The 52723-nt window shown below is 42.9% G+C and overlaps 1 long non-coding RNA gene across 1 annotated transcript; it reads left to right on the top strand.

Moving 5' to 3' along the window:
* The first annotated feature begins 29836 nt into the window (after positions 1-29836).
* LOC129200909 (uncharacterized) lies at positions 29837-32672 on the top strand. Its single transcript, XR_008575160.1, has 3 exons — positions 29837-29860; positions 30767-30950; positions 32559-32672. It is a non-coding gene; the product is annotated as an uncharacterized LOC129200909 (long non-coding RNA).
* Positions 32673-52723: the final 20051 nt, after the last annotated feature.

The following is a 52723-nucleotide window of genomic DNA, read 5'->3' as shown; positions in this document are numbered from 1 at the left end:
TTTTCATATTTTAAGGAGACAGTTCATTCCAGGGACACCAGTTAGAGGAATTTCACTGGCTTTTGACTTTCAAGGATGTACATCTCCTTGTTAACAAGCGTTCCTCTGGTCGAGATCCCTTTGCTACATCTTTTCTAAGTATACCTCATTCTAATACAATACCTTCGAAGGTTCCAAGGACGGTCCTTCTCTTCTCCAATCCCTAGTCACCTTATTCTCAAGCAATAAGCGCGAAGGAATACACAGCTCAGAATACGCAGTCTAAATGTGAACTCCTTCTTGCCTGTTTCAGACAACACAAATACCTTTCATGTCCCAAAGTAAGTTGCCAGGACTCTGGTTAAAGCTCTGCATAACAACGTAAAATTTTCCTTCATGCATGATTGCCACAGTGTGGTAGTCTGTTTAGCAATTTGCTGTCGTCGTTGAGCCTGGCAGGCAGCTAAAACAACCATACAGCCGTTTGCTCACCCCCCCTGCCCCAGTGGGCTGCGGGAGAGCATCACAAAATAAAAAGTAAAACTCGTGGGTTGACATCAAGAGAGTTTAATGTGACAGAAAAAGAAGGTAATAATAAGAACAACAACAATAACAACAAAACCACCACCAACATTAATACTAATTTAATTTCATCTAAAATGTGCTCTTTTGCCCATTATACCTTGGAGGGCTGGACTCTAATCTTTTAAACATTAAAAAAAAAAATGAAACATCCATGAATAAGTGTAGGTGGAGTTCCTGAACTGTTGAATGGCAGGTAATATCTCAATGACATCCACAAATTGCAGAAATGTTGCAATCATGGCCTTGTAATACAAAGACATTAACGTTTGCTGGCAGCTTAAGAAACTAACAGTCAAGGTAGAAGATAATTCCTCCCTCTTCTTTCTTTCTTTCTTTCTTGGGGTTTTTTTTTTTTTTGCATGTTAAAGTTTCTAATTTAATATCCTCAAATATTCTAAAATACTGAAGTAGTATTAGCGAAAAATGAGCGCAAGGTAAGGAGCATCATGCTGCATTTCTTGCTAAATGTCTGTTTTCATTTCATTCAGACTGGAAAGGAAACCAAGCTTGTACCTGCAAAAGAATTCAAAGAGCTGTCTTTGTTGCCCAGAGGGAGCATACAAGCACTGGGGAGCAGTCTGCAGGATCAGAACTTCAGCCTGCTCCGGGTGATAAACCCTCTGGAGAGGAAAGAGAAACCCCACTTAGGTGTTTGGTTTTATGGTGATCAGACAGCTCAGTAGCAGCTCTCTGCTACAGCTGCAGCGTAAGTAGGCAAGTTGCTTAAGCACCAAATTAAACTTTCACTTTCCACTTTGCTGTCATTTTTTCCCTTCCTCTTAATTTTGATATTTAAATGAACAGTTTAAGTATTTGCTTACTTGGGGAAAAACCAGTGCTATCCTTGTCCTCTTCTGATAAGCTACTAAGTTGAAGGGCAGAAAGCTGAGCCCACCAAGAAGATATTTAGAGGAGGGGGAAGTAGTTCAGAGCCATCGGCTGGATGTTCTTCATCTGGCCAAAAGTGAGGAGGGGGCAGAAGACCTACAGGTAGCTAAAGGGAAGCAGAAGAGAGCTGCTGGGAGCCAGCGGTGTGATGTGGAGGTAGCAAAGTGCTACACTGCAGTGTGTCAGGCAAAGTATTTTCTGGGAGCGTAGAGGAGGGTGAATGCCATTGAAGAGAGCACAGCTCATCTGACGTCATTGCCCTGCTGGTCCTTCCCGTACAAGAAAGATGAACTCCCCTGGGAATGACGGCAGAGGAGAGCTGCAGGGATTGCTGGGACATGGGAGATGGAGATGCACAATGACATCGGGAGTCCTTGATTTGCTTGGGCTAGAAGAGCAAGTGGAAGAAGAGCGGGGTGACTGCTGTGAATGCAGAAGCAGGAAATAGCATGAAGGGAGAAGAGTTACTAAGCTTGAAAAAAAGCGTACCGCCTGGCCCTGAGTAAATTGAAGCAGAAAACTGGAAGAAAACTCTTAATGCTGGGAAGATCTGGGTTCTGCAACAGCCTTCCGATGGGAATAAAGAAAGTAGAAAGCAACCAGCCAACCCCTTATTGCTTCGTAAGGCGTTCAGTAAGTTTATGGTGAGCCTGGAGATCTCTTCCAGTCTCTCCTTCCTCCAAATGAGGTGCCTCTTCAGGCATTGTCTTTCAAGATATGTCTTCCCTTTTTACATTTTCCTTGCTCTGCTGTCCTCTTGTTTGAAGGCCTGACCCCTTGCCGATCAAGTATTTGGATGGCCAGAAGTACTACGCTGCCAGGATTGCTTCACTTTTGTGAATTGTGCTTAAGGACTTGCTGACCCTTCCCGTTTTCTGACTCAAGTCAATTCTGACAGTCCCTTCTTGCTACTAGATCCTACACTTCTGGTAGAGCCTTGTCTCTTTGTAGATGCTTAATGTCTTTTCTTCCCTTTCTTATTTCAAAGAAAGAGGTTTCAAAAGGAAAAAACAACCAGCCCCCTCCACACACACACTGTCCCTCAGCCCCACCACCGCTGATTGCTCCTTGGGGAAGCCACCCTTCGCCACGTACTCAGAGAAGTCAGGGAGCTCATTGAGAAGGGCAGTCAAGAAGGGGCTGTTGGGAACTCTGGGGATATTGGGGACGGTGTCCTTGCAAGCTTTCCTGGGCATGGGATGCCTGCTCACGGGCTCTGCCAGTCCACAAAGCTCTGCCTGGGTTCTGCCGTGTGGCAGAGCTGCGATGGGGTGGTGGGGGCTGACGTCGGGGACACTGTCCTTGATGAGACGCATGCCATTGTCGGAGGGCTGCAACGGCTTCTTGGTGCTGCCGGGCAGGGTGTGGACCTCAGGGAGGCCCTGCACCCAATGCTGAGCCGCGTGGTGCCGGGGCTTCGCATCAACCTAGGCCCATCGGCTGGTGGGGCACCAGCGTCCCTGTCACCACCTGCTGTCCCCAGCCGTGGGCATGAAGCTCACGCCAGGCACCTCCAATGCCATTGGTATCCGTAGGGGGAACCTCTGTGTTGGGGGAAGCGAAGAGGGGTGATGGGCTGAGATATTGGCAGGCAGAGCTGGTTGGGGGCTTACCTGGAGGGCAGGAGCACCAGGACGAGCAGGAGCCTGGTGCTGTACTGCCTGTGGCAGTTGGGGAGTCTGGGGTTGGTTTGGGACAAACTGTGTTCTAGGGTGTCTGTCCCCACGGCAATCATTCCGCCAGCACTTGCTTCAGCCAGCCTTGCACTGGTTTGTTTTTTCATATCACAACAACTTCCCATCTCTGCGATTTCCCATCCTGCTGATGACTTCCTGTCCTCAACTAAACTTAATAAAAGACCCAAAGCCTCTCCATGGGACAACAGGGTAATGTGTGGGTCGCAAGTGCTAAGGTGTGCCTTGGAAACCTCTTCCTTGTTTTGCCAAATAAGGGAGAATACTCAAATGACCCTGTCACCAAAATCCGGGAATAAACCTCGTAACACCAATGTAGTGTTAAAAGGCAGGCATTCTTTATTGCAGCGCTGGATGCACGGGGGATAGCTCCACCCAACGTGCATGCCAGGTGATCACCAACACACAGGTTATGTAGGATCAAAACATACATAGTCATCGTTTTTCTCAGAAAGGGCAGTCCTATGATAATCATTTCTTGGAATCCATTTCCATATTCTCCTCCCCATCACGCATGCTCAGTGATTTGAGTCGGTGGTCCTCAAGGGTCTCTGGTGGTCGTCAGTGGTCGCGCACCCGTGTCCGCTGCGTGACCCTCTTCTTGCAGGCATGTGCAGTATCCTTGCTGTGGATGCACCTGTCCATAACGACTTACTTCATAAGATTAACATCTCCAAACCTATTGTTCAGTTTGGTAGGGACTGTACATGGGACATAGCAGCACTGTACCTTGCCATGGTCAGTGAGCTTCATTACCTATTACCTTGGTTGCAAACTAATTATCTCAACCTGATCCTATAGTTTCTGTTTCACGGCCCCTATCCCACGGTTACAGTCCTGTTGGCAAGAGTCAGCTGGAAGCAAGGGACGTGGTCTCAGCAGCCCCACAAGAACTGGATGCTGTTGTCCTTCTCTCGCACCAAGCAGCATCCCTCTCTCCTGCCCGCATCTCTGCGTGTCCCTCCTGACCTGCTGAGGATCAGCACCACCCTGCACCTTCATCTCCAAGGTGGGAACAAGGAGCAGATCTTCTCTGTCCACCTAACCTTTTTCTCTTTAGCCTGGGAAGGACCTGAAACGATCCTATGTTTAGGCATGTCCACCAGCAGTGGAAGATCAGTGCTGAGCAGAGCCGCCGCAGCTGCCTTGCCGTGCCGCTCAGAGGCAACCTTCCTTCCTGCTCCCATTCCCCAGCATCTCCTTGGCCTTCGGGCAGCTTTCAAAGCTCACAGGCAGGCAACGCCGAGCCATGGGAACGCCCCGCTCCTACTTTCTCCCTAATATTTCCACAGTGAGTAAATCTCCATCCTTTTAGGGCTCTCAAATCTATTATTTTTACATTTGCAGTGGATTCCCTGGCTGGCCCTGCTATTAATGAAAACCTCCAGGAAAGCTCCTCAAATACAGCTTTGACTTTCTGCCCAGGACCTGTGGACAAGGGGGAAAAAAAAAAATAAAAAATAAGGCAACATTAATAAAGCAGGAGGTTTCTATTAAGTCTGAGGGACTGGACGCTCTGGCTTTCTTGGATGCTGAAATCCTCTAGTGCGAGCTAAATCTCATACACTTCATTTTCCCAATCTCTCCTTCAATATATTTTAAGAGAACATTGCTAGTAGCAGAGTAAATAATGTCCTAACTGCAAACGTGGGGTCTGCAGGGTGGTGTGGGGTCAGCCTATGGGCTGTGGCATTCTCCACTGTGCTCTGCTTGTGGTCTCAGCCCTCTCTCCGTAATCAGGGGGTTGAGCTTGAAGAGGTTTTAATTACCCGCGAATACAAATAACAAGCAATTCCTCGGAGGCTGGGGAAGGAGGTGGGTGAGCTAACGTTATGGAGGTGTGCACTGAGTCACAAAATAGGCAAATCAACGAGCTCTGTAACCAACACCACCCTGGTGTCAGCAAACCTCCCCCAGCCCTCTTTCCTGCTAGCAAGACGCGTTTCCCACCTGCCCGCGAGGGAACTCTCCATTTGCAGGCTCTGCTGTCTTCTTTGCACAGCACCTGCTTTTTATACCTCTCAGCTCCTCCTAAAGATGCCGGGTTTCCTTGGTAAAAGCTGTTATCTGGGAGCGTGCACGCCAGCTTTCGCTGCAGAAGAAAAGGGAGCAAGTCCATGGGGTCCTGCGAGCCCAAGGTCAGGCTGGGAGATGACTTGACTTTGCTTTTATGCCTTTCACTGCTTCACAGAGCATGCTGAAGGTGAGCTAAATGCAGCATCGTCAGCGTGGGCAGGTGAGGGACCATCTTTGTGTCTTGTTTTGGCACCAACAGCTCGCACGCAGCCACCAGCCTGTGACGGATGCTGCCAGCACAGGCGCAAGGGTTGCTTTCCATTTGTGTGCTGGCACCTCTTTCACTCTGGATTGCTGTGCGTTGCTGGGGATGGGGCTGCTGTGCTTGCAGAAGACATGAGGACCAAACGGATTGTTGCCTGGGGCTGTTTTGGGGAGTAAATCTGAAGGGACTGTGCTAGCTAGAAAGACATAACCTTCCTTGGGAGCAGGAGCCTGCATGTTCTTCGCAGTCATTCACGCTGGTGGTTTTAACCCAGCAGGACCCTTAGGTGTTGCTATAACGCAAACGCTGATGCTTTCTGATCGTGCCAGAGTACCAGAAGCACCTTTCTCCCGCCTGAAAAACGCCAGGCCAGTCCCAAGCTGCAGAGGCAGCAGAGTTCAGCCAACATCAGGCAGGAGCCTTGAGCTCAGAGCGTCCTGATGCTGACACACACACAACCAAAGCCTCCTGCAATAAGCAGTAAATGAGAGAAGGGGACGGCACCGATTCAAATTAATAACCTAGGTGCTAACCTAGGAAAATCTGGAGTTTTAAGGACAAGCAGATAGCTTCTCACAGTTTGTCTTACTCAGGTGATTATTCAGTTTAATTTTGAAAGGTACTCATCTTTTTGGACTAGAGTATGAATTTGTGTGGCCTTATATCTGAAATATCTTTTCTCCTCATGCTTTAGATAAAAGAATTGTTTATTGATGATTATGAAGAAGTTTTCAAAATCCAGTTGCCTAATGAGGAAGAAAGAAGAATGTTTTTTGAGGACTTAATTGTAAATCAAGCTGCTAAAGCTCCTGCATCAAAAAACAGTGCAGGTGAGGCTATTCTACTTATAAAACTTTGCTAACTGTAAGTTCATAGCTATACACTATTTGCTTTGGTGGTAATTTTCTAGCGATAATTTGTCATACGCTTGTATTTGAGTACCGTAAATTGACTAAAAGTTTCTGATTCAATTAAGCGTGGCGGCCATTGGAAGTGCTGCCTGTAGCACCACCGCCTAAGCCTCAACAGCTGACTGAGGAAGAAATCAACCAACTGGAGGAGCAGGAGGAGGACACGTTGCGTGAACTTAGGATTTTCTTAAGGGATGTGACTCATAGACTTGCCATTGACAGACGTTTCAGAGCATTTACAAAGCCTGTTGACCCAGAGGAGGTAAGTTAGTGTTGATCTGTAATACCATTTTATCTGTCTCTGTTCATAATTTGTCTGCGTGTGTATTTCTCAGTGTCTGTGTGCTCTTTATATGAAGGTTTGTCTTTGTTTTTAGGACTGTACTATTCCAATTTTTCAGCAAGCAAGCAATGAATTTTGCTTTTACTTTGCTGACTCCTTGAGGCTGTCAAATGTCTGTTCTTTAAGTAATCAGTGAAAGCCCCAGGTTCCTTCTAAAATGTCTTTTAGAACTTCAGAATATTTCAGTTGGAAGGGCCCTACGATGACCATCTACTCCAACTGCCAGTCAGACCAAATGCCAACACAGTTTGCTCAGGCAAAGGCCTCGATGTGTAGGCATGTTACAGCAGTGAAAAGAGCAGAGGTCTCTTTCTTTATAAACAGCATCTATAGGACTGTTTTAATAAAGCCTAAAGCTCTTTGACTGACTGTCAATAGTTTCTGTAAGAACAGAAGTAGAAGCAGCAGTTTTTAAAATAAAGGTTGAGTCTGTTCTCTGTTTCAGCTGGGGCTCCTCAGTACAAGATCAACCCTAAGGGCTGTGTGGTTTCTTCTTCCACCCATACGCTTCTTATGTCTCTCTCTCTCATTTAATTCATTGAGTAAGTCTGGGTGTCTCTTCCCTTCTCTGCCCCGCACGTGCTTCTGACCTCCCTGCTGCTTTTTTTCCCCTCTTCAGGCCTGTCTCTTCAAAGCCAGTTGAAATAGCCCTTCTGTTTTCAAGAACCTAACTGGTTAATTTCCACATCTTTGGAGGTGCCATAAATATTTGGGGGTTTTAAGTCCTTTATTTGACTTTATTAAAAGAATGAATTTTGGTAGATACTGTGTTAAATCTCTGAGCACATACATTTCATTTGTAGGTACCTGATTATGACGCAGTTATTAAACAGCCCATGGACCTGTCGGCAATTCTCTCTAAGATTGACTTGCACCAGTACCTAACTGCAGGAGACTTTTTAAGAGACATCGATCTAATCTGTAGCAATGCTTTAGAGTACAACCCAGATAAAGATCCTGGAGGTGAGGATGTGTTTTTATCCCTAATTTGGAACAATTTGAAAGGTATAAATTGATAAATGTCATCTGTGGACAGTAGACCTGGGATCAGATCATTTTAAACATCAACAGAGAGCATTTCTTGCCAGGAAGTAAATGTTGTAGCATTAAACTACTTGGGCATGCAATTGTGATAGAAGCGTTGATCAGTAACTAGTGCTTTTGCTTTAATAATTAACTTTTATCTTGTTACGCTGAAAATATTCACTGAGATGACTTTTCAGAAGCTACCTATGACAAGAGCAAAATCTTTCCAAGTAATCAAAGGATTTTGTTGGCTGTTAGAAAATACTCAGGTCTGACTGTAAAATTGCAGATCGTCTCATTAGGCACAGAGCTTGTACTTTGAGAGATACTGCGTATGCCATAGTGAGGGAAGAAATAGATGAAGACTTTGAACAACGCTGTGAAGAAATTCAAGAATCTCGTAAGAAAAGAGGTATGGTTTTTTGATACGAAGGATCTTAAGGCTTGTCTCAGGATTTGTAACCAACAACGCAAGACACAATTCTTTGCTATCTGTTCTTTATTGCAAGGTTGTAGCTCTTCAAAGTATGCTCCCTCTTACTACCGTGTAATGCCAAAGCAGAACTCCGTTCCTGGGTGTACGAAAACAGACCCAAAGTGTAATGAAAAAATGAAGATAGCAGCAGCACCTGTAGATGCCAGTACACCCCGCTCTAACAGTAAGTTGCATTTTATTCAGACTTCCTTGGAGAAGGTGCTAAAGTCACCGCTACCTTCTCTGTTCTTGTGACATAACAGGTTTCTCTGATGCCTGGTTCTTCATGCCAGAGGCGTTACGTTTTTTAATTTGTTTCAAAATGTGAGATAAATCCAGAGGTTGTTCATTCAATATGGTTCTGAAGTTCAAGTGCAGTGGTTGGTTTACATTGAAAGACACTGGCCCTGATGGCCCAACCGACATTTCATGGCTCCCAAGTTGCTACCTCTCGGAGGCAAAAATGTTGTCCATGGCAGTTTCTGAATACTCAACTAGTTTTTAGTTATACGAAACAGTATTTTTCCCTTCTCTGCCCTCAAACGTTGAACTCTGTGCCACCTCTTACTGTGATTTCCAGCCGAAGGGGGAAAGGGGAAAAATTAGGGAAGCAATAATAATAGACAGGGAGAGATCCTTATTTCCTCACTTTTCCTGTGAAAAGGACATGAAAGAACAAAGGGACTTGGATCTCGTTCAGTTAAAACGCATGACGTGGTGTGAAGTTTCCTGGTCTCACTGGCATGACTGGGAATTTTGCCGTTGACTTCACCCACGTGCTTCGTGCTGCACTCCGTGAATACAAGGAACGGTGGGTTTTTCTGGAAGGCAAAAGTGCAAAGTTTGTTTTAAACAAGGTTAACTGCATCAGAAAGCATATGAGGTATAAGTCTTTACGGACAATTTTTTTCTCCGGCAAATATTCCCTTAAAATTGCATCTTTAATGCTGCCCAACGTGCGGTTAGGCTTTTGAAGTTTACAGCTTCATAATAGATTGGAAGAAGGGCTCATCTCCAAACACTCTTCTGTTGTTTATCTGTATTAGTTCACGTAGTAAGACAGTAAGCAACTTCACCTAATAACCTTCCTTTGCAGTGATACTTCTTATCTGAAGGAAGAATTTTCTGCTCATAAAATCTTGAAGCTGCTGATGGTTTTGTGAATGAAATTCTGTAGCTGGCTTTTTAAAATCTAATTGCAAATTGACCTCGTTAACTTGCAACTCTTTCTCGAGACATACGTAGGGAGACAGATGATAGTACTTGAGCTCCTTTGATCCTTTTCCTTGTTAAGTCAAGTAAGATGAGGATGCTGGATTTTGAAGGAAGAACTGGTTTTGGTAATGTTTTGGATTACTTTTTCTGATACCTCTTTGTAGATGTGTCAAAAAGAAAACGCAGAAAGAACAAAGGGTCTTCAAGTATCGCAACCAAGAGGAGGAATTTCCAGTTCAATAAAGAGAATAAAGTTCCCGAAGACCAAAATGAAGTTGAGAGTGATGAAGAGACTCCAGAAAAAGGCTTTTCTAACATGGATCACGCTGAAGTTGAGTCCACACAGGATTCTTTTATGGAAGAAAATGAAAATGTACTTCAGGAACGACAGAAAAATGGGAATGAAAATACATCTGGGACAGAAAATGAGAGAGAGAGAGTTCTTGTGCCTAAATCTGCTTCGGAGAAGAGTATCATGCTTCCTGAACATTCAGGCCTAAGAGAGGAGAGCGAAATGCCAGATCACCAAACAGCAGAAAGTTCTGAAGACGGAGATTCAAACGGTAAGTGAAAGGTCAAACAGGTTATTTAGGTGGTTCTTCTTCCTGAGGATTACACTATTTGTTAGGTTTTAGCCTTCTTTAGTTCTGTTATTTCTGCAGTGTCTCTCCAAAATCAGCACACAGCGTTTCCTGCATAAGGATGCTGCCCCTCTAGTTACGCAAGCCAAAGTCGTGTTTGTCTGCAGCTGCTGGTTTCTTGATTCTGCAGTTTGTTTTTCAAATGGTACCTAATTGCAAAACGATCGTTGACCTTCTTTTATTGTATGAGTATCGTCCCAGTCCTGAGCAGCGTAAGTTAAAAAGCTGTACTTCAAGCGGCATGGGCCCAGAGTCCCCTGCAGAATACAAGACTTACGTCCTAATGTTTGCAATGGAAGATGTGTTTCCTTAACCTTAATTATTTTGGAGTGTTACCGAGCAGTGCTGTTAATGGCAATGTGACTCTATTTTTTTCCTGGTTTTACCCTGCCTTTTTCCTCTAGTGCTTTTTTTTTGTGTCTAATTGTTACGGAGCAGTGACTTTTGCCAGAAAGTAAGTGAAAGCCAAGCATTTCTCAGTGAAAAAATGGTAGAAATCCTGTCTCTGTCATCGCAGAAAGCGACTGTATTCCAGGTACAGGATACTTCGCCGACACTGTGTTCCAGATAAACAGAAATGCTGACTTTAAGAAACTTGTGTCGTTCCAGATTCGTGGGTACGCCGTACGACTCGTGGGACACATTCTCAGGCAGAAGAGCAACAGGTGACGTGTGCCGATAAAGCCAAGGAAATTCTCACACAGCCAGTGATTGTGGATTACTATGAGCTCAAAGTAAGTCTAATTTCAATTTTGTTAATACTGAAACAGGACGTTGCCTTGCTACGTGTGAATTAAGTCAGTTAACCAATGCCAATTAAAACAATTTATGGGAAGGATATAAAGCTTGTGAAAGAATTCAACCTGTAATGGACTCTGACTGCTGTGTTGCCGCAGCTGGTGTAGGCTGCTGTTCTTGATTTTGGTTCTCTTCCTCATCTTTAATTTAAAAGGGCTTGTTGAATTTGAAAATAGCCCACTAACAGCCTGCTAGTACTGTTGGTTCCTAATGTCTTAACAGTTGTTACGATGGATTTGGGGGCTGGGTTTTGGGTTTTGCATGTTTTCAGTTATTAGGAACCTGAAAAGAACCTTTATTTCTAGCAGTGATGACTCCAAACCTGAAGTTAGGTTGACATAAAGCTCATCAAGGATAAAATACTAATACCTACTTTTCTGAAATTCTTTCAAAATCCAGTGTGAGAATTTTACATTCCTACAGTTCCAGTGTTATAAGGGTTTTCCAGTCCCTCGTAGAAGCCGCTATCCTAGGCTACAGTTGGGGAAAGGGTTAAAAATGGCCTAGCTGCAGGGGGTAAAGGAGATTCCTTTGCGTGGATTGCAGAGGGTAGAACAAGGGCCCCATCTTCAGGGGATATTGCAGTGAGGAAGTTAGGAAAATTGCTAGGTTGGAGTCCTGGAGGTTGGCCAAAGCAGAGGAGGCCTGCTCTTTACCTGCCCTGACGAGAGAGGGAGTATTACACGGCTGTTTCCCCTGTGTGGGGAGAAGCCAGGACAGGCTGTGATGATGGGCATCCCCCAGCGAGTCGTATTCTAGGCAGAGGCCCTCACTTGGTCTGTTCGGTGACCCCAAGGGCTCTCCTGCCTGCACCGCTGGGGGGGTCCCTCACCCTGGAGCTGGGCCTTGGGCTGAGCGATGGCCTCACAAGGAGCGGGGCCGGGCTGTTCCCCTGGCGCTGTGTTACTGGGGTGCCTCTGCCCACCCGTGCTTCCCCGCTGCCTTTTGTTTATGCAGATTAGCCTTTAATCGCATAACCCAACATTATAGGCAGTTCCCAGGCATGCCTATACATTTTGTAGGACGATGTCTAAGCCATAGGCATCCAGCTGTAGGAATACTATGAGTACGTTTGCAGGTGAGATTATTTCTTGGTCTAGGGGTTTTTTCTAGTTGTCTCAGTGGCGAATGCTGAAAGTATTGGTTTAAGTCTTTCTATACTCCTGTGTGTGAGTGTGCACAAAAACTGCCTTCAAATAAATGTAGGGCTCTGACAAATTAAAAATAAGTTGACAGGCTTTCTGTTACAATTTCTTTCTTAAACCTTTGAGAGGAAGAATGTGAAAAGTGACTCTGACAGACCAGACTAGTCGCCTGTCATTAAGCTTTAGGTCTTGTTACATCCATCTACGCTGGATCTGAGAACTATAAAATAGCTTCAGGGGTTTCATCTCAGATGCCCCAACTTAAAGCCAGATATGGGAAGCATACCACGAGGCCTCGCTCCACCAGCTTGGAGAACTGCAGGAAGCGAGGCGCTCTTTAAAACGAGCGATGAAGGAAAGGTGATTGAAATCCTCCTCGTCGGAAGGTCTGTCTTCTCACGGCCAGTTGTGCGGTGAACGTTGGGGATGACTTGTTCAAGGCTGTCTGAAGAGAAGACCGTCAGGATCGCCCAGCTCTGTGGCTCAGGGCTGACCCTCCAGCAGCGGGCGGCCACAGCTCTCGCTGTGTGGCACTGCAAGGGCATTGCGTGTGCGTCATTGCTCTCCTGTAGCCGCGTTCTTCACGCTTCTGTTATCATCTCCATCAGCTACTAATGGAAGTACCTCTTGGTAAAGTTAGTGTCAAGAAGTGAAAGAATCTGGTCTGTTTTCTGCCCTTTTCGGTGTGAGACTTAGTTTGGCGTACTCCTAATGAAACTTTGGGTTGGCTGAACAAACTGAACAAGCCCCCTCTCATGGGTATAGCTTTCCCCCTCACATAGGAAAGGTGATAGTACTCACCCTCCTTGCAGAAATGCCAATGTGAACAAGATCAACAGCCATAAAAAAGTGTATCTTGAGTTCCCTTTGGTTTCCCGGGGATAAATACCATCCTCTTGAAGGAAATCTTTTCATGTGCCTCTGAATGCAGTTATCAATGGAACAGAGAGAGGAAGAGAAACTCTCCTAACTAGATTTTAATCCCCGAACATGCAAAGTCAAGCTTGACTGCTCCTCTGAACCAACTTTTGAAATAAAAGATTTGGGGGTTTTTAATGAAACACTAAGTTTATCTGACAGGCTTTGCCGCAATAACTTTTTCAAAGGATATTAAGCTCAAGTTGTCCACAAGAAGAGTGTGGCAGAGGGGAGCTTTAGCTTTGCAAGTTGGGCTTTTTTTCTGAGAGCTCCTTCCTGGTGTACAAGTTACCTGCTGTTAGTTGCACCGCTATTGAATCAGGAGTGTTACAGAATAAACTTGCCTAAAGGAGGCAGAAGTTCCTTCTTAACTCAATACATGTGGTTCAGATAAATACATTCTTATTTCCTTTTTTATTTTCCCTAGGATTTTTCCTCTGGCAAAATGGGATGTTTCAATGGACACTCTTTAAGATCAATGAGAAAAAACATGCCGCCCTGTTCAGACTCTAGCTTTGACAAAAGCATGGAAATATTAAGTGAAAACGTCAATCGAAGACACTTTACAAGGTATTGTATTTCCAGGTGTTCAATCTCTGTTCAATTTCTAGAATGAAAAGTGAAAGCATGCACGAGTCACATCACGATACACCTACAGCTAAAAATCTGCAGAGGGATACGATTATGTTAATACCAGTGCCAGTATCTTAGAACTGGAATCCCTCTTCTTAGTAAAAGTCTTCTGCTTGTATAAAAAACATGTGTATCTTCCCAACTCCTTTGAGATCTCTCCTCCGCTTTGATTACTGAGATGTTATTTGTGCTGTTGAGACTTCAAGGTTAGCAGGTTAGGAAATGTCTGTCCTTATGGAATTGTGCATACGGTATGCAGCAGACATCTGAATCCTTGTGGTCCACAGGCTTTTTTTTTGCATGATGTGGAGCACCGGATTGTAAACTTGGTGAAGTTCCCCAGTCTTGAGGGGGAACTATACAATGCAATACGATATGATATGCTATAATACAAAAATTGTAATACAACAATTCTTTTCTCCTTTTCTCTGTCTTCTTTCTTAACGTAGGCAGTTGGCAAAGCCGAAATCAGACCCAAAAAAAGAAGACTAGAAAGAAGGTAAGTAGTGATAATTCCTTAGGATTCCTTTTTAGCCTGGTTTCTGAGAAGGATTGTCTTTGGTCACTCTATTGAACTTGGCTCCCAAAAAATCAGTGTTAAGTAAGGAGAAATATACCCAAATCTTAAAACACTTTCCCCCACCCCCACGACCCCCCGCCTTCTTCCCAGGCTCAATTTCACTCCTGATTTCTCTCCCTCCTTTCCCCCCACCAGCGGCACAGGGGGACGGGGAATGGGGGTTGTGATCAGTTCCTCACATGTCTCTGCCACTCCTTCCTCCTTAGAGGGAGTACTCCTCACACTCTTCCCCTGATCCAGCGTGGGGTCCCTCCTATGGGAGACAGTCCTCCACCACCGTCTCCAACACGAGTCCTTCCCACGGGGCACAGTCCTTCAGGAACTGCTCCAGCGTGGGTCCCTTCCACGGGGTGCAGTCCTTCAGGAATAGACAGCTCCAGCGCGGGTCCCCCTGTAGCCCTGCCCCGCTACCAAAACTTTGCCATGCAAACCCAGGACATAGTGCAAGTAACGAACCTGTGGCAAAGGCTGCTGCGTGGTAAGTACTGGGCAGATGTTGTTTTAAAGCAGCAAGCGTTTGAGCTCTTTGATATTGGGGCGTTTATCTGGAGACATTTCTTATCTTCTAGAGCTTTTGTGTCACCATGCAGAAAATGAAAGTGATGTATGCTTAAACAGTGTACTAAAACTATGCATCTTAAGAAGAGACTTCCCACATAAACATTTTTTAAAAAAACAAACGATCAGATACGATTTTACATGAATGGAGTGAAAACACCTTAGAGAGACCTATTTCTTGTTTTCACTTTTCCAGAAAGAAGTAACTGGAATGAACTTGCCTCCTGCATGAAACAAAAACTGCGTGTTTGTTTTCATCAGACTGGCTTTCTAGACTAATAAAAAGTTGCTATACAAGTCGTGCTTTTAACATAAGTCATTTAAGTTGAATGCTGTGGTCGTGACAATAACTTCTAATTCAGTATTTAAAGAAAAAATCCACGGCAGGTTTTTTTTACATTTTACTAGAATAACGGTGAAATAAAGGGAATAACATATGTTCTGTCTCAAAATATTTCATCCATTAACGTATTTTAGTCAACAGGACACTGAAGACTAGAGCTGATGCAAAAGCTGCAGAACAAGTCCATGAAGAAAATGGGGATTTGGAGGTCCGCCGAAGCTGCAGGCTTTGACAAAGCCATTACACCACTACAAATCAATCTGTTTTATTTGACAAACTTATACCAAAGTGAGTGAGATTTTTGTCATCATCTTGCAAAGCTACTAAAATGAGCCTTACTAGCAAGCCTTTGTGCTATGGCATAGTATCAGCTAGCACCTTTCTCCTTCTTTTGACAACAGAAAAAGGTATTACTGTTCCTGGTAGCAAGAGCTAAATGTATTCAGTGGTTAGGCTGAGACTACATATAGGATATGGCCTTGTGATACCTGCTGGGCTCAGGTGCCCTCCACTGCAGAGTCCCACCAGGGTCGCACGGCTCGGAACTTGCAGGATGTTGTTAAGCAACCTCTGCTAACATTCCATTGCTGTTGGTCAGGTAGGGTGTCCTCCTCTGCCTCTGCCTCTGCCTCTGCCTGTGCCAGTATGTCCTGTAATTATTGTTAATACACTGATTTAGGTAACGTGTGGGCCTTTGTCCTTCGCAGCCAAGCTGTTTAACCCGAGTCTTTTGGAAATAGATGCTTGTGGCCGTTTAAGACTTCCAGGTTGGAGAGTGTGTGTGTGTGTGTGTGTGAGGATGTATTTGGGAAGTGCTTCACGTGTAAAGAGTTTGGGCACAGCCAATGTTTAAATTGGCCCCCGGTGTCTTCATTTTGTGATTGCCAGCTGCAGAGAGATCTTCATACTAGAGCACCTTCTATGTCCGGGCTGGGTGGGTTTATGTGTTGTCTTGTGAACCAAAACACTCACTTTACGGTGTGACTTTCAGGAGATTTAACTTGCCCTCTAAATCGATTTTCTTAGCATCAGAAGCGCCTTCATTTTTCATTAACTTTTCTTGCATGCTTATGAATATTTGTCTAATGCTCGGTTGAGTTGAGATACTGAGGAAAGTTGGATACAGCCAAAGTGACGTAGTCCTAGTGTTTCTGCCTGTCTGTCCATGGCTTAATGACCTTTGTGAAGCCCAAATTGACCTTGTTTTCTGAAAAGTTTGTGAACTGGAACAGGAGCGGGATGGGGTTTTTTCCAGCATATACAGTCATGGGAAATCAACATGAAACTTAAATTACAGTTAAGAGAAGAATAAGCAACCTGTTGTCTGAGGAAGGCTGTGAACTAAACATGACTTAATGCTATCACGCAGAGCAACTTAAGCGCTATTAAAAACTGCTATAATTTCTTTCTGTTACATTACTATGATCTTCAGAATTCTTTTTTCCTACTAAATTAGATTCTTTTTTTTTTTTTTTACTGTGTTCAGTGAGAGGGGAAAATAAACCCGAAAACAGTGTCTGCAAATCCTCAATCGCTTGTTCTTAACTCTCTCTCTAAAAAAGTAAACATTTGACCTGATTTTTAAGTAGTGTTAAAAAACTTGGTTAAGCGTCAACGACTCTTACTTTGTGCATACTCTATTAAAATGTCATGCTGATTATGTGTACTGTTTTAACTATTTTTGTTTGTACTTGCCTATCTTTGTTCTTACATGTCAACTTTTTGTCGTAGTACTGCAGAAGCAGTCTTGCAAAAAATGGATGACATGGAGAAGATGCGTAGACGGCGAATGATGGAAGACCTTGGGGTGTTCCACGATGTAGGAGATACTAATCTATTTTACTCTTTTTGTATAAGTAGTGTATTCCACATAGGGAAATTATTTAGTTGCGATTTTAATTTGGCTGAAATAACTTATTCCAAAGAATAGTGTAGTCTACAATAACATTTGGTTTTGCTCTCTAATTATAGTTTAACATCTTACTGTTATGGTCACGCTACAGATACACTCGAAGGGTGGGTGGAGGAAAAATCTTCAGAAGACATGAAAAAGCAGTACTATGCTGAAATACATGTCTTATACTACACTTTCTGAATGGCCTTCTGATTTTTGAATGGAGGCTCTTTACAAACAGCTGTTTCAGGGCTTGGGTTTTCACTGCAAATCTTACTAAAAACTGAATTCGTCGATGTCTGATTTATCTGTGTTTGGTTTTGTGCCAGCCTGGCCTGTGAGCTTAAGAAGTCCTCTGTCCCTAGATGAACTGAGGTTAAAATTATATACAGCAATCATATTTCCTCTTAGTTTTGCTCAATAAATTAAGTGCTACTGTCCTTTTGAATGACAGGCACTTCATTTTTTAAACATCTTCATAGCCTGCTTTCACAGGTTTTTGCTTAGATCTAAATTACTTTTTCTTTTTTTTTTAATGAAACCAGAATTGTCCATAGTACTTTGTACCTCATGTCTCAAATGCCCATATGTGGGTTTTGGGGGTTTTTTTTACCTGCTAGAAATTGCTTTTTCCTGGGTTCTTGGATTATTAACCTGTGATTAATTGATACACTCGGTTTTGTATTTAAGTATTTAACTATCACATGTACAAAACCCTATTTTAGAGCAGAAATTCTTGTTATCAATCCTGGGTGCCAGAATGATGTTCCTGTTCTCCCGTACCTTAATTTAATCTTTTGTGTACATGGAGTGCTTTGATAATGTTACTGTATAGGCACTAAATATGCCCATGTCAGGTTTTCTGCATGTTTGTGACTGATCCTTCTTGTTTCTTTTATTTAGGAGAAGCTCGATATGTATGCACAAGGAAAGAAAGAAATCCAAAGAGCTGACAAAGAAATAGCTGATAATCAAGGTGGCATTGTAGGTTAGTTCTGGTTTAAATTTTTTTTACTATGCTCTAGCCAAGAGCCTTGTCTTAAACAATTGAGATGAGCTGAACTACTGAGTATTTTTCTTCTGTTAAAAGAATCTGTGTTGCTATTGACATTACAAGCCATAGTCACGGACTCTAGAGCTGCACTGTAGTGAGCTCAGAACAGGTATTCGGAGGAAAAAAAACCAGTGCTTGTCCAAAATGCCGACAGGATAAAAGGCAACAGATGGCTGTGGACGGGTGGGAATAGAGAGAAACGGACAGTATTCCTCAGAATGAGAAAGAGTGATCTTGCTGCAGCAGGAGCATGACAGTTTTCACGGTTTTGAGCAGCGCAGCAAGAATTTTCAGGAAGGCAGGCAGGCTGCCAGATGAATATGGAAAGCTCCTCCAGAGTGTGACGATCAGCAGGGGAGAAGATAGTGGTGTTCATTTTTGTGTTTAGCAGGTAGTCGGTGGGAGCTGCTGTCTGGGCCTGTAATTAGGAGCTGTCATCCCGGCACTCAGTGGGAAATAAGATGAGGAATAAGGTGAAATTGTAAAAGGCCATATTAACTTTCTGTTTGAAGTGAGGGGGAAGAACCTCTAAGGTTTTAAGGAGAAGGATAGTTGTGATTAAGGCAGTCAGTCCAACAATCCTTGTAGGAGATTTCTGGATGGAAGAGAATGGGGCGAGACTGTACTTAAGGATAGAAAAGGATGCGGCAGTAGTTGAGCTGATCAGTGTTAGGTTTTGTGACAGACCTCCTCTGCACACTCGCTCAGAGAGACAGCGGCAGGAGGGGGAGCCCGCATAACACCCTGCCGGGCTACTCCCAAGGCCATCAGTCCATCAAAGCCCTATCTGCACAAGCCCGGAGGAGCGCGTGGGTGTGCAATGGCAGACACCCAGATCAAAGCGAGGAGGAACAGCCACCCTGTCTGGGCCTCTCCCAGGGCTGTCCGTCCCATCAGAGCTCTCAGCCCCAGCATCCGGGCGGGAAACCTATCTGGAGGATTCATCGGGGGCAGCTCTGCATATCACCTTTTGGACTAGGGGGTTACTGCCCAGCAGTGGGGCATTTTGTGGGATGCAGGGGAAAAGCAGTTCACGCAGGACTTAAGGGATCTTAAGGGCAGGAACACGGGAGGCGTTCCGGTGACTTTGTGAGGAACAAGAGTAGGAAAATAGAGGGGCAAGGGGATAAAACGGGCCAGTCACATGTAAATAGTTTGCTGGTCAGTACTGCCTGTGCCCTGCGTCTGGTCACCTGTCTGACCATCAGACTATCAGAACTTGAACGAGAGGGGATTTATGCAATCTCCAGCGCGGGCGTTATCTTGTATGTGTTACACAGCCTGTGTACGACTTAACGACTGGCAACGGAGACCTACAAAAAGGTTCAAGCTAGATGTCCAGGTGTTAATGAGCACTGGGGTGATCTTGTTGCTAATCCCGATCAGGCCAGCGAACAGTCCGTGGCCTGTTTTTAGGCCTGTTGTTCAGCCTGTCATTAGTTCAGACCTAGCCTGTGGCTCCCGGGTGCGTACCTCGGTGACCAGACCTCCTCGTAGAGCAGTGAGAGAACACCTGGAGCCACAGCAGGAGTCCAGCGAGAGGCTGACTTCAAGAAGCCCAGGTAGAGCAAGGCATTACCAAAAAGAAACGACCAAGTGTGCCGAGGACATTTGACTGGTAAGGGAGGACAGCTGACTCATTTGGAGATCTAGTTAGGAGAATATCAAGTCAAGGCTTGAATAAGAGCAGCTTTAATACAAGGTACGGGCAGTCTAGAGGGAGGAACTGTATGGCTTGGTTCAAGTGTGTGGATCTCGAGGTGTTGGGCAGGAGAGACTTGTAGAAAGTAATTAGAAATAGTATGTTGAAAGGGAAATAAGAGTATGGGGCAGTTCATTTGTGGTCAAAGTGATAACTCTGGAATTTTAAATTGGGAAAAAACTAAAATATACTTTTAGAATGAAACGTGTGCCAAGAAGGAGTGAGGAAGGTGTGTTAGTATAAAGAAAGTGAGTGGAACAAGGGGAAGGACTCGAGGAGCAGAAAAGCTCGTGCCTTCGTGACAGGAGTGTTGGAGAACCATGGACTGGGGATAGTAGTGATGCCAAAATAATTTTTCACTTTTCCATGTGCTGTCTACGTTATCTTGTGTGACTTATCTTGCATTCAGAAAGCAGTGTGACATTTTAGGGGGAAGAAATAAAGCTTAGTGCTTTCCAAGGAATCAAGCGTACTTAATTTTAGTGAGCAGGGAGGTGAACAGAGCATGTACATTCCTCACCCGGTGTGTAGCTATTAATGTGAGAGGGTGTTACTAGGAACCTGCTAGGTAATTATACTCTGGGTTTTGCATTCTTACCATCCTTCATGAAAAAAACATGAAGTTACTTTGCAGAAGCTAGTGGCATAAACTGTATGCATTTGACATTATTTTCTGATTGGGGAAGTTCAAACCTGAGACTTGCCCATTATTGCTGACGTAATCTGTGGCAGAGCTAGGGCTTGGAGCTAGCTTACCATGCTTAGTCTTACCACTATAGAATATTAAAAACATTTCCTTGAAACGCTTTCTCAAAATAACAAGAAATGACTTTCTGAAATAGCGGTTTTCATAGGAGCTGCACCTTAGCTAAGCAAGATGACAGAATTGGTGTTAGTAAGGCTGATGAGAAGTCACCCAGCAATTTCAGCGAGCACAGAACAGTATCTATATGTACGCTCCTCTGTGTTTTGTAATTTCTGGAATGTCTCTTGCATAAATTGGTCGTAAGGTTTTGCCAGTTTTCAGATCTATCGTCATTAACATGAAGGTAATAGTAAAACCTATAGGCATCTGTGGAGTGCATTTTGAATTTAGTATCATTTGCAACAGTACTTAAACAGTTTAACGTTATGTCAATGTACAGTAGTTTCATCAGAAGAAAATGAAGAGAAAGATGATGGTGAAGACACTCGAAAGCGTTACGACTTTCGACAGAGGAAAACCGTTGAGCGCTATCAAGCTCCATTGGAAAGTAGGTTATATGCACAGTTTCTCTTAAGACCTAATTCCTTGCATAGACGATTTTTTTTAATGAAATATATACCCACTCAACTTCTATTTAAATTTCTTACCTTCATTCTGCAAGTAAATTTTATTAAATGCATGTAGCCTGTGCACGTTATATTCCTTTGCCATTTGGCATACTTGTTGTTGTTTTTCAATAAAAAAAAGGCCTGTGTATCCTTGAAAGAATAGTAATTAAGCAGACTTGATAATCTTACTCTTGTGGCTTTCAGTTCTCCTTAAAACACAAGTGTGTGTTTTTTCCCTTCTACTGTGCACTGATTAAAAAAAAAAAAAAAAAAAATCCCCCCCCCCCAATCACTTGAAACTTCCCCTGAAATTTTCTACCTCCTCCACTATCCTGCTTTCTCTTAACCTTGTTTGTAACATTATTCTAAATTCTTTGCTTTCAACAGAACCAAGGCAACGTAAGAGAGATTTTTCGGGCCGGTCTTCACCTGTCAGACAGAGATACTCATTTAGAAGTGCTCAGTCAGAAGGCTCTTGCTGCAAAAGAGCTAACAGGTTGGTATATGGTTAGTGATAGTTCTTACTTATCAATAGTGCTGTTGCTCACATGACTGAATAATGCTTTCAAGGGTGTTTGGATTGGTGGTAATTACAGATTAGTAGTGTGATTATCGCTGTGGTAGTCCGAGGGTATAAAGAAAACAACTATTGAGAGTGTAAACTGTACTTTTTATATTAGCCATTAGGAATTTTAAAATGCAGTATTGGTGGTCACTGATAAGGTAATTCCGGAGGTTGTGCTGAGATTATGTAGCTGCAATTCTTTTGTTCTCGAACCGAAGCCAGAATCTCTCTCTGAAAATCTGAGACTCATCCTGAAGAATACCAATTATTTTCTTAAAACTGAAGATAATTTAGTTAGAGGGAGAACCTGTGTGGAAGTTTTAATGGATTTGTTTTGGGTTTTTTTTTTTAATCAGTCAAATACTGATTCTGGTTTCTGTCTGAAATCAGCTAATGATTCTGTATGAAACTATCCTTAAACAAGAAAAATGCTAAATGAAATTATAAATTATGAATTACAGTAGTAATGACAAAGAGGTTTTGGATCCTGTAAGCAGTTAGAGCGTGCAGAATGCTGTCTCTTGCTAGATATGAGCACTTTGTTCAGCGTCTTTGAAAGCAGATAGTTATGGAAGGAAAGGTTTTTGAAGCCAAATTTGTAAACAAGTTAAAAAGGTTTATGTTTCACAGAGTGGATATATAATGCTAAGTGAAACTCCATTTATGTGTGTGTGTGAGAGAGAGACTGGACAAAATGAGTAATTTATTTTATGAAATTTCTTTTAAAAATAGTTAAACATTTTACCTTCCTCAGAAAAATTAAATTTTACTGTCACAAGGAAAATCATGTCATATACTTTGAAATCAGATTCAAAAGGAGTACAATGATCTGGAAACTTAATAGATCTCAAAGTAAATTCTGAGACAGAATTCACTTAAGTTTTGATACTATTTAGCGTGTACTTTAATGTTTTACTTGTTTGTTTAAATGTTTGCAGACGGAGACACGCAGTCCACAACACAGATTCCACATCCTCTTCATCCACATCTGATGACGAAGAGCGTTTTGAGAGACATAGGAAGCGCAGCCATAACAGAAATTTAAGAAGGTTAATGAAATTGGAGAATAGGGGAGGGAGAAATCTATTTGGGGGGAGTTTGCATCTGCCTGACTGTGAAGTGTTAGCCACTTTCTCTTGTACAATTTCTAAAAACTATTTTAATAACAATCTAATAAATAAGTTTTCAGCCCAATGTCTCTCAGACATGTGTGTCTTCTGGCACATGGATCCCAAAGTCCTTGGGAAGGACCAGCAGTAGTGGCCAGCCTTTATAATGTTAATCCACACTGAACTAAGTAGCCCCTTGGGCTGTAAGTCTTTGAATGTAGACGCGAAAAAATCTTTGAAAGATGTCAGTGTGTTTTGAGGAGTTCTTCCGTCACGCAAATCAAGGTCAGGTCACGGTCTCCACATATGGAGTAAGTTGTTTGAAGCTTGCATTCCTCTATATGCTGTGTGGTCTGGCATGGATATTTAGAAGTGCTAAGAGTTATTAAAATAATTAACGCAGTTTAATGTCCGGAGTGACCATTTTCCTTTTTTTACTCACGGACATTAAATGTAAACCAACTTGAACAAATATTTAATTATTTAGGAAGTTTATCTCATTTATAAGGTCTTCTGCATTCACTTGCCATCGTTATAAAAGCAAAAAGCTAGCTGCATCCCAAGTTAGAAAGTGCCTTTCTCTTTCTCCTTAATTCAAATCAGGTGTCTTCCACTAAACTTTCGAAAAGATGAGCTAAAGGGAATTCCCAAGGATCGAATGACAATTGGAGCAAGTCTGGCTGATGTTGATCCAATGCAAATAGATTGTTCAGTAAGTAATTTTAGTTCATTGTGTCCGTGAGATGTTTCCAGTGTTTCTGAAAGCTTTCAATAACGTGCTGTCTACAGCTACCTTGGTTTACAGTTTTCTCTCCAGCAATTTGAAAATTGCCCCGAACATTTCCTTTGTGCTGACATGTACTTTCTGATGGAACCTCATCAAGGTTGCAGCTTTCTTTAACGTATAAAACGTGTTCCGCTGACTTTATTTTTAGGTGCGATTTGATGGTGTGGGTGGTCTTTCTGACCACATTTCAGCTTTAAAAGAGATGGTCGTTTTTCCACTGCTTTACCCAGAAGTCTTTGAGAGATTCAAAATTCAACCTCCAAGGTAACAGATATTGTTTAAAACTATGAATTCTAATTCACCCATTTTCAGGAGAATATTCAACTGAGGTATCAATATGTTTCCACGCTTCAGAATTTTCAGCAATGTTGATGGGGCTTTTTGGCAGTAGTAAAAAGCAATTTCTTAACAATGGAGAGAATCCAGAATATATGTAGGTTCAAAGATGTACCGTGTGGTGAGAGTATACTTTAAAAGTGTCTTGCCTTTAAAAGGTGGGGCTGAGTCATTTTTGGTTTGAGTTCGATGGCCACGTCCGCTTGATTAGTTTATAAGCAAGAAGGAATCATCTACTGGTAGTCAACTGTAATTTGTTGCTTGGAAGTCCAGTTGTCTCTCCCACCAACTGTCTTTTTGTTCAAGTGATCAGGGATACGTTTTAGAATTGACAGGACTTGCAACTAGAACCTTGCCGTGTTTGTCGTGCTTGGGCTAAAGTAAGGATCTGACCACTTTTTACACAGCTAAATTAGTTCTGCGTTATGACATTATTAGAGATTTAATTGTTAGCTTTATATATTCTTGATCAGCGCAGTTCAATTATGGTATAGTGAAATATGACTTTAAATTCTTTGCTTTCGGTAACTTTAAAAGTATTACAAATAATGAAAAGACAATATTCCAGTGGGTTTGCTTCTTTATTCATTGAAATTCTTTTTGAAACAGCAGTGTATTGGCTTTTCTAGTTGATGGCTGTATTTATCTGGAAATGCAGAATACTCTCCCAGGTTTAGACTTCCACCTCATTTATCATCAGCAATGGATGGCCTGGGAGACCAAATCCAGTAACTTCAAGCTTTTTAAGGGAGAATGAAATGCTTTACTAGCAAATCTTGCCTTTTGTGAAAACAAGCATTTACATGCAGCGTATCATAAGTTAGCCAAGTCTCAGATTCTGCGCTCAAGTTTGTTCTGGTTTGGCTCCACTGTGCTGTAACCACCCCTGGTAGTTTGTCAGCAGTTTTGGAAGTGCCCTTCCGGGACACTAGGATCTTTTCTCGAGGTTTGTACGTCTCCATTATCCTCTTTATTTGTTGCGTTTACTGCCTTGTTGAATTGTGTAGGAACACAAAACTTCCATCTCTTTTCACTTTTCTCACACTTCAGCTGTTACCGCGATCTTATACACAAAGTGTTTTGGTTAGGAGAGAAGAGGGGTGTGGTTTAGGGATGAGGACTGTAATAGATACTTTTCCATCATATATGAATCTTTTCTTCTTTTTCTTTCTTTCTTTTTTTTTTTTTTTTTTTTTTTTTTAATAATTGCAGAGGCTGTCTATTCTATGGTCCGCCAGGGACTGGAAAGACACTGGTTGCTCGTGCGCTTGCTAACGAATGCAGCCAAGGTGAGAGGAGAATAGCCTTTTTTATGCGAAAAGGTGCCGACTGCCTGAGTAAATGGGCGGGGGAATCTGAACGACAGCTTCGGTTATTATTTGATCAGGTAAGGTTGAAACGTGCTGTGTGTTCTGTCCGAGTGGTAACTGTAATCTTCTGTGGTCAGTATTTTTAAGAACAACTCACTCCTTTTTGGTTTTTGTCAGTTCTTTCCACTGACATGGGTTTGTTAGTGTTTCCTTTTTCAGTGGGTTTTTTACGGGCTTGAAATCTTGAGATGTATTAGGGAAGATTAATAAAACGAGAAAACCTCGCAAAGCAAACCCCTGCTACCCACCTCAGAAAAACCCCACCAAAACCCCCAAAATAACCATCAACAAAAAAACCCCACCAAACCCAAACCAAAACAGCCACAAAAAGGGTTTCAAGAGGCAAGAGATGGATGGTGGCTTTAGATCCGAGGGAAACAGATGCAGGCTGACGGCATAGTCATTTAAATTCCTGATGGAAGCTTGCTTTCTGAACCTGTAATTGAATTAAGTCTCGGCTCTGTTCTCGGCGGTTGCCAAACAGCTGTAAAAACTACTGCTCTGATTTGTTTCCTGTCACCCGGTCTCAGTGGCTTGACACAAGCTGCCGTCTTCTGTTACTCGTGCCCCTCACTCCATTAGCCCAATTAGTAGAGATCCCTGATGCCAGTCTGAAAGATCTAGTTCCAGTGACTTCCCAACCAAAACATTTTTAATGCATTTTCTCTTTAAAATAGTCCCGGTTTACTTATGTCCATATTCCTCTGTTTTCATTCGAGGCCTACCAGATGCGACCTTCAATTATCTTCTTCGATGAGATAGACGGCCTTGCTCCTGTGCGGTCCAGTGAACAAGACCAAATTCATAGGTAGTACATTTTTGGTATCTACATAGAAGCTGCTTGATCAATGCTACTAAAATTCAGATGATTTTCAAACAATAACTGAAACCAGTTCACTCAGCTTGATATCAGCACAAGGCCTGTGTTAGCTTACTGGTTTTGTTATGTCCTAAATTAAGTCTTTCGCTAATTGGCGTCTCATCAAGAAAAGCTTGTCCTTTTTGAGTGGTCATTGCAGAAGATTGCGTAGAATGTAACAAAATTTACTAAACCAGCGAATGAAAGTTATATTTTTTCTGTTAGCTCTATTGTGTCAACTCTTCTGGCCCTTATGGATGGCTTAGACAGCAGAGGAGAGATTGTGGTCATTGGGGCCACCAACAGGCTGGATTCTATAGATCCTGCTTTACGAAGACCCGGCCGCTTTGATCGAGAGTTCCTCTTCAGCTTGCCAGATAAAGAGGTCAGAACTTAAACACAACCTTAATGCTCATGTGACAAAGTCCCTCTTTATAACAAAACCACGTAACAATGCAGGATTACAGAGCAGTTAAAGTCAAACCCAGTGTTGGACAACTTGGGCAAAAGAGAGACTGTGGGGGGCAGATCCGGTACTGAATATATACCATTAAGAGGATTTCCACAAGTAGTTAGTTCTGTAATTAGTTTTGGTTTCACTGTGACCAGCCAAGAAAATGGGATGCTGCTAGTCACTGAAACATGTAAGAAAGAGTGAATGCCCCAATTAGCTGTAAATTACTGCTATCTCATCTTGAAAATGAAAGAAATGGTGTGCGCACAAGAATTCCTTTTTGCAAACAAAAACTTTTCTCAAGGCTGGTGCTGGAGCGATTGAATTTTTTTCCATTCCCAAATCTGTCCATGTTTGCTGACTGACTTAATCCACTTAGACACTTTCATCCTGAAGTGGTCTTGCTCTCAGTTCTTGGTTTACGAATGGATAGTGGATGTACCTGTGCTGGATCGTTCCCAGGCTGCGTATCCTGGGAGGGAAGTATTTTGGGAGCTGACATTCTTACTGGTAACTTCTTATTGGACAAAGATGCGAGGTACGCTGGACAGGTGTGGGGCTTGGGAAGCTTCTAGTTCAATGGCGATAGCTAAGCAATGAAAAAGTAGGTGTATAGCAACCAAAAAATATGGGGAGGAAGATAGTGTGGAACCCTGGTCTTGTGTGTTTTAATTTGGCTATGGTTGAAGGCTAGTAAAAGTGCACTAAACAGCATCTTTAACAGAAACATTTGTCTCCAGTTTTTATCTCCTTTCAGGAACAGGAGAGGAGGTGCCGTGAAACACATACACTATATGATTCCCTACTGTGGAAGAATTCTAGAAATCTGCCGTAATTAAACTGTGTACCAGGGAATACTTAAATAAAAGATCTTGCTAAGATCGGAGATGAAGATAGGCAACGTTTGACATTTTCTGGATCAGTGACAGTAGTTTGAGTCATAATTATTGTTCGTCTTTGTAGTAATTGTAGCAATTACTCTGCAAAAGCAGAGAGCGTATTAATCGAACTGTAAAATACTTAAAAGTTTAGCAGATAAACCAAGTATTTGTATTAATGTGAGGGTGTGGGGGGTTTTGTGTTGTTTCGGGGATTTTGAAGAGAAAACTCTGGACAAACTAAAATGCGACCATTTTATTTCCAGGCTAGAAAAGAGATTTTCAAGATTCACACACGAGATTGGACCCCAAAGCCATCGGACATGTTTCTTGAAGAGCTAGCTGAAAAATGTGTTGGTAAGTTTGAAAATACAGTGAGTTACTGCATGGGACTGAGTCCGAAGAAGGAATCTGAGCTTGTAGCAGGCAGTACTCGAGCTCTTGCACCTTGCTGCAGAGTGAGGCGGCTGGCACGCCGTGGGAGCAAAGCAAGTTAGATGCTTCTTTTCTTTTAATTTTCTTTCTGTCTCTCAGAACGTTGAATGGGTTTGGGGCATCTTCCCTGGGAGCAAAGTTTTGATTAGGGGGCTGCTTAATAAGCGCAGGATATCAGGCTGCGAGCCACGTAACAAAACTTCTCTGCAGTGCAGTAACTCTTTACGTTCTCTCTTAAACTGTTAATTTTTGGCCGCATACAAAGTCTTTCAGTGTTGCGCTTGGGGAACGGAACCTTGGCCTTGACTTCTGTGTTGCCTGAGACTGATGTAACATTTGATTCTTGTTTTCTTTGTTAGGGTACTGTGGTGCTGATATTAAATCCTTATGTGCTGAAGCTGCCCTCTGTGCTTTGCGCCGCCGCTATCCTCAGCTATACAAAAGTAGCGAGAAACTGCAGTTAGATGTTGCTTCTATCAAAATAACAGCAAAGGATTTTGTCATGGCTATGCAGAAGACTGTTCCAGCTTCACAGAGGGCTGTGGCTTCACCTGGGCGAGCGCTATCATCTGTTTCAAAACCACTGCTTGAAAACACCTTAGCAAGAATTTTACAAGCCTTGCAGAGAGTATTTCCCCACGCAGAGTTTGCACTACAAAAGGACCAACAGCCAGGTATAACGATAACATTCACTACTTTAAAATTCTGTCAAAGCAAAAAATTCTCATTTGTGCAGTCAACATACACAAACCTCTTGGCCATAATGACAGCAGAATTTCAGAATATGCATGTGCATGCTTTTATTTCAGGAACATGGTGGATAGGTTTTAGTCTGGATTCTAAAGTGAAGTGCTGGATGGGAGCTGTGAATGACTCACAATAGGCCGTAGAGAACTATGCGTTCTCTACTACAGCACCCTGTTTCTGACAGTAGCTAACATCATATTTGTCATTTGTAGAGATGGATCTGAGGTTTAAAGTATGAGGCACCTCTTTCAAAATATTGAAATAGAGGGGAAAAAGGTATTTTTACATGAATGCTTCTAATTCCTGTCTGAAGAATGTCAGGACCACAATGCAAGCAGAAGCGGTTTAAGCTAAATACTGTTTTAGCTATCGTGATTTATTTTTTAGCCATAGTCTCTTAACTTAAATGTTTGTGGATCACACTGTACACTTGTACAGGAGATGAGAATGGTTTAGTAGTGTGTACTTTGGGACTTGGCTTAGCATACGTGAGCTCACACCCCTGACTGCATCAGCCCTGATCAGGTTTACTCTGTCAGTTGGTGAGAGCAAAGAAATTGATAAACTCACTCCACTCTTGATTAATGGAAATCTGTTAATAGTTAGTTATGCTAATCTCTGGAGACTGTCCTACCAGGATGACTCCCAGTAGAGCCAGGAGATAGGTTAGCATTGGTAAAACAGAGGCAGAAATCCACCAACAAAACAAAAGCAGAGAGGCTAGGGGATTGGTAATTGCATCCCTTCTCTGTTGTCTGCCTTCCATTATCTACTCATTCGGTGATCTGTGAGGAGCCTTACTTAGCAGGTGTGTTGGTCTGTATATTCTGACTCACTAGTCCTACGCAAATGGAAGTTTGTGGCCATCGCACTCGCTTAATTCCCTCGCTTCCAGTGCGGGAACCTGCCCCAGAAAGAAGTGGCCTTGTTGGGTTTTTCAGGTGTCTCGGAACCACCAAAGTTGTTCCTAATCATCTTTCTTCTAAGGAGAAAAAAACCAAACAACCTCCCAAGCACTTAGGACAGCTTTGTAGAGACTTGTGCGGTCTCCTTAGGTCTGTGGTAGGACGAACTCTTCAGAAAATAGCATTCAGTGTGTGCCCTCAAATGAAGAAATAGAAGAAAAGGGATTTCCAGCACTGATTTGAAGCTGTGTTAATGCGAGAGTGAGATATGGAGTATTCAGGAAAGTTAACAAACCTCTCTTGTCTTTCAGACAGTGTAAATCATGTTTTAAGAAATTATGCAGTTGACAGTGATGAGGAATCGCCATCAATCTTTGAAGATAAGCCAACTCATCAAATGCCCAGTAGAGAAAAGGAAAAATTCCTCAATTTTAGCAGGTAAATGTTGATATTAAGCTTTTGACATTTTAATGTGGAAGGTGTATAAGCCAACAGTTGAAAAAATAGATTGTTGTCATCACTGTTGGGTCAGTTATTTTTCTCCGTTTCTATCGCTATGCTGTCCAGAAAATGTGACCAGCTGAGTTTGGTTAGGTCTCTAAGATCTTTGACTTCAGCCAGTAAAGGTACAGTGGTATTGTGCTGGAAAAAACAAACGCTCTTCACAAATGTGTTTCATGCTAGGAAAGCAAGATTACTAGGAAATTAATACACAATTCAACGATGAAACAATTAGAATGACTGAATACAATCTTGTACGTATTTGGCGTACTGCTGTAATTTAACTAATCCAATTGCGTACTTCAGATACAGCTCATGTGTTTCAGCGCCCACCTTAATTTTTTCCTAGAAACGTTGTTCTGCTCCTTCCTTCCCGCTATCTCCAGTAACTACGGCCAAATTTCAGCTGAACTTGACAGATGTAGAGATCTCGTAGTTACTTAAACTCAAGACCTACTGAAAATTGGGGTGTACAGATCCAGATTGGTGTGTGTTGAGAGAGAGAGCGAGAGCGAGTTGTATTTCTCCTCCGTATCAGGTTACTGACCAGTTGTCGTGTGTGTATTTAGCTGGACAAGTCCCCGTGTGTGATTTAAGAGCCATTACTTAAGCCAGCCAAACGAATAGCAGAGATGCTGGGGATTGGCAGGATTTCTTTGGGGAGCTATGGTACAAGGTTGTAAGAAAATGAGCTTTGATAGTCTTCCTGATCACAGACCAGCTTATTATTTACTGGAACATGGAGAGTATTTACCAAAAAAACGAGGTTAGGAAAAAACCTTTAACATCTGTGTGCCTAGTCATCACTTCATTTTGAAACTTACTATCTTCTAATTGTCCTAGAAATGCTTATTACCAGCCAACATCTTGCAGGCCACGGTTCTTACTAGTTGGAGAGCCAGGATGTGGGCAAGCTTCTCATTTGGCACCTGCAGTAATACATGCCCTGGAAAAGTTTCCAGTTTATACGCTAGACCTACCTGCTTTGTTTGTTACCGCCACATCACCGGAAGAAACATGTGCACGGGTATCTTTTTTTTCTTTTTAATCTCATAGGCTTCATGAACTGTATATAAACTAGTAAAATAAGCAAAATTCATTGTTAATAGAGGTGGCCTGGTTTGAACGTGCTGTTAGGTTTACTTCTGTCCGAAAATGCACGTTTCTTTTTAGATCATATAATCCCGAGTAAGGATGTTGTAGATGGCCGTATCTTCTATTTCAAATTAAGCCGTGAGGAATTTGCTAGCAGCTTGGGAAGCTGGGAGGTGCTGCTAATAAATCCCTCTTTATCGCAAGAAATCCTGCCCATTTCGGTGGGATCCAGAAAGTTGTTTTCATTGCTGCTTACGAGACTCTGCTCCCAGTAGGTGGCTCTGCATCAGCCTGACTGCAGGTCACGCACTTTTTGTAGGCTTTTTTATTAAATATAATAAAAAGGCAATCAAGGTTTTGGGGAAAAGAAGTGTTTCTTTTTTTTTACATATGTACACGCGTGCGCGCGTGTGTGTATATATATACAGCTTCCACTGCTGTAGTATATGCAGTAAAAGCATTAAAATTCATGGAACACTTACATTTGTAAACTGGTATGTTTTTCTTAACTGTGAAAATTAAATATAAGCAGAGGTAGTGCTGTTTTCCTTTTTACTTTTAGGCAGGAAAGCCATTTTGTTGTTTGGCATCACTGTATTAAAATATCTTGACCTTTAGGCAGCAGCATTTGAGAGCTGGACAAGTAAGGACAGACACACTACAGGACTGGATACTCATTTGTCACAGAAGAGGCACAATTCCTTTTTTGTTACGTTACGGTTGCTTCTGCGGTCCTATAGCTACCGTGTCTAGTCACTGCCCAGACACACCACGTGCGCTTCCCATTTTGTGACAGGAACCCCCTGAATCTTAATAATCTGAAAGGGTCCACGGAGAAATTTGTCACGTGAAAGGGCTGTTGCCACTTCCCTCACGCAGTAGGTGCACGCTCTCTTCTGCGATCGAGGTACCATCTGTAGGCAACGGCTTGCGGCCATCCAAAGCGTGTAATCGGGTCTGATGGATCCTTTGGTAATGAGAGGCTGTGCGTGATTTAGCTGTTCAGGCAGGCTGAAGACTGGTCACCTCTTATAAAACATACTTGAAATTTTGAATTGTAACCAGGCTCCTCTTACAGCATCAGCCCCCATCTTTTCACATAGGTCTGTCTGTGTTTGTTCAGACTGTGCTCCAGACTGACTTGGCTATGTGCCCGCTCTGAATTGAAGATGGTGTAGTCGGTCGTGTAGTTGCAGTCGTGTAGTGACTTACCCAGACTAATACATCTTGAAGAAGGGTTAGGCTTGTGTTTTCAGGCACACCACTACACCAGCTAAGTTGTGAGGCGCTTTAGGAGTTCCCTTACACCTGAGTAGTTTTGAAATCAGGTAGAGCTTCAGGTCTGTCTGCGTAGCAATGTCTATATTTGAGTCAAAGTAAACGTTTTACCTTATTGTTAAGGAGTTGTTCTTTTGTTGGTTTGGTTTTGTGTTTTGGCTTCATGTACTCCCACTTCGTAAGATAGTTTGACTGATACGTAGTTATTTATTAGCCTATTGCACACGGTTTAGTTTTCTTATCCAAGCTTTCATTTCACCAGTTGATGCGAGAAGCTCAAAGAACAGCGCCGAGTATCATTTATATCCCACATATCCATTTGTGGTGGGAGGCTGTTGGAGCTACACTGAAAGCTACTTTTACAACACTACTGCAGAACATTCCAGCATTTGCTCCAGTTTTGCTGCTTGCAACATCCGATGTGTGTCACGCAGATCTCCCAACAGAGGTATTTCTGTCGTTACTTTTTTTATTCAATTTCTTGTTCAGCTATAAATCCTTTAAGCATTGGAGTACTTAAGCAAATGCATACTGTTATTACTCAGGCACCCTACCCAGGTCTCTTAAAATTTGCTTAGACAACACAATGCCGAAAGCGTTTGTCTAAAGTGTCTTCTGAGTAAAGAGATTGACTTTGACCCAACTTTTTCCCCCTTCTCACACACTCATGCTTGTTAGACAGATGTAGCCATTTACTTCAGACAATAAATCCAGTGACTTCAGGATGGTTAGGTATGTACTTAGTCAAGAATATATGGTGCTTGAAATGGAAATGGGAAAAAAATATTTTTACTGAAAACATTTGTACTGAAATTGAAAGATATTTTTACTGAAAAAGTACGGTGGTCACACTGTAATGATGGAACGGAATTTCATCTTTAAATTCTTTAATAAAAATTTCAATTTCTTTGTTCATGTAAGTGAAAGCTTTACAAATGAGAAAGCCGAGTTCCAACTTCGTTTCAGTAACTTGGAAGTGGATTTTTAGTGGTATTCCTTAACAAAATTCAGTAAGAGTACATGCTTAGCTTCCTAGACATCTGAGAGTGTGCATTAAAGGAGGATATTCAAAATGTGAAGATGCTGCCCTGATTATTTTGTCTCAGTTACTGCGGGGGGCTTACCTAGGTGTGTTTGTCATCAACTGCTTTGAAAGGGCTTAACTTTCTAGAGGAGTTTTAATACTGTTAATGAAGTCCTTCTAAAATAAGTATTGAAATTCCTTCCATAACTTTTGGTAGTAGAGACTGAAAAACGGAGTAAAACATGGAAGTATACAGCCTCAGACACCTCGCTTAAATTAATTTAACAAAAAAAAAAACCCCAAACACCTTACCAAAAAGCCCGCATTTGTCTGCTGAACCCTGCCTGTTCCCTCTCTAGATGCCATAGAGATTGAAACCAGCAAGGCAGGTAAATAGAAAATAAGCAGTCCTGGAGGTGGTGAATGTCCCCACTTGATCAGTGTATCACACGGTCCCTTCATTGAGCTTTAAATCTAGAGGTGTTCCTTAGAGAAGATATTTTAATCTGCCGTGCTAACCTAGGAAAATCTAGAGTTTGAAGGACAAGCAGATAGCTTCTCACAGTTTGTCTTACTCAGGTGATTATTCGGTTTAATTTTGAAAGGTACTCATCTTTTTGGACTAGAGTATGAATTTGTGTGGCCTTATATCTGAAATATCTTTTCTCCTCATGCTTTAGATAAAAGAATTGTTTATTGATGATTATGAAGAAGTTTTCAAAATCCAGTTGCCTAATGAGGAAGAAAGAAGAATGTTTTTTGAGGACTTAATTGTAAATCAAGCTGCTAAAGCTCCTGCATCAAAAAACAGTGCAGGTGAGGCTATTCTACTTATAAAACTTTGCTAACTGTAAGTTAATAGCTATACACTATTTGCTTTGGTGGTAATTTTCTAGCGATAATTTGTCATACGCTTGTATTTGAGTACCATAAATTGACTAAAAGTTTCTGATTCAATTAAGCGTGGCGGCCATTGGAAGTGCTGCCTGTAGCACCACCGCCTAAGCCTCAACAGCTGACTGAGGAAGAAATCAACCAACTGGAGGAGCAGGAGGAGGACACGTTGCGTGAACTTAGGATTTTCTTAAGGGATGTGACTCATAGACTTGCCATTGACAGACGTTTCAGAGCATTTACAAAGCCTGTTGACCCAGAGGAGGTAAGTTAGTGTTGATCTGTAATACCATTTTATCTGTCTCTGTTCATAATTTGTCTGCGTGTGTATTTCTCAGTGTCTGTGTGCTCTTTATATGAAGGTTTGTCTTTGTTTTTAGGACTCTACTATTCCAATTTTTCAGCAAGCAAGCAAGCAATGAATTTTGCTTTTACTTTGCTGACTCCTTGAGGCTGTCAAATGTCTGTTCTTTAAGTAATCAGTGAAAGCCCCAGGTTCCTTCTAAAATGTCTTTTAGAACTTCAGAATATTTCAGTTGGAAGGGCCCTACGATGACCATCTACTCCAACTGCCAGTCAGACCAAATGCCAACACAGTTTGCTCAGGCAAAGGCCTCGATGTGTAGGCATGTTACAGCAGTGAAAAGAGCAGAGGTCTCTTTCTTTATAAACAGCATCTATAGGACTGTTTTAATAAAGCCTAAAGCTCTTTGACTGACTGTCAATAGTTTCTGTAAGAACAGAAGTAGAAGCAGCAGTTTTTAAAATAAAGGTTGAGTCTGTTCTCCGTTTCAGCTGGGGCTCCTCAGTACAAGATCAACCCTAAGGGCTGTGTGGTTTCTTCTTCCACCCATACGCTTCTTATGTCTCTCTCTCTCATTTAATTCATTGGGTAAGTCTGGGTGTCTCTTCCCTTCTCTGCCCCGCACGTGCTTCTGACCTCCCTGCTGCTTTTTTTCCCCTCTTCAGGCCTGTCTCTTCAAAGCCAGTTGAAATAGCCCTTCTGTTTTCAAGAACCTAACTGGTTAATTTCCACATCTTTGGAGGTGCCATAAATATTTGGGGGTTTTAAGTCCTTTATTTGACTTTATTAAAAGAATGAATTTTGGTAGATACTGTGTTAAATCTCTGAGCACATACATTTCATTTGTAGGTACCTGATTATGACGCAGTTATTAAACAGCCCATGGACCTGTCGGCAATTCTCTCTAAGATTGACTTGCACCAGTACCTAACTGCAGGAGACTTTTTAAGAGACATCGATCTAATCTGTAGCAATGCTTTAGAGTACAACCCAGATAAAGATCCTGGAGGTGAGGATGTGTTTTTATCCCTAATTTGGAACAATTTGAAAGGTATAAATTGATAAATGTCATCTGTGGACAGTAGACCTGGGATCAGATCATTTTAAACATCAACAGAGAGCATTTCTTGCCAGGAAGTAAATGTTGTAGCATTAAACTACTTGGGCATGCAATTGTGATAGAAGCGTTGATCAGTAACTAGTGCTTTTGCTTTAATAATTAACTTTTATCTTGTTACGCTGAAAATATTCACTGAGAGGACTTTTCAGAACCTACCTATGACAAGAGCAAAATCTTTCCAAGTAATCAAAGGATTTTGTTGGCTGTTAGAAAATACTCAGGTCTGACTGTAAAATTGCAGATCGTCTCATTAGGCACAGAGCTTGTACTTTGAGAGATACTGCGTATGCCATAGTGAGGGAAGAAATAGATGAAGACTTTGAACAACGCTGTGAAGAAATTCAAGAATCTCGTAAGAAAAGAGGTATGGTTTTTTGATACGAAGGATCTTAAGGCTTGTCTCAGGATTTGTAACCAACAACGCAAGACACAATTCTTTGCTATCTGTTCTTTATTGCAAGGTTGTAGCTCTTCAAAGTATGCTCCCTCTTACTACCGTGTAATGCCAAAGCAGAACTCCGTTCCTGGGTGTACGAAAACAGACCCAAAGTGTAATGAAAAAATGAAGATAGCAGCAGCACCTGTAGATGCCAGTACACCCCGCTCTAACAGTAAGTTGCATTTTATTCAGACTTCCTTGGAGAAGGTGCTAAAGTCACCGCTACCTTCTCTGTTCTTGTGACATAACAGGTTTCTCTGATGCCTGGTTCTTCATGCCAGAGGCGTTACGTTTTTTAATTTGTTTCAAAATGTGAGATAAATCCAGAGGTTGTTCATTCAATATGGTTCTGAAGTTCAAGTGCAGTGGTTGGTTTACATTGAAAGACACTGGCCCTGATGGCCCAACCGACATTTCATGGCTCCCAAGTTGCTACCTCTCGGAGGCAAAAATGTTGTCCATGGCAGTTTCTGAATACTCAACTAGTTTTTAGTTATACGAAACAGTATTTTTCCCTTCTCTGCCCTCAAACGTTGAACTCTGTGCCACCTCTTACTGTGATTTCCAGCCGAAGGGGGAAAGGGGAAAAATTAGGGAAGCAATAATAATAGACAGGGAGAGATCCTTATTTCCTCACTTTTCCTGTGAAAAGGACATGAAAGAACAAAGGGACTTGGATCTCGTTCAGTTAAAACGCATGACGTGGTGTGAAGTTTCCTGGTCTCACTGGCATGACTGGGAATTTTGCCGTTGACTTCACCCACGTGCTTCGTGCTGCGCTCCGTGAATACAAGGAACGGTGGGTTTTTCTGGAAGGCAAAAGTGCAAAGTTTGTTTTAAACAAGGTTAACTGCATCAGAAAGCATATGAGGTGTAAGTCTTTAGGGACAATTTTTTTCTCCGGCAAATATTCCCTTAAAATTGCATCTATAATGCTGCCCAACTTCAAGCTGTACTTCAAGCGGCATGGGCCCAGAGTCCCCTGCAGAATACAAGACTTACATCCTAATGTTTGCAATGGAAGATGTGTTTCCTTAACCTTCATTATTTTGGAGTGTTACCGAGCAGTGCTGTTAATGGCAATGTGACTCTATTTTTTTTCCTGGTTTTACCCTGCCTTTTTCCTCTAGTGCATTTTTTTTGTGTCTAATTGTTACGGAGCAGTGACTTTTGCCAGAAAGTAAGTGAAAGTCAAGCATTTCTCAGTGAAAAAATGGTAGAAATCCTGTCTCTGTCATCGCAGAAAGCGACTGTATTCCAGGTACAGGATACTTCGCCGACACTGTGTTCCAGATAAACAGAAATGCTGACTTTAAGAAACTTGTGTCGTTCCAGATTCGTGGGTACGCCGTACGACTCGTGGGACGCATTCTCAGGCAGAAGAGCAACAGGTGACGTGTGCCGATAAAGCCAAGGAAATTCTCACACAGCCAGTGATTGTGGATTACTATGAGCTCAAAGTAAGTCTAATTTCAATTTTGTTAATACTGAAACAGGACGTTGCCTTGCTACGTGTGAATTAAGTCAGTTAACCAATGCCAATTAAAACAATTTATGGGAAGGATATAAAGCTTGTGAAAGAATTCAACCTGTAATGGACTCTGACTGCTGTGTTGCCGCAGCTGGTGTAGGCTGCTGTTCTTGATTTTGGTTCTCTTCCTCATCTTTAATTTAAAAGGGCTTGTTGAATTTGAAAATAGCCCACTAACAGCCTGCTAGTACTGTTGGTTCCTAATGTCTTAACAGTTGTTACGATGGATTTGGGGGCTGGGTTTTGGGTTTTGCATGTTTTCAGTTATTAGGAACCTGAAAAGAACCTTTATTTCTAGCAGTGATGACTCGAAACCTGAAGTTAGGTTGACATAAAGCTCATCAGGGATAAAATACTAATACCTACTTTTCTGAAATTCTTTCAAAATCCAGTGTGAGAATTTTACATTCCTACAGTTCCAGTGTTATAAGGGTCTTCCAGTCCCTCGTAGAAGCCGCTATCCTAGGCTACAGTTGGGGAAAGGGTTAAAAATGGCCTAGCTGCAGGGGGTAAAGGAGATTCCTTTGCGTGGATTGCAGAGGGTAGAACAAGGGCCTCATCTTCAGGGGATATTGCAGTGAGGAAGTTAGGAAAATTGCTAGGTTGGAGTCCTGGAGGTTGGCCAAAGCAGAGGAGGCCTGCTCTTTACCTGCCCTGACGAGAGAGGGAGTATTACACGGCTGTTTCCCCTGTGTGGGGAGAATGGGACCAGATAGGAATCCCATGCGGTGCAGGGGCTTGCCAACACAATTTCTGTCACATTTTTAAGCTGTGACCTAATTTGTGGAGGTGAAACCAACTTTTTAAAGCTGGCTTCCTAAGGAAGCAGATTTCGGGGGCGGGGGGGGTGGGGGGTGGGGTTGTTGTTGTTCATGTCTGCTTCTGTGTGTAGAGAAGCCACACAGGTTTTTCAGAGAGTCAGGGTGCTAACAGTGTGTGCTCCAAAGTTACTGCCCACTGTGGAAATGGGACAGTAGAGCCCTTAGATATGTTTCAGCTCTGAGAGCTACAGTCATGAAACGCATCTTTTGGAAAATTTGTTTCATCAACATGGATGCCATTGGAACTAGCTGCTCGTACCAGAGAGCCTCTGTAGGATTCACCTGCAGTGAATAAGCTAGGTGAACCTCCAAAATGTAGCTGCTTGGTTTTGTTTGGGGGTTTTTGTTCGTTTATTTGCTTGGTAATAGGCCTAGAGCTTTATGAACGTGTAGAAACGCATGCGGTCATCTATGTGGCAGCAATTAGAAATCGTTTCACACGGGATGGTGACCATACACCTCTGTCGCATCCTGCCTTTTCTGTTTGCAGCAGCTGAAAGCACGCTGCGTGGGTTTTGTGCGTTTTATCTGCGGGTTGTGTAGAATGAAGTTGAGGGGAATACTCAGCTTTTGTGCTAGTTGATCTGAGGGAGGCAGAGTTTGACGACAGGCAGTTGTGAGGCAGTAATACTTTCCTTTGGTACGGCTGCTCTCTTAAGCTACATCTTCACAGCCTCACACAACACACAGGCACTGAATAGCCCCAGCAGTGGAAGAAGGTGCTGCCGCTAGTTTGTCACTGTCGTTTTCCCAGAGATGATTGCATTCGCATCTTTGGTAACAGAAAGGCCTGTGTGCGAGATTGGTAATTTGCTACAGGCAGAGTCACTCTGCTAGTTTATCCACTCGTCAGTTTAAAGGCAGGAGCCAACTGAGGTAACTTTGCTCCCTGAGCTGCTTCAGACGTTTGAGCAGTGTGTTCTGCCAGCAGAGCTGTAGGCACACTACACGTTCAGCTAATGGGTAAAGGTGAGCACCCAAGGCTGCTTCTGTTTCCAGCTGGCACAGCTGGATCCAGAAGATTTGTAGCCTGGCTTCCAAAGATCCATTTTACAGTGCCCTGCATTGCAGCAACAGTTTCTCTAATAAAATGGAACAGTGGCTTTGCTGTGGCAGCAACTCTACCACAAAGTGGATTGTGTCATTCCCTGCTGTTCTGGAAGCAGTTGATTCACGATTAGGATTGTTGATGTGATAGATTGATGACTAATAAAATACTGTCTGAAATTTAAGCTTTCCTTTTCTCTGAAGTATGAAAAAGTAACTCCTTTTCTTCAGTTAAATCTTGTGAGATGTTTCGTCTGTTCTCTGAAGTGTCACTCATGTTTCATAAAATAAGAAAGTAGGATGTCGTTTGTGTTGTATTGTTATTGTTTAGCTTCTGAAAACATGAAGAGCCTATTCAAAGGATCTTGCACTATTCCAAACTTGTAGTTTCCTTTTTTTTTTTTTCTTCAGCAACTGTTGCGTTATGTCACGGCAGTAACTAAAAAGTTCAGTATATTTTGCATGGAAAAACTGTACGCTGTTCTGAGTCAGTCCATATACCAACATCGGGAAGATTATGACAAAACTGAATTAGTGCAGGTAATTTTTTTTTTTTCTTACAGCACTTTCTATCACTGTTATGCATGTGTGTCTTAGGCATGTGTACGTGTGCACTCTGGACATCACGCTTCCTTAGCATTACTCTTTACTGCTTAGTTGCCTGTGTTACGAGGCTTTTTCATTTCAGTCTGGAAGAGGTTTATCCATATTGCAAACCCATTGTTGTATTTGGCATAATCGTTGGCAGTTTCAGCAGGAAATGGCTTGAACTGGAAGACAATGGGTCCACCCACACAGCCCTCTCAAAGCAGTTAACCTCAGTCTGTCAATAGTCCTTCTCCAGACCCTTTTTAGGGCTGGGGGGGCTACGTAAGGAGGGTGCTTTCCCCAGTCTGTTGCTTCCTCTTTCTCCCCTTACAGGCAGTCAGACACGGTAACACTTCATAGAGTAGTCCTTCCCTTCCTGAAAAGAAATTAGGTATGAAACCTAACAAGAGTTTGAGACTTTTCTCTGGTCTCACCATAATCTCTTTTTAACAAGCATGGCTCGAGCATCTTTAATTTGACACATGGGGAGATTTCTGCCTCTGACGGTTTCATGTTAATGAGTCAAATTCTCTGTTCTTTTCCGCTAAGAGAGGATTTCTGAGTTGTCAGAAGTCTTCCGGAGATGCCCGTGGTCCCAGTCAGGCATTCCCAGCATTGAGTCGATTGAGATAGGTTGGATAGTCAGTTGTCAGATTCAAGATCCTTGAATCCCTTTGTCTTTGAGATGCTTGTGACTGAGAATAGAGAAAATTCTTTATGCCTCTCAGCCTGCCTTAAAAAAGAGGAAGCCTCTTCTCTTCAGCTCGGGTCATCTGGATCTCTTCTTCCACATCAGAGAAGGAGTTAGAACCGATGTTCTGTTCTGATTGTGCAACAGGGAGGATTATTTGGATTCAGGGAGGCCGTTCCTGAAAAATGGGCCCATCTCTCATCTAGTATAATGACGTTGTTTAGCATGAGAAGGCATTTATTAATGTTATCTTGGGGCTTGTGAGGTTTTGTGGCTTGAAGCATTGAAAGTTGAGACTTGATTTCTTTGTTTGCTACTTCTACCTTTAGCTTTAACAAAAAAAAATTCTCCTCTTCAGAGTGACACTGCAGGTCAGTCAGGAGCAAGCTCTACTGTATGAAGAGATAAGACTTTAACAAGTAAATATTCCGAGTGCAGAAAAGAATGTTTCCAGCTTTTAGTTGTGCCTTTTCAGGAACTGTCTCCTCTTTCTAACTGTTGGAACCGCTGTCGATACGGTTCCATAGTCTCTTGATACAGAACCACGCAGTCTCTGTAGTCTATTTGGGACACATAAGCATGTGTTTGAAGCCAGTGGGTATAGAAAGATGTTACGGTGGTGCTAGCGCATGTATTTGCTAAATCTTACTACCAGTGGTATGTGTGTACAGATCCTTTGTTATTTTTTATGAAGAAATAAACAGGGTTCTTAAGCTTTTGTTCATGCTGACTGCTAGTTTGTCTTTTTTTCTTATTAGGAAATGAAGAAAGAAATTGCAGCCTTCAGTTATGCTCGGTGTTGATTTCCACATACTTCTCGTCTAATGTTTTCTTTTCACTGCATGTTGTTATCTGCGCATAATTAATTCAATAAAGATTACTTCTACAGATGTTAAACAAATATATCTTTGACTTTGTTAAGAAAGCTCTAATAAAGTCCTTTAACTGCTTTTATTTGATATTTTCGTCCTATATATATTTTATGTGACATACTGCTGTGATTGCCTTTGGAACGCTGCAGACCCGAACATCTCCCAGATAACTGCAGTAGCTCTCTTTAACAGAAAAGGATAAACTTTTTCTCATCATTTTCCAACTTGTGGGAATACGTTGTTCTGAACTAGTCTGTGGTGCTGTAGAGTCCATCGCATCTTACATGAAGGTTTTAAACCAAGTCTCATTTTGGTACCTGAAAAGCAAATCCTTTAGAAACCTCTCAATGCAGTTGAGAGGTGGACTTTTTTAATTGTGTGATAGCACCTCAAGGGGCTTTCACAGAATTAACAACCTAAAGAAAGTATGTAGGAGAAACACTCCACAAACTTAAGAACTTTTGCTATGGCATATTTTTGCCTGTCCAAAAACCCTAACTTGAAACAAAGCAAAATTTACTGCTGTTAACTTTCTAAGGGAAAGTTTAGTCTTGCTCGTAATAATGACAATCTTCTTGATACTGGAGAATAGCATTTGAATGTCAATTGTTAGTTGCAGGTTAGGTGGCTTGTAGCTGAATTAACTTGTAAATAGTTTTCTAGTTACCTGGAGAAAATTTTATCTGTTTAGTACATAAAAGTAAATACATTGTTGGTGATAAAAATATTTAAGTCCAAGCAAAGCAATACCCCATTGTGAAGATGTATGCATCTTCAAACCAGCAGAGAAAATTTCTCTCAGTTAATCTGACAGTTACTGTTTTTTAAAAAACTTTGCCTATCTTATGACAATAACATTTTCTATTGGTTGCGATAAAAGATGTGGCACCATACATTGCTGTTTTGTTCCATCACCTCACGTACACAAGGTCTGGTGATACTGAACGCCAAACTGTGCAATCCTTCTGTGTGTGTTTGGGTTCTTACCTATGTTTCAGTTTTCTTTTTTTATTTCTTTCTAGTCTTTGTCCAAACATTTGCGTACTATGCAGAATTTTTTCTTTTAGCTGTATTGTTTGTATGGGTATCAATAACAAATGAAATCACCTTTTTGGGGGTTTTTTGTCTTCTCTATTTTATTAATCACAGTATAATTTTGATCATTAACAACCTTACTCTTAAAAACCAGCATGAGTCTTAAGACTTTAAGATTTGTCTGTGAGCAGCTTACTCCTACTCTTGGTGTATTGGTTCACAGTGAAGGCAAGCCCAGGGGGAAGAACAAATATGTTGGAAATTTACACATGAATGCATACTACATTGGAAATATAATAAAGGAATTAAGGTTATTCTTCATTAACCTTGGCTGCTGTCACTGATTTTTGATGGGACTGTGGGAGCAGTTTGTTAGCGTAAATCTTGGGTCTTCCATGACCAACTGGTAACTCTTTAACGGTTCCCACAAGCCACATCTTCATTTTCTCTCTCAGGGAAACAAATCGTATTTTAGTGTCTGAACCAAAATGGCAAACAGGGATGAAAGAAACAGAATGTAGAAACACAGCATTTCTGAGAAGTATGCCCTGGGAGTTAAAACTAAATACTTAAGTATCTAGGTATCTAGGTATGTAGTATCTAGGTATCTAGGTATCTAGGTATGTAGTGAAGGGTCTCCTTTCTCCAAATTCTCTAACTAAACAAAAAAAAAAAAAAAAAGGGCGGTGGGGGGAGATGGTGAGGTTTTTTCCTCAGAGCCGTTACTTTGTCGCTCGTCCGTGGTTTGGGGATCTGGACCCTGCGGCAATGTCCTCCCCCAGCGACAGCTCGGGACGCCCGAGGGAAACTCGGGGCTGGCGTCGGAGAAAAAGCCTTCACGGGGCTGGAGACGACGCCGTCCTTAAAACCCGCCTGGGTGCTCGGCGGGAGGCTCTACGCGGAGCCGAGGTTTGGCGGCAGAGGAGCGGGCTGCGAGGGCGCCGCTGCCACCTGGGAACTCCCGGCCTGTCATCCCCGTGCCTCCCTGCCGCAGCCGCTTCGCGCCGGCACCTCCGCCGACCGGAGGACGACGAGCCGCCGGTGGCCCCCGGGCTGAGGCGCTGCGGCGCCGGGGTAGGTAGCCACCCGCTGCCTCGGCGGGGCCGGGCCGCCCTCTGGCTGGTGTCCGCCGCCTGACGGGCGGGGCGGCGGAGCGGCTCGGCCCCCGCTCCCTGCCAGGGAGGCTGAGGCACCGGCCGCCGCTGCCCGGCCTCCCCGCGCACCCGCCCCGGGGCAGCGAGGCGCCGGGAGGATGCGAGTGGGCGCTGCGGGCGGCGGCGTCGGGAGTTCCCGGCTCACCCCCCGCCCCAGAAGAAGTGCAGTAGTTTGTGAGACGCAAGATGGCGGCGCGGTCGTGAGCGAAGGCGGCAGGCGGGAGGGCGGCAGGCGGGCGCGGGCTGAGGGGGCGAGGCGGAGCGGCGCCGTCAGGCGTGCTCCCCCCACGCCCGCGCTTGCCCCCCGGGGAACCGGCCAGGCGCTCTCCCGGCGGGGACGGGGCACCGCCAGCGCTCTCGCCGCCCCGCGCCTCCCCGGGGTATGGGCGGCTCGTGGCCGGCGGGGGCGGGCGGGCCGAGCCGGGCCCGGCGGCGGCGACCGCCCCGCTCGCCTCCCTGTTGTCTGGCGGCGGCGGCGGGCGAGCGGCCGGCGCTGTCCCCGCGGCCGGGGGGCATCGCCTGCCGGGGGCGGCGGGCTCCGAGCAACGTGGGGGAGCCAGGGTGGAAGGAGAGCCGGGGGTAACTTCGAAGTTAGACTGCCGCGTGCTCCCCTCAAACACACACACACACACACACCCCCGGCCCGCAGGGGGGTTTAAACCCCTTCGAGTCCGAGGACGATCTCCTCTCCCCGTTCTTCCCTCCTCCGCCCTGTGCCAGCTGCGAAGCCGGGAGCCTGGGCGCGGCTTTGCTCGCCACAGGGCGGAGGAAGATTCGGCTGACTCGTCAGTCAGGGAGTCAAGAAGTTCAATCCCGGTGCCAACATACGGGGTTAGACCGGAGTTTTGAAAGATTGTGGCAATGAACCCAGAGCACGAATTAAGCCTGAACTAGCGTGAACAGCTGGTCTGCTCAGAAAGAGCTGGACAGCAGAGGCCTGGGTGCTCTTTACCCACTTTTTCCCCGCGGTCCCCTGCCAAATGGCTGCTGTTTGGATGCAAACCACACCACGATCCAAAGTGGTACTGCAAATATCTTGAGACAGCCCTTGCCCAGCTGGGCGCTATCGCAAGGACCCTGTTTCTCTCGTGCATAACTTGCCCTCCCTCGTCTGCATCTCTTTGCTGGAGCCAGATGTTTACACTCGCTGCACATGCTGTCAGCTAGCCAGAAACACTAATATCCCCGTGGCAGAGCAACAAAGCCTTCCTAAGGATCCTCCGTGCCGCTCAGCCCGAGCCCTGCAGCTCCTGCCCTTCTGGGACCCCCACTGGCTTCGGTGGCTGCTGGGAGCATGGAGGAAAGGGGTTAGGTCCTCCTCAAGACTCTTTATTTGCTTCATTTTATCATGGTTGCCTTTAATTTTGAAGGCGCATGAATATGAAGTGTACAAATCACTGGAATAATACTGTAGCTAATTTTATGGCATCTTTAGCACCATCCAAAAAGAAAATAAAAAAAAAAATCCAACAACCAACCAACTCCCCCTGCAATGGAGCAATCTAAATAAAGGTTCTTAGGCAATACAGTATTTGCCTGGAGAGTTGTCAATGTTTCCACTGCCAGTTTGTCTTCCTGCAAGTTTTTTGCAAGACTTTCTCGAGACATACGTAGGGAGACAGATGATAGTTCTTGAGCTCCTTTGATCCTTTTCCTTGTTAAGTCAAGTAAGATGAGGATGCTGGATTTTGAAGGAAGAACTGGTTTTGGTAATGTTTTGGATTACTTTTTCTGATACCTCTTTGTAGATGTGTCAAAAAGAAAACGCAGAAAGAACAAAGGGTCTTCAAGTATTGCAACCAAGAGGAGGAATTTCCAGTTCAATAAAGAGAATAAAGTTCCCGAAGACCAAAATGAAGTTGAGAGTGATGAAGAGACTCCAGAAAAAGGCTTTTCTAACATGGATCACGCTGAAGTTGAGTCCACACGGGATTCTTTTATGGAAGAAAATGAAAATGTACTTCAGGAACGACAGAAAAATGGGAATGAAAATACATCTGGGACAGAAAATGAGAGAGAGAGAGTTCTTGTGCCTAAATCTGCTTCTGAGAAGAGTATCATGCTTCCTGAACATTCAGGCCTAAGAGAGGAGAGCAAAATGCCAGATCACCAAACAGCAGAAAGTTCTGAAGACGGAGATTCAAACGGTAAGTGAAAGGTCAAACAGGTTATTTAGGTGGTTCTTCTTCCTGAGGATTACACTATTTGTTAGGTTTTAGCCTTCTTTAGTTCTGTTATTTCTGCAGTGTCTCTCCAAAATCAGCACACAGCGTTTCCTGCATAAGGATGCTGCCCCTCTAGTTACGCAAGCCAAAGTCGTGTTTGTCTGCAGCTGCTGGTTTCTTGATTCTGCAGTTTGTTTTTCAAATGGTACCTAATTGCAAAACGATCGTTGACCTTCTTTTATTGTATGAGTATCGTCCCAGTCCTGAGCAGCGTAGGTTAAAAAGCTGTACTTCAAGCGGCATGGGCCCAGAGTCCCCTGCAGAATACAAGACTTACGTCCTAATGTTTGCAATGGAAGATGTGTTTCCTTAACCTTAATTATTTTGGAGCGTTACCGAGCAGTGCTGTTAATGGCAATGTGACTCTATTTTTTTTCCTGGTTTTACCCTGCCTTTTTCCTCTAGTGCTTTTTTTTGTGTCTAATTGTTACGGAGCAGTGACTTTTGCCAGAAAGTAAGTAAAAGTCAAGCATTTCTCAGTGAAAAAATGGTAGAAATCCTGTCTCTGTCGTCGCAGAAAGCGACTGTATTCCAGGTACAGGATACTTCGCCGACACTGTGTTCCAGATAAACAGAAATGCTGACTTTAAGAAACTTGTGTCGTTCCAGATTCGTGGGTACGCCGTACGACTCGTGGGACACATTCTCAGGCAGAAGAGCAACAGGTGACGTGTGCCGATAAAGCCAAGGAAATTCTCACACAGCCAGTGATTGTGGATTACTATGAGCTCAAAGTAAGTCTAATTTCAATTTTGTTAATACTGAAACAGGACGTTGCCTTGCTACGTGTGAATTAAGTCAGTTAACCAATGCCAATTAAAACAATTTATGGGAAGGATATAAAGCTTGTGAAAGAATTCAACCTGTAATGGACTCTGACTGCTGTGTTGCCGCAGCTGGTGTAGGCTGCTGTTCTTGATTTTGGTTCTCTTCCTCATCTTTAATTTAAAAGGGCTTGTTGAATTTGAAAATAGCCCACTAACAGCCTGCTAGTACTGTTGGTTCCTAATGTCTTAACAGTTGTTACGATGGATTTGGGGGCTGGGTTTTGGGTTTTGCATGTTTTCAGTTATTAGGAACCTGAAAAGAACCTTTATTTCTAGCAGTGATGACTCGAAACCTGAAGTTAGGTTGACATAAAGCTCATCAAGGATAAAATACTAATACCTACTTTTCTGAAATTCTTTCAAAATCCAGTGTGAGAATTTTACATTCCTACAGTTCCAGTGTTATAAGGGTTTTCCAGTCCCTCGTAGAAGCCGCTATCCTAGGCTACAGTTGGGGAAAGGGTTAAAAATGGCCTAGCTGCAGGGGGTAAAGGAGATTCCTTTGCGTGGATTGCAGAGGGTAGAACAAGGGCCTCATCTTCAGGGGATATTGCAGTGAGGAAGTTAGGAAATTGCTAGGTTGGAGTCCTGGAGGTTGGCCAAAGCAGAGGAGGCCTGCTCTTTACCTGCCCTGACGAGAGAGGGAGTAGTACACGGCTGTTTCCCCTGTGTGGGGAGAATGGGACCAGATAGGAATCCCATGCGGTGCAGGGGCTTGCCAACACAATTTCTGTCACATTTTTAAGCTGTGACCTAATTTGTGGAGGTGAAACCAACTTTTTAAAGCTGGCTTCCTAAGGAAGCAGATTTCGGGGGGCGGGGCGGGGGGGGGGTTGGTGTTGTTCATGTCTGCTTCTGTGTGTAGAGAAGCCACACAGGTTTTTCAGAGAGTCAGGGTGCTAACAGTGTGTGCTCCAAAGTTACTGCCCACTGTGGAAATGGTACAGTAGAGCCCTTAGATATGTTTCAGCTCTGAGAGCTACAGTCATGAAACGCATCTTTTGGAAAATTTGTTTCATCAACATGGATGCCATTGGAACTAGCTGCTCGTACCAGAGAGCCTCTGTAGGATTCACCTGCAGTGAATAAGCTAGGTGAACCTCCAAAATGTAGCTGCTTGGTTTTGTTTGGGGGTTTTTGTTCGTTTATTTGCTTGGTAATAGGCCTAGAGCTTTATGAACGTGTAGAAACGCATGCGGTCATCTATGTGGCAGCAATTAGAAATCGTTTCACACGGGATGGTGACCATACACCTCTGTCGCATCCTGCCTTTTCTGTTTGCAGCAGCTGAAAGCACGCTGCGTGGGGTTTGTGCGTTTTATCTGCGGGTTGTGTAGAATGAAGTTGAGGGGAAGACTCAGCTTTTGTGCTAGTTGATCTGAGGGAGGCAGAGTTTGACGACAGGCAGTTGTGAGGCAGTAATACTTTCCTTTGGTACGGCTGCTCTCTTAAGCTACATCTTCACAGCCTCACACAACACACAGGCACTGAATAGCCCCAGCAGTGGAAGAAGGTGCTGCCGCTAGTTTGTCACTGTCGTTTTCCCAGAGATGATTGCATTCGCATCTTTGGTAACAGAAAGGCCTGTGTGCGAGATTGGTAATTTGCTACAGGCAGAGTCACTCTGCTAGTTTTATCCACTCGTCAGTTTAAAGGCAGGAGCCAACGGAGGTAACTTTGCTCCCTGAGCTGCTTCAGACGTTTGAGCAGTGTGTTCTGCCAGCAGAGCTGTAGGCACACTACACGTTCAGCTAATGGGTAAAGGTGAGCACCCAAGGCTGCTTCTGTTTCCAGCTGGCACAGCTGGATCCAGAAGATTTGTAGCCTGGCTTCCAAAGATCCATTTTACAGTGCCCTGCATTGCAGCAACAGTTTCTCTAATTAAAATGGAACAGTGGCTTTGCTGTGGCAGCAACTCTACCACAAAGTGGAGTGTTTTTGTCATTCCCTGCTGTTCTGGAAGCAGGTTGATTCGCAATTAGGATTGTTGATGTGATAGATTGATGACTAATAAAAACTGTCTGAAATTTAAGCTTTCCTTTTCTCTGAAGTATGAAAAAGTAACTCCTTTTCTTCAGTTAAATCTTGTGAGATGTTTCGTCTGTTCTCTGAAGTGTCACTTGTTTCATAAAATAAGAAAGTAGGATGTCGTTTGTGTTGTATTGTTATTGTTTAGCTTCTGAAAACATGAAGAGCCTATTCAAAGGATCTTGCACTATTCCAAACTTGTAGTTTCCTTTTTTTTTTTTCTTCAGCAACTGTTGCGTTATGTCACGGCAGTAACTAAAAAGTTCAGTATATTTTGCATGGAAAAACTATACGCTGTTCTGAGTCAGTCCATATACCAACATCGGGAAGATTATGACAAAACTGAATTAGTGCAGGTAATTTTTTTTTTTCTTACAGCACTTTCTATCACTGTTATGCATGTGTGTCTTAGGCATGTGTACGTGTGCACTCTGGACATCACGCTTCCTTAGCATTACTCTTTACTGCTTAGTTGCCTGTGTTACGAGGCTTTTTCATTTCAGTCTGGAAGAGGTTTATCCATATTGCAAACCCATTGTTGTATTTGGCATAATCGTTGGCAGTTTCAGCAGGAAATGGCTTGAACTGGAAGACAATGGGTCCACCCACACAGCCCTCTCAAAGCAGTTAACCTCAGTCTGTCAATAGTCCTTCTCCAGACCCTTTTTAGGGCTGGGGGGGCTACATAAGGAGGGTGCTTTCCCCAGTCTGTTGCTTCCTCTTTCTCCCCTTACAGGCAGTCAGACACGGTAACACTTCATAGAGTAGTCCTTCCCTTCCTGAAAAGAAATTAGGTATGAAACCTAACAAGAGTTTGAGACTTTTCTCTGGTCTCACCATAATCTCTTTTTAACAAGCATGGCTCGAGCATCTTTAATTTGACACATGGGGAGATTTCTGCCTCTGACGGTTTCATGTTAATGAGTCAAATTCTCTGTTCTTTTCCGCTAAGAGAGGATTTCTGAGTTGTCAGAAGTCTTCCGGAGATGCCCGTGGTCCCAGTCAGGCATTCCCAGCATTGAGTCGATTGAGATAGGTTGGATAGTCAGTTGTCAGATTCAAGATCCTTGAATCCCTTTGTCTTTGAGATGCTTGTGACTGAGAATAGAGAAAATTCTTTATGCCTCTCAGCCTGCCTTAAAAAAGAGGAAGCCTCTTCTCTTCAGCTCGGGTCATCTGATCTCTTCTTCCACATCAGAGAAGGAGTTAGAACCGATGTTCTGTTCTGATTGTGCAACAGGAGGATTATTTGGATTCAGGGAGCCGTTCCTGAAAAATGGGCCCATCTCTCATCTAGTATAATGATGTTGTTTAGCATGAGAAGGCATTTATTAATGTTATCTTGGGGCTTGTGAGGTTTTGTGGCTTGAAGCATTGAAAGTTGAGACTTGATTTCTTTGTTTGCTACTTCTACTTAGCTTTAAAAAAAAAAAAATTCTCCTCTTCAGAGTGACACTGCAGGTCAGTCAGGAGCAAGCTCTACTGTATGAAGAGATAAGACTTTAACAAGTAAATATTCCGAGTGCAGAAAAGAATGTTTCCAGCTTTTAGTTGTGCCTTTTCAGGAACTGTCTCCTCTTTCTAACTGTTGGAACCGCTGTCGATACGGTTCCATAGTCTCTTGATACAGAACCACGCAGTCTCTGTAGTCTATTTGGGACACATAAGCATGTGTTTGAAGCCAGTGGGTATAGAAAGATGTTACGGTGGTGCTAGCGCATGTATTTGCTAAATCTTACTACCAGTGGTATGTGTGTACAGATCCTTTGTTATTTTTTATGAAGAAATAAACAGGGTTCTAAAGCTTTTGTTCATGCTGACTGCTAGTTTGTCTTTTTTTCTTATTAGGAAATGAAGAAAGAAATTGCAGCCTTCAGTTATGCTCGGTTTGATTTCCACATACTTCTCGTCTAATGTTTTCTTTTCACTGCATGTTGTTATCTGCGCATAATTAATTCAATAAAGATTACTTCTACAGATGTTAAACAAATACATTTTTAAATTTTGTTAAGAAAGCTCTAATAAAGTCCTTTAACTGCTTTTATTTGATATTTTCGTCCTATATATATTTTATGTGACATACTGCTGTGATTGCCTTTGGAACGCTGCAGACCCGAACATCTCCCAGATAACTGCAGTAGCTCTCTTTAACAGAAAAGGATAAACTTTTTCTCATCGTTTTCCAACTTGGGGAATACGTTGTTCTGAACTAGTCTGTGGTGCTGTAGAGTCCATCGCATCTTACATGAAGGTTTTAAAACCAAGTCTCATTTTGGTACCTGAAAAGTAAATCCTTTAGAAACCTCTCAATGCAGTTGAGAGGTGGACTTTTTTAATTGTGTGATAGCACCTCAAGGGGCTTTCACAGAATTAACAACCTAAAGAAAGTATGTAGGAGAAAACACTCCACAAACTTAAGAACTTTTGCTATGGCATATTTTTGCCTGTCCAAAAAACCTAACTTGAAACAAAGCAAAATTTACTGCTGTTAACTTTCTAAGGGAAAGTTTAGTCTTGCTCGTAATAATGACAATCTCTTGATACTGGAGAATAGCATTTGAATGTCAATTGTTAGTTGCAGGTTGGTGGCTTGTAGCTGAATTAACTTGTAAATAGTTTTTCTAGTTACCTGGAGAAAATTTTATCTGTTTAGTACATAAAATGAATACATTGTTGGTGATAAAAATATTTAAGTCCAAGCAAAGCAATACCCCCATTGTGAAGATGTATGCATCTTCAAACCAGCAGAGAAAATTTCTCTCAGTTAATCTGACAGTTACTGTTTTTTAAAAAACTTTGCCTATCTTATGACAATAACATTTTCTATTGGTTGCGATAAAAGATGTGGCACCATACATTGCTGTTTTGTTCCATCACCTCACGTACACAAGGTCTGGTGATACTGAACGCCGAACTGTGCAATCCTTCTGTGTGTGTTTGGGTTCTTACCTATGTTTCAGTTTTCTTTTTTTGTTTCTTTCTAGTCTTTGTCCAAACATTTGCGTACTATGCAGAATTTTTTCTTTTAGCTGTATTGTTTGTATGGGTATCAATAACAAATGAAATCACCTTTTTGGGGGTTTTTTTGTCTTCTCTATTTTATTAATCACAGTATAATTTTGATCAGTAACAACCTTACTCTTAAAAACCAGCATGAGTCTTAAGACTTTAAGATTTGTCTGTGAGCAGCTTACTCCTACTCTTGGTGTATTGGTTCACAGTGAAGGCAAGCCCGGGGGGAAGAACAAATATGTTGGAAATTTACACATGAATGCATACTACATTGGAAATATAATAAAGGAATTAAGGTTATTCTTCATTAACCTTGGCTGCTGTCACTGATTTTTGATGGGACTGTGGGAGCAGTTTGTTAGCCGTGCTCCCCAGGTAACTGTAGGGAAAACTGAACAGGAGTGACTGTGGAAACGAAGAAACCAGAAACATTCCTGGGATGAAAACTTTTGCTCTTCAAAGCTTTGCTCAAACTCCTTCCTGTCACTAGTCTGGACAGGATACTGTACCTCTACAGGGGCTTTGTTTTTTTAATTCTTCTAATTGCGTAAATCTTGGGTCTTCCATGACCAACTGGTAACTCTTTAACGGTCCCCACAAGCCACATCTTCATTTTCCTCTCTCAGGGAAACAAATCGTATTTTAGTGTCTGAACCAAAATGGCAAACAGGGATGAAAGAAACAGAATGTAGAAACACAGCATTTTCTGAGAAGTATGCCCTGGGAGTTAAAACTAAATACTTAAGTATCTAGGTATGTAGTGAAGGGTCTCCTTTCTCCAAATTCTCTAACTAAACAAAAAAAAAAAAAAAAAA

Source organism: Grus americana, unplaced genomic scaffold, assembly GCF_028858705.1.
Source record: "Grus americana isolate bGruAme1 unplaced genomic scaffold, bGruAme1.mat scaffold_66, whole genome shotgun sequence".
Taxonomy (NCBI): domain Eukaryota; kingdom Metazoa; phylum Chordata; class Aves; order Gruiformes; family Gruidae; genus Grus; species Grus americana.
The sequence above is the reverse complement of the archived record's forward strand: the minus strand, read 5'-3'. Positions and strand labels throughout refer to the sequence as shown.